Raw genomic sequence first — 72,089 nt, 5'->3', positions numbered from 1 at the left:
ATGACTTCTTTTAATTAGAAATGGATCCGGATATATTAGAGCTGACATTTAAGTAAGGGTTAGTACTTTGCATAAGACAGAAACATGTGGCGTTCATCCTTCAAGAGGTCACTTCCTGCACTGGATCCACTGTCACTGCACCATTAGTTATCGCCCTAATGTACAAAGAGCAGAAAGAATCTTGGGGTCAAGAAGCTGACTTTTAACTGAGGCAAAATAATTGAAAAAAAAAACATGACCATTTTCACTAATACTGTTGAAATGCACAAATTCATATGGAAGTGTGATGGAGACACATGGAATTATACAGAAACCTCTATAGTGCAAAAACTAATAGATTCAGTGTGTGTATATATATATATATATCTTGAAAAATAATAAAATAAAGAAATAGCAGATTTACTGAGATTTGTTGAAAAATGTTTACAAATTTTTTTGTAATTAACCTTTCTCCTGTTTGAAGTGTTGTTGTCCCACTGATGGCAGAACACTTGCTTTTTATGCTACAGTTGGTTTCAAAGGAAACATTCTTTGTGAGGGCATATTCCCCATTGAACATAAATGAGGCTGATTTTTCACTAGTGAATGTGAACTTGTTTTGTTTACTGCTATGATCTGTAACTTGCTATTTTCATTCTGTTGTTCAGCGCCATACGGCATCAGAGTGACAAACGACATTCAGAATCTGTGCCCTGCTTTTACAAATGTAATTCGAATATGCTTGAGAAGGCATTCCTCAAGTCCTCTCAAAATATAATCCCGCAGTTCCAAATAATGGTGAAAAATGAACTGTTTACTATTTAAGTGACTATATTTGGGAAGTCCCACAGTTTTGGATTCTTTCAAAAATGATACTGATGAGTTAAAGATAGTTACAGAGCACAGGAGGAAATAGGTGTGCCAAACATTAAGATAGTTGGATTTCTTGAATTCCTTTGGAAATCTAACATTTGTGAGAATTTTGTCATATGTGACAGTTCTAATATTTAATTGTCTTAATGTATCATAAATGACACCCCGGGCAGAACATGTTACATTAATTATTTAGAATATTTTCCCCTATCATAAAAAAAAAAAAAAATAAGTAATAGATATACTTTGACCATTTGACAGTGTGTAACGCTGACAAGAGGCCAAAAAAACACAGCAGAAAATGACTCGATTTTCAGTACTGCCTGAGCTCCCACAGTGCAGGTACTGTACGCAGTGGCTCGTTTTGATTCCTGGCCCAGCTGGGTGATGCACACATGCTCGTACACACTCACTGTGGTGTTTGTCGTTCCCGACAGAAGCACAAAGTGAGATTGTGGAAAGCCTCTCCCCAGTAAGTCTATAGTCTTTTTCACAATGACTGGCACGTTTAAAATGCATCAGCGTCTCCACCTTGTGGGATCTCCCCACGCATCCCTTTTCTCATTATATCACATGATAGAAAACCTCCACCATCTGCCTGAATCCATCTGTAAGAACGCTCTCATCTCAATCACATTTGGGGGTGATACATCCACGCACAGTCCTTATTATACCAGAGAAATACTTTAATTCACATTTTGAGAAAACAATCCATGGTAACATTGTATTTATGAGGCAGACATTTTTTTAACACTTCCTTTTTGCTTTTGATCACAAAAAAAGCTAATTTTATCGATCAACCTTTATTTGACCTGGCAAGCTGCTTCAGATTAAATTATATATTTTATATTATAAGCAAGGCCTGGTCAAAATGGCAGCAAGAAAACAAAAGATAATACACACACACACACACACACACACACACACACACACACACACACACACACACACACACACACACACACACACACACACACACACACAGAACAAATCATTAACAAACCAATAGAGAGTGAAAGTCCAATCAGAGTCATGTAGATGGGTGGTGTGGCAGAGTCTGGGGAGGGATGGGGGATTGTAAAGGGAGGGAGAGGGCTGGTTGGAGCAAAGTAACCGAGGATCCTGAGGAGGGAAAGAAAGACCACAACACACAATAAAAGACTTCAAAGATAAAAATGATGACGGTATTATACAATAAAACACCAACACATTGCACAATTGGTCATCAGGAAGTCTATGACATGTGTTTTAAATCATTAATGGTGATAAAATCCTGTAATTTTAGTGTCTTTTTGGGGTTTTTTTTAGACGGAGTAGAGTCCATGAATGCCCTCTTCCCAAACTCTGTCTATGTTCTGGTTATAGAGACCGATAAGAAGTCCAAGAAGTGCAAATTGTATGTTAGTGAGGTATATGCAGAGGTACGATGGGAGCAACCAAATAGTTGCTTTGTAGATGAAGGTGGACCAGTGGAGAAGCGTACGAATCGACAAGGTCAACCATCCTACCTGAGTGTGAGTAACTTATGAACCTGAAGGCACAATGATAAGTGGCAACCAGCATATGCAACGAGGTGGAACAGATAATCATACACAGTACATCAACACAGTCTAATAATGGAATAAAAGGAGCAGCAACACGCCTCTTCTTTGAAACAAAACAAAAACAAGATTTATCGTGGCAATAAAAGCTCATGATCCCATGGTATTTGAAGGTAGAAACAATCTCAAAAAAAGTTCCTTGAGAAGTACATACACTTGAGCAAAAATTTGCTTTGTCTCTAGATGTAGTATATTTTAATAATTACAATTAGTAACAGCGATAAATACAACATTTCAAATATTTGTGATGAACATAATGCTTTAAGTGATGTATTTTCTCCATATGTTCTTTCTCTGTGGACGCCCCTAATTGCAAGCATTCGAGGCAGATGGGCTCCCACTGCTGAGTCGGATTCTATTCTAGAGGTTTTTCTCCTGCCAAGAGGGAGTTTGTCCCCTTTACAGCTGCTCATGTGAAAATATTGTGAGTTTTTAACTATTGCACATTGTTAGGCCTTGACCTGACTATGTTAAGATGGAGATGACTGTGTCAAAAATTGAGCTCTATAAATGAAATCAAAATTGACTCCAGCAGAATAACTTCGTACATGCTTTCAATAAAACCTGTGCGATATTTTGAAAAGCGAGGATACACAGTGGTGTGCATTGGCTGAAAGTTAATTTCACCATGTATTACCATCTGCCGGGTGATGACTGTATCGTGCAGATGGAATTACCATTCTTCACTAAAAGACAGGCCAAGAGTAAATTTACTGTCCCACAGCAGAAAAGCCTTCGCACCTGCTTACAGCCTGAAGAAGAAACTCTGGAATCATCAGCGTCTTTTTTATTATTTGATGTTACCTCAAGTAGAAAGTTTCGGATGGGCGATTGTTGTGGTGGAGGAAGAACTGGGTGCACAGGCGGACTTTAGGAATCTGGACTCCTTTCCCAGAAAGACAGACTTGTCCATATACGTAATGTTTAACATTTGAATAGGTGTTAGCATCAAAGTAAGCTACTGCAATGATATACATAAAATTGCATTTAAAAAGTAAAACAAAAACCTATATGGGCTTGTCTACTGTACTGTCTACTGCAGTCTTTATATTAATTATTAAATACTAATACTTGATGAAATGTGGGTTTTAACCATTTACAATGCGCTCATAGAAATGCACGGGCACGGAAAATTGCAATCAATGGTGTGGTTAGAGGATAGAATCTAGATTTAAATTCTGTTTATGACGTGAAATTGTTAAAAAGTGAGAAAGTAAAGTAACAAAACAAAATATAGTAAACATATTTTCATGATTCATAACTTAAAATATCCTCTTAGTGGGATAAATTTAATGTGTAATTTTCTTAATTTTTTTATTTTCCATGTGAAATGTATCAATCAGGTTCACAGACTAGAGCGAAGAAGCACTGATTTAGATGAAGAGTGCAAATCTTCAACAATGCATTGTGTGATTGTCCTCAATTTATTATTTGGGCCTGCAGTTGAGAAGCGACACGTTACCAAATATGATCACTTGCTTGATAAAGGATTGAACAACCAGTGCACCACTTGAGTCAGTTATTTATTTATTTGCTAAATGACATCTGCTGTTGTTGCAACACTTGATCTTGTAACATATGGAGGGGAGCTCATCCATCCCATTACTGTAGAATTTATCAATCTCACATGCAACCCGCAGATCCACGTTTCTCAACCTCTGGGATCAAAATCCTGCGCAGTTTCTATTTAAAACTACAACTGACGAAGAGCACTGATCACATGATTCTAGACTGCCAGGTTTGAAATGCTTTTTCTTCATCCTCGGTCAGTGGAGATATTACTTTGAATTTACATGACAGCTTGTAAACATTCTAATATTAGGAGATGAAAAAAACTGGGGGACAGAAATCTAGGTTAGGAGCTGCAGGAGATTGGGAAACGAACCAAATGGTAATTTTGAGTCTTGAGGCCAGCGCTTGTGTGTATGTGACACTTTCACAGAGTCCGCAACAACTTGTGGGTGGGGAAGTACATTGTGAAAAAGCACTGTTGTCTTTGCACCCTTAATAAGATGTCATGTTCTCTGTAACCCCACCTGTGTTTTAACATCCCTAATATTTATTTTTACCACGCGCCACATCTGCAAGTTTCAAAGCGTACTTGTGCTGCCTTTAAAAGCCGAGCTAAACCACGGCTTCCATTGGCTCTCTCAGAAGTCGTAATCCTCACCATGAATCCACCCAACACTGTGAGTAAACTGCTGGTGCGTGAGGCTACAAATCCATGGCAACCAGCTTCCACGAGCAGCAGAGCCCCAACTTGCTCATTCCAGCATCTCCATATGTCAGCGCCCACATCCTCCTGTGGTGCAGTCAGATAGAAATAGTAATCAGTTCATCAACTGTTGGATCAAAGCATCTCATCAGGTCACGCCATTTGTGATGCTGCATCCTCTTTCTATGGCTGTAAAAGATGGCGCTCCATTTGTATTTATAGAGCCCACTACAGCTCCTCCAATGTGAGGAAATGTAATAAGGGCTTTTCACAGGGGAACGTAATCATATTCCAGTTGTTACACCATCAATCATACAACAAGGACTCTTGGTAAAAAGAAGACTGCCACACGTGAGCTGTAAGTTGTAAATTCCTTTCAACTTTTTCAGAGCAGTTCAGAGATTTTGTATTTAACAAAGCAACATTCAGAGGTTGATTTCATTCAAGGGCTGCTGTTATAATTAGAAACACACATGTAGATACACCGCTGTCACCAGGTGAAGACAATCACACGCTCAGGCACAGGTGAAACACACCAGGGCAGCAATCAGACACAATAAGTCACAGAGCCTGAAACAAGAGACAGAGTCAGAATGTCAGGATAACACAGGAACGCTAAACATGAACCATGACATCATTGGTGCGCAAATCACCTAAACATTTCTGGAATTAAATAATGACAGCAAATCAACGTGATAGCTCTCTTTTAGTTTGACCAGACAATGAAATAATTACTGTAAAAAAAAAATAAAAATAATGGCAACACAATTGTGGTCATTTTAAACCTGTTTAATGTTTACTTTTTTCCCTCATATATGTTTAAAATGTAAGGATTGTAATGTTGGTTAACTGACACTGAAAGATGTATAGTGACCTCTTAACCTGATGTTAGAAGTGACAGCTTGACTCAAGTCAATTCAACAATAAGGGATCAGTACTTCATAAAAACCTGGTGAGTTTCCCCTTTGACTATGACTTGGTCTGGTGAAAGCTGCTCCACCTAAAAGATTACAGTTTGTGATTTCTTTTTTTTCTCAAAACCTACAAATCCACAGAGTGCACTCGGGGTTTTCCAGCAGGAGCATGCTGCGGGCAATTGCGATGCCGTGTCTGTCTGAATCTGTTCAACAAAGTCAAGCACAAAATCAAGCTTAATAAATTCTGCAACAAAACCTGTCAGAAGTGTGCATTTTGGTATTTCTACGTGATAAGACCAGAACATCTTTTTAGTATATTTTTGTTTATCACTGGAGGCATTTCACAGCAACAGAGCGTAAAGAAAACTGTTGATTCATCCTGATTGCTGTCAGTCCACCCCCGCTCATCCTCATTTTACCTCAGTGTAACTGAAAACCTCAGAAGCTACAACTGTTATCATCTGCAGGAATGCTCAGCATGCTACAGAGTGGCTTTTGGTAAGTTATTGGGGTCCAGTGTACACAAAGTTATGCTTCCTAACAAGTCCAACTTAGCAGCTGTAATTATGGGACTTTGGCCTGGTTTAAACATCTACAAGGGAAGGCAATAATGTCTGTGCAAAGCAGTAAAAAAAAAAAAGAATTATCAATTGGTTTTGTGAACACTGAAGATATGCATTTGAACACTCCACCAAAGTTAAATCGTTTCAATTTTATGCAATCATTCCTTAAAATTATGACATCCAGGAGAACTCTGCGCTAAAACAGTTATGCTGTGTCCACTAGGGCATCCTGTCATTGTAAAGAACATTCTCTGAAATGTCAAACACTTTCAGGGGAAACATTGATTGGCAAGCTGACTTAATAACAAAAGTGTCAACAAACATAAACACTCAGTAAGGACAAAGCCAGGGGAAAGAGACACTGTTGGTTGAGAATTGACAACAGCATGCATCTTCACAACATCCCATCAGATTATACAATGCTTAATCCGTACTCCCATTCAACTCTGGTAGTTCACCATGACTGTGGATCAATGTCTTGTAATGCCTGGTAGATCTTGGACACCATCTTTTTCTTGTTAAAACCAAGCTGCAGAAGGATATTCAGTACAGTATTAGGTGCTGAAATGTGCCAATTGGTGTGTTTTGGCTGAACACCTCGAGATACCTGAAAAAAAAATACTCCTTAGGATGAAATCATGTATCAACACTAAGTCAAATGAGGCAAATAGGCCATCTCCATGGAGGTCATTAATGAACACCAAGCCATTTCTGTGCCATGTTATGAAATCAACTTGAGACATTGCCTGGGTAATGCAGAAATGTTTTCAAAATTACAGCCATATTTTGAGGGAATTCTTACAAACCGCTCCCAGGTTTTGGAGACTTACAGTAATAGGCAGAGCGCTAGCTAGGATGGAGATTGGAGAAATTGGTTGGTCCTCTTCCATTTTCATGCATCGATATCCAGTAATTCAGTTTGGAAATTTTGGCTGCCAAGTAATAAAATAGGAAATTAGGCAGGCCCAGTCCCTCCAAACTCTTCGGGAATGACGAAAGAAGTTCAATTAATTTGTTGCAGGAGGTGCCCCTAATAATCAGAACCAACAATTCTTTATTAACCCCTGGTGGAATTAATAAAGCTAGTGATGTGACTGTTGAATTGTTTAAACCATGTCAAATATGCATAAAAACCATGGCAATATTAAGAATTCCAATGTATTCAGATGTCTGACCCACAATTGCCACAGTTTACTTTGGCCACGGTTTTATTGTTGAGGTGGGAGCAGCCAGTATAAAAAGAGACTGAAGGTGGAAATGCAGCAGGATTTCATAACTTCAGATATGTTTGTCAGGAGTTTGGAAAATCATCAGAGACTGAGCCACAAGTAAAGCAAAACGTTGAGGGTTAAAGTAAGAGAAAATGAATCTATACAGTGGTAGGCATTCAGTCCCTGCCACAGATTTAACTCAATTTGACCTCGACTCATAATAGAGACTCACCAGTGTGCAGCCTGACAGAGAGAGAGAGAGAGAGAGAGAGAGAGAGAGAGAGAGAGAGAGAGAGAGAGAGAGAGAGAGAGAGCAAGAGCGAGAGCGAGAACGAGAGAGACAGAAGAACTTGATAGGCGATGTTGACTACTGCTTCAGATGTTTATCTGTTTATAAATGGACCAGGAAACAGCAGAATGAAGAGAGCTTTGTAGCTGCCATTGTAATAAAGCCATGTGAGAGTGTTGGTGATGGAAGTTGCACAATCACAGAGACCTTCATGCAATCTTGTACTTGCTCTTGTACTACCATCTTTTCCCTTTTGTAAACAAGTAAACTAGTGGGTTTTTTTTTCTTTTGCGGTAATGCATTGATGTAATGCACTGTGTGGGGAAAAAGAACACAAACGGTTACTGAGCACGCACTGCAGCAATGCATATTAGTATACAATAAATCCATTGTCAACGAATTACATAGAGGAGATAAAGCTAATTTGCTTATACGATTTTATAATGAATTATTTTCCACTTACAACCTACATGAAGAGTGTACACAAACACCATTAACATTTCTGTTAGATTAGATAGGGAAAATGTACATTGTTTTAAAGTCTAATTTACCATTCTTTTATTCAGCAGCCAATTCCTACATTTGTTTCCCCATGTAATGGCCACTCTGTGTGAGCCCCAATTGTTACAGCTTTCAAGTACTCCTGAGCAAAAATTTAAGTTTTTAATTGTGGATACTTTTCTTCCAATAATTGTCATTGATCACATTGTTGTGCACAACTTCCAATAATGAATAACAAAGCAGTGCACTGTGCCTTTTCATTTCAAAAGTACTGCAATATAAACAAAGGTGCAATGCCATTTGGTTTACCAACAATCAAAACAAATTATGTGCTTTTTAATAGCATGATTCATTTTGCACGGCAGCAGTCAGAGTATTTCCCAAAAGTTTCAACTTAAAATTTAAATCTGTTCACAGTTGTTTGGCTATTCACTTTCCTATCACATTTCAGAGTTTGTTGTGCTTCTCTTTGCACTTTGTGTGGGTGGATTTGTTGGCATCAACCAGGACCCCTGGCCAATTGAAGCCCCAAGCAAAAGGAAATTATGAGACTCCTTGGATAACAACACCCTGGTACTACTTTGTATACACATAGAGGAACCATTTAATTGGTTAAATAACTCATGTTCTTTTCACCATGATCCCTCAGTGTATCCCGTTTTTTAAATGCACACATATCTAACAGCACTGTGTCAGTTGGTTGTCAAACAATTGTGCTTGAATTAATCTTACATTTAGAAAATCAGTCATTTCCAAATGCGCGCACTCCTGCAAAAGCAGAGTCATATTCCGCGCTCATGGGCTTAGAAGGACAATGGATTGAGGGGCTTCATTCTATTAACAAATGTGATGGAGTTGTACACTGTTACATGGCATCTTGCCCGTCACCTGGCCCCAAAGATTAACAGCAAAACATGCACACGTGAGCAAGGGAGGGAGGAAAGGACGCCATCTACAACCTATCCTGCTACTATAATGTTTATCAGCCATCATCCTACCAATGCACAACAGACACCAGTGTAGGTGATGACATATATATTGTTTTTTGTGGTATTTATTTGTAACACTTTAAAACTGCTTACTGCAGTCACTTTAGGCCCCTTTATAATTGTAATTTCCCTCCATACGCCCAATGTGTTGGAATGAACATGTGACAATCGACCACCAGAGGGCATGGCTTTAAATCAGCATACTACAGAATGAGGAAGTCAATAGTAAGCTAACATGGCGGTGGTGGCGTGAGGATCACACTAATGTTACTGAGAAAGAGACGCAGTCCGAAGCAGCGTTGCAGACGAATGTGGTCTTTGAGGTGGTTAAACATCTGAGAATCAAAATGTCTTCCTGTTGCAAGAGTAAAAACTGTTCTCACGCTGAAAGGCACTCAATCATTGAACATTTAAATGCCTCAGCTGCCAAACAGGACTTAGGAACAGTGACATGAACTGTAAGAAACACAACCAAAATACTGGACAAACTGGTATTTCAAATCGTGTTCGATTGTCTTTCGAAATGCTCTACCTGCCCTCTATGCTCTGAACCAATAGGCCAGTGAGAATCGGGAGGCGGAGCCAAGAGGCTATAGGAAGGAACAGGAAGTGATGTGGGGAGGAGAAGATGGCTGGCGGTAAAGATTCTTTTGGATGTGTTTTTCACTTTATGTGGTTTTCCTTGGTTGTGGAAGGATTTTTTCCCCATTGTGTGTGTGTGTGTGTGTGTATGTTGTAGTTCTTTTGACAGACTATTTCAATAAAAGTAGACTTTAACGTCGCAGTTCTCTTCCGCCAGTGAATTTTGTCCTCCTGAGCTTCTGCAGTGTTGCGTCACCTCTCACCTCACGACAGACAAAAACATGTCACACAATAAAAACATTTGCTGGGAAGTTGTCGCTAAGTTAGCAGAGCAGGTCGTTATTCCAAGGTTGGTGATTCAATTCTTCACCTCACATCTCTGAAGGACACTAAACCCTGAGAGTTTGAGTTAGTATGCGAATGTGACAAACCTTGTAAAGCTGGAATGAGACCTCTCAAGCAATAGAATATGCTATATAGATATATTTTCCAGTGTTTTTCAAAACAGAAAATAAAGACCTCAAATATACAAAGATTCTGTCAATTGAAAGCTTCAGTGGCAGTATTAATTTTTAACACTGTTAGGCAACTCTCCAGTTTAACTATTAGTAACAGTGTAACAGTGTTGTGCAGACCCCGTAATTATCTCGTTAATCCATTCGAGTGAAACAACGAGAGTGTGAGTGTTCTCCTGCTGAATATGTGTTGTCCAGGTTCCTCGGGTCCCTCAGCCAAGATTTGGATCATTGTGTTTCACAGTTTCCATTTTTATTTGTTACTATAGGGCCAGAAAACAAAACAGTTGGAAGTCTGTAAAGACTTGAGGTGAGAAAGCATCCCATCCCAATTATATCTAAATATACTCCACGCTTACAAAAATTTTATCATCATTAAAATCAAAAAGTACATCCCGCTCAAGTGTAGGAATATACATGCTTATGGAATTATCTTCAATTGTCTACCAGTGTGACTGTTTTCCAATGAATATGTTCCTTACAGTGAATACTTAAAAGGAAGACGACTTCACCATTTATTTGTCATTCTGGGTTTTAGTGAACTCGTCAGTAGAAATCTTTCACTGGCATGGAAATGAAGTGATATATTAGACACTTTCTCTTTTGTCCAAAATACATCAGCATAAATTGCAGTGTCCCTGTGACATTCCTTCTTCCACTTTCATCAGTTCATTGTTCTCATTATCCGCTCTGCAATTCGTTTGCTGGCTCACTTCCTTGCAACATTACATCAGTGTCACCTCTTCAGTCTTTTTTTCTTCTCCAGATTTGCACGACTGAAAAAGATCTCTTCTCTTCCCTCTCCAGTCCTCGCTCACTCTTCCCAGTCTTCCACACTCTGAACTATGGGCTTATTCTCACTTTGTAAATCAAGTGCCCTCAAGTCTCCTTGCCCTTTGTCAGTCTCTAATATGCTTCTATTGACAGCAGTCTCATTTACTGGGACAAAATAGTGTCAAGACTTTCAAAGTATACACTATTACGTCTGTAATCTCAATGTAAACTAAATCCAAAGATATGACCGCAACAGTGGTGGTTATGATGTTTTATCAAAAGCAAGCAGGTGCCGAGTTTTAGTAAAACCACAATACACTGAACATCAAAATTATTTTAATGAGAACACCACCACAGCTTCCCTCCTTGTCTGCTTCTCGTCAGATACTGAGCTTAATTCATGATGCTTTTTTTACTAGCTGCAGTTCCTTAGATAAGTAGTGTTTGAGATTTCTTTCCTCTTAATTAAAGCGTCTTCTCCACTACAGTCATTTTTTTAATGCACCTGTTTTTGCACATTTGTTTCCAAAGCAGGCTGTTTACTTTCTTTTTTTCCCCCCTTTTCTTTTTAACGAGACACATCACGCAAACCTTATTAAATCCTGTGGTATCCTCAGTCCCATGCCTTCAGGGTGATGCACCACTCAGCCTCACCATGAAGATACCAAATCAATTTTAAAGATTTTATTCACATCATAAACAAGTCAGAAATTCGAATCCAAGCGTTACTTAAAATCATCTCAAATGTCTTTTCTTATTTCTGCCACGAAGCATACCCTTTAAGTCTTTTCTTTGGAATCTGGCCGCACGGATGATTCACCAAGTGATGTTCACACCTTTAGCATATTTCACAGCCACTGATCATCGGCTCAGTTATTCTAACATGCATGTGCGTGTACAAGCTGTGGAAAGATGAAGGAGCAGCTGGAGAAAACTCCTACAGGAAGAACAAGCCAACATGGCACAGAAGTAGAAGTGCTGGATGGCGCCGTCACTTCACAACCTCCTGCCTGTGAGCTGACACTATCCACTGTACCAACGGTCAATTCAAGCATATTCTCACTCATGCAAATTTTATTGGCAGGCATGTGGTGAAATATTGGAGCACAGTGAAAAGTGGTCTAGCCTTGTGCAACTCGCCATTCATGCCCTGAATGTTTCCGACAATTCTCACGAGCCTCGTGTTGTATTCAACATGAAAAACACCTGGCCCATCAGTGCTTTCTGGGCAGAACGAAGCATTGTTTTAAATAATGTAGTACAAGTTTGTAAAGCAGGTTCAATAATTTTGTTCAAGTCTGGTTGTTACTTGCAGGGATGAAAATAACCACAGTGGAATCTTCTCGGAGAGATAATGGGTTCCTTACATCTTTGGTTGCATGGTCATGTTTGGTATACATGCAGCCAAGGAGGTATAGCTCCCCAGGTTGCATTGACATTTGGAGCAGCTGTTGTTTTCACTGAGGACCAGCTCTCATACTCGTTCATTAAAGTTCCCATTTACCAGAGGACAACCTTTCTAATTAAGTTTGTAAATGGCGTACTCTTCCTCGGTCGTCCAGTGATCATTATCATAGATTGTTTAGGGTTTGGGAACACACTGTCTCCCCTCCGGTAGAATGTGTTTTTATCAAGTAAAAGGTTTCTCACTGGCTAGAATTTTCCATTTCAGCTAGAACAGTGAGGTCAGGTGGCGAAAGCTAAAAAAAACAAAAGGCTTAGGTCATTCCCCATCTGTAGCTTGATTAAAAGCAGAATTGCTTCGCATGCCCTATTGCCATTGTTTTGTGATAGAAATCATTGTATCTAATTGTTTATATGTCCTTTTCAAATGATAGTTTAGAGAAGGATCAGTTAAATGGCAAGTAGCTTATTTTGAGATACAGTAAATGGCAGCATCCATTAGCTATGGTAAATGCTGTAATATCATATTACCACACTCCAAACAGCCATAACTACCTCATGAACATGGAGCCTTTAGTGTGTCTGTGTTTAACCAGTGCTGGACCAGTGATTTGTCCTGGGAGTACCCTGTCTTTGTCCGTGGTTACTTATGAGTGACTTCAGCCCACTACAACCCCAAGTTAGATAAAGTGGTATAGAAGATGGGTGGAAGGAAAACTCACGTGGGCTTTACATTAGTAATCACTAGTTAGTTTACTCGCCAGTTAGATCACTAGGGCTCGCTCTTGCCTCACAAAAAGAAGACACCGGTTATATCCCAGGCTTGGGGCCTTTTGGAGTTTGCATTTTCAAATCTTTCTTTCTAGGTGCTCCAAGACCAAAGATATGCTTGTTGGATGAATCGATGATTCTATATGACTCTGACTGACTGCCGACGTATCCAGCATGTGCCCTGCCTCTGCCCAGAGTCGGCCAATCTATAAGCGCCAAGTCCAGGCGACCTGGACAAAAGAAATAGAAGATATGGCTCTAAGAGCTTAGGATAATGTATTCACTTTTCCTGTGTATTTGTGTAGAAGTTTCTGCTTGTTAGCTGAATAATAATCATGATAATAAATACAGACTGGCCTAACCTTGTGGGCTGAGTTCTTCCCCTGAAGCTAGCAGAGAGTGCAGCTCAGGTTATTCAGTCCCTTACAGGTCACGTCTTCACTATATTTGTAATATAATAAAAACCAATGATGAAGTTGGTTTTTATTGCAATTATTGAGCAACTGTAAATTAAACTGTACTAAGGCAAGTATATTTATGCATGTTTGATTCTATAAGTAAATAATTGCAGGGTGTTTTTTTTTTTTTTTGCTTTTATATCAGTCAGTCTTTTTATTCTTGTTTTTTGGACATAGATGCTCCAACAGCTTTCCCTGAGATCCACGAGCCTCTCTCGCCTTGAGATGATTTGATTGACAAGTAATCTGCCTCACTGCTGTCTGTTGTTACCATGGTGACTCGGTAACATAGGCTTGGTCTATTAATTCAGTGTTTTTGTTTGTTTGCCTTTTTTTTTTTTTCCCCGCAAAGCAAGCAAGTCTTATTTCACCCCAGTGAAGCATTTTATTAGTAAATGTAGCAAATGCTATGAGACATCAGGGAAGCACTTACACAGAGGTGTGAAAGCACACAAGGAGCTGTGGATCAAAACCAGCCAGCTATTAGGTATGCATGTTGTACCTACAGACATCCCCGGTGACTGCTACGAAGAGTCGAAGCCAAATCGCTAGACTGCTTGGAAAATCCGCAACACATGTTCTGCGCTCAAAGGCTAAATACCTTAAATCTATGTTTTCCTGACAAGTGACCTTTTACAGTTAGCATTTTGAGAAGGAGGTCAAGATAAATGGCTGTTCGGGAGGACGTGTGACCATGGCACGTGATGCTGGGGCTTGCCTTCTGTTTCACATTTCATCTTTGATTTCCAGTGATATAAGTTGGCAAAAAGTGGAACTCACCAGTGCGCAGCCTGTGAGAGAGCGATAGAGAGAGAGAGAGATACATGCTGCAGAGTCAGGACAAAAAGATATAAACACAGCAGTAGTGTAGGAGGCATAGCACAGTTCAAACATTGCCAGTTCAGTTCAATATATGATTTGAATTGGTCGCTTAGGTTGTATTGGAACCTGCCATATTTAGGTTGACTTTTCAGACCAAGTGTAGGTGTGACACTCACACTCCGGCGCATGCCAAAGACAAACACACCAAACCAGATTTTTTTTCGTGAGGCTCCGGTCACATTCAAATGTAGTGTGGTGTGGTGTGAAAGCAACCGCACCAGGGGGCACAATACATGCCAGGCATACTAAACAATTTGCACAGTCCCGTGAGCCATGCAAGACCGTGGGCTTATTCTTCCTATTCCTGTTCATTTGTTCGATATTCTCCATCTGATGAAGACTTTGCGGCTGTGAAGGTTTAATCGGCGCCGCCTCCTAAATTGTGCAGAAACGGCTATCTGTGCTTAATTGGGAAATTCACTCTCTAGCATGTAAAGCATTTCATCATGCTTAGAAGTCGAGGATATGAATGGATTTTACTGTATTGATCCCAGGAGGAAAATTTAAATGTCACAGCAGCCTTGAAAGTCCTCCTGTTAGACCAGAGGAAGGGTTAAACCAGGACAAGTCACCAGTTCACAGTGATTCATTAGTTAAGAAAAAGTACAAAAAAACAAGAACAAAAAAATACTCGATGCTACAAAAACGAGTGCCAGTTCTCGTCAGGTTCACCACTACAACCATCTGTTAAGATGATTCAGTTCTTACATCTTTCAGTAATTGTTTGGTGGGGTTGGCTGAAATGTTGCCAAACATTTTGGAAGAAATTAAAATGATGAGAATGCAAATACTTATTCACAGATAACATGTTTTGAATGTGACAAGAACTTTGTTCATGGTTTATTTAGTTTCTGCCAAAAAAAAAAAAAAAAGTGTTTTTTGCAGTGTTTGCTGGCATACAGAGTACAAATGTACGTAGGAGGGGTTGTGTTTGCTGTTAGTTGTTGTTAGCAGAGGCTTAACGTTAATCATTTACATTGCTTATCTCAAAAGAATATTAATAAATCAAACAAAACAACAGATGGGGACAGTCTATACAGAACATCCACATTCCTTAGTCCATATTCCTTCAAAGTTTGAAATGCACCTTTGGTTTAATGTATATGTTCCCAAACTTACAGACCCAACTGTATACAACATCTGTACAGCTCATACGTTTTACCAGATCTTCTAAATCGTGAGGCTTTAATGTTTCGTTGCTGCGGACATCAACAACTCTAATTTGCACATGTACATTTTCCGTATTAATTTCTTTCCCGCACTTTGAGGTTTTGAAATTCTTTCATAAATGTAGGGTTATCTGGATGTAAGAGGTGGCATGAAGGTAATTATGTAATGCCAAATACATTAACTCTGACGTTATTCATTAACTTTACATGTCCTATTTTGACAAAGCACTGATCATATCTTATTACATTAGTCACGTTGCCTTGTACATAGCGATCCATCCGATCAGCACTTGCCACTTTCAAGCACAGTTTCGTAGAGGTTGCCTTCAAGGTGACAATAGCAATAGAAGGTGAGTGAACTGGAGTATATAAGACCCCGACCAAAAAGTGAAATGTCTCGAAAGCCAAGCTGATTACAAGCGAGATTAATTTCTTTTTCTGTACGGTCCAATCTGTGGTAAACTGAAATGACCCTCGAACAATCAAACAATCTGATCCATTATCTTAAGTTCATGTTGCCACTCTTTGAAGCTTTTTACTTACAATCTGCATTATCAGGGCAAATTAGCCTCCATTTGTTCCTTCTCTCTGATCTCCATTTCCAGTCCATTGCTCTCCATCAGCCCCAGAGGCCTGCGCTTTTCATCACCACAACCGTTTGATCTGAGCCTCTGAGCTCTGGTCTCTATGATGCAGACACACACTGGAAAAAGCGAGGGGAAGAAAATAATGTATTGTTCTCAATTTTCACTATGCCGCCCAGTTTTTATATTGATATTTGTGTTATTACCCTGACTAATTGTCACCATATCGAATTTACTTACTCCTCCACATTTATCACACTCGCTATTTGAATTGCAGCAAAAAGAGCTACAGGTCCTGAGATGTTCTGTTTTCTTCTTTTCATGTCTTCCTCTGTCACTACGGACGAGACCTGGCCTGCATAATAAACCCAAATGTGTCCTACAACGCTGGGTTGTCTGGTGCTTATAAATGTACCAGTGCCAGATCCTGTGCCTGCCAGTGTCATCCTTTCATTTTTAATTTGCCCCAATGGCATCATCAAAGAAAGCCAGGGATTTAAGAGGCCCAAAGGCCCATTGCCTCAATTATTGTCTATTTCCTTTCGATCCTTTGCTGGTTTTTATATTGATGCAGTCAGTTACATGTTTTTTTTTTAACTGAGGAGGGTCAGCTTTTCCAGATCTAAGAAGTTTTCTTGGTATATTGGTGAGGATTAACTTTAACAGATTCTGCAGGCATTTAGGACAATTTTAAGACAATTTCAGCTATTATTACAACTTGTGTCCTATTGTTGTAATAATAGCTGAAATACCTGATGCAAAGACAAAAAAGATCAACTAGAGGAGCAACTTTCATCTTTTAGGTATTTTAAGGAAAGTTATTATATTATATTATCAATCACTGTTTCTGTCTGTCTCATGCCCAATTTACCCCCATCTCTTCCTTCCTCTCTTAAAGTCAAGTTATTGATTTACAATTGTTATTTAATTGAATTTGATAGTCACAAATAAAAGCCTGGGATTGATTTAAAGTACAGACACATTGACATACACACAAGGGTCAAGAAAAACTAATAACCCAGAAACAAATGAATTAATTGTACAACTGCTGTATTACAACTACTGCAATAGTACATGTAAGAATACATGTAAAAAATAAGTTCATTTAGAGACCATGAGATGGTTGTTCCATAAGAGCAAACAGCCCCTGCTGTCGAATAATTTTCTGAATTCTTCACCTTTGTACAATCAGAACTATGAGATGGAACCATTTTTTTTTTCTTCCCAATTTTGGTGCATTCTGAACCAATAAAATATGAAGCACCTGTGATATATATGTTCCCTGTTGCTTTGCTCTCCATCTATCATGCAGAAAATGTCAAGGGGCTATAATACTCCGTCTAATCTTCTGTCTGTAATTCCCCATTAGAACGCAACAAAGAAAATGATTTGAGTGATTCCTGTAGAGATATGAAAAGTGCGTTATGAGAGGAGTCCAGCTTCTATAGAAAATACATGTCTGTATGACGGAACCCATCAGAATAGCCACTCGTTTAATAAAGAACTCTAAAGTAAGAGTCCATTTACAGTTTCAGCTGTAGATTCAGAGAAGGAATTCTGTGGTGTTGAATCACAAACCGAACCTCGTACTTAGTTTCAACGACTGATTAACAATGGGAGTTAATCCCTGAAGAAGAAGATAAAATCTTCATTTAAAAGGTCAAATGTATCAGGAGAGTGTTGAGGACACTGGTGGGACTTCAGAGGTTATATTCAACTACAAGCACTCTCCGACTTGTTACTATTCATCAGTCCATCAACTACCTGTCAGGTTCAATGTGTGTTTTGTAGTGGAATGCCAAATGCAATCTTTTTCCTCTGTTAAACAAATCTACCCATGGGTATTAATAAAGTAACCTTAACCTCTTGGTCATGGTCAAGAAGCAGAGGGACGAGAAGACAACTTGCTGAGGCCAGCTTTATGCCAAACTCCTTTCTGCTTACTTGGCAGCTGGGAAACAAAACACAAGATGTGCCTTATGGCTAAGCAGCTGTAGCATTTGTTAACCAGTAAATGCACCGTTACCGCCACTTTATGTCTTCACTTTTGCATTTGCAGCGCTCATTGGAACACTGATGCAATGACAGGCTGGCTGCTTCATCCAGACGTTTAACAGTCACATAGAAGTCTCTGACCTTGATTTCCTTATGGTTTTGTTTTTTTGTCTTCCTCGTTCCTGCATCACTTATGGGGCTCATTGCCTGCTAAACATTAAAAAGAAGTGATCAGCTTTGGATAGAGAATCAAAAGGACGGTAAATTCAATGAGGCTTTGCACTCTGTATAGAAGGTAATACAATACCAATTCTCTGTGAGTCACCGCATGCATTACTGACTTATCGAGGATGGAAATAATAATGTAGACATTAATGTAACTAAAAAAAAAAAAACAATTGTCAGAAAATAAACTTCATGCTATTTTGAAGACAGTGATAAAGGAAAACAAGTGAAATGAAAAGACATCATGGCTCAGTGGATTTCAGGATGTTGCCTCTATTTTGTGTCTGCCTTAAAATTCCTTTGAAAGGCTAATTTGTTCACAGCGATCAATAAAAGTGAACATCTTACTTTTATTTCTACATTGAGAACCTATTACCATACTTGACATCTTGTAGCTCGGCTGAATGACAAACGCTGAGACAGGTAATGGGTTTTTTTGCAGCAGATTTAGACACTATTGTATGAACTGTCTGTCAAGGTTGAATAAGCACGCTAAGGGTGATTGTGAAGCCTCACTCCTACACTTAAACTTAAATGCTAGTGCCTCCATGTGTCACATCATCCTTTATTGCATGCGATCAGCCGTCAGTAAATATCAAGCCTGAGGTTCCAGATCAATAAATAACCGCAAATTACATTAACTAACTTATCTCTTAGACTGTTGGGAGAATGTCATCATATTAACCACATCAAACACCCTGGTCCTGTCTAATGCCCCCCCCCCCCCTTAAATATCAGCTTTAATTGCTGCGTGTAATAAACTGCATGCAGATGAGACCAACAGATGCGGTGTGGTATTTCTGCTGTATTTGCATCAGTAAAAAGACTTGAGGTGAAGCTTGAAATAAAAGGCTCAGGGGTTAGATGAGGGTTTGAGCAGTTGGTGTGCCGCTCTCCACGTTGTAGCCTCCTGGTGGTCAGGTGCAGCAAAACCTCAGTGAAGCAGACGGTGATTTTAAAAGGTAAAATTAAAGGTCTCTGCTAACTTGTCTCGACATGATAGTGTTTCAGCGAATATGTCAAAAATCAGTTCGAACAGCTGCTCAGGCAAATTCTGCTGACAATTGTTGAATGAAGTAGAACTTTATTGTTCTATTAAAGAGTTTACAGTCGGTTAAACCAGATTATAATTTACCTGATTTGAATAAATCTCTGAAGGAACACAATAATGAAAATGATCTGTAATGTATGAAACGTGTAGGGCTCCAAACCAAGTTTGATTCACCATGCATCACATCTACTCAATTTAAGTATTTTCACAAATTTACTGTCAAGTGCTAACACCCATGACAGCAGGCACATTTACTCCACCTCTTCGGTTGACAAAAAAAAAAAAAAAAAGTAGTACCTGGACATGCAGATGAAAATGTGTTACCACCCTACCAGCATTCATTTGTGAAGACCCAGGGCACAGCCTTTTTCTTCAAATAAAGGGATAAATGGAAACTCATAAAGCTTGTAGACTTACGGGGCACATGAGTAAACTGCCCTGCTTTGGCGCCTGTTGCCTAGCTACCACCTATCCATTCTGTGTGAATTTTATTCTTTCCTTTCTTTTCCTCTTTCTCGTTGCCAGTACAGAAACATGACGTGCGTGACGCTGATTGGACTGCATGCAAATATGCAGCATGTGCACATCGTGTCCTTATGTCTTTACTATTCATCTGTTCTGCAGCCCCCGCAGGCAATATAGCCTTACCCTTCTCCTCATTGCAAATTCCTCCTTGTCGTGTGTTTGTATAAATGTACATTACAAGTTTTAGGACAGTCTCCCCAAGAAGGTTTTTCGTGGAAAGTAACTGCCTTGCACATGTTGAATCCAGCTTCAAAACACCTGATTAATCACAGCCACTTCATCTGAAGAACACCATTGCAGGACAAGAGGCAACGCACATCAGAAACAGGTGAACTTTGAAAGGACATGACGCTAATGAAGTTGAACTTTATACGCCGAGACAGTTTCCTCTCTTGTATCACCCTTCAGTGTGCTTATTTTTCACAAAGATTTCATAGAAATTTAATTCCAACTTCTCCACTGGCAGGCCGATCCTTACAAATATTTCTCCAAAACAAAAGCAGTGACAGCCGCACACAGCTGTCACTATTGTTTTTATTTATCATTGCTCTGTCATCTGGTCCATCATAGGTGTCACTGTGTCATGGCTCTGATTTCTTCATTCCTGTCAGAGCTTTTCAACAAAGTCATCTATCTTGTAGATGTACTTATCCCCCGGCAGCTTTTCCGTTATTCAGTTGATTTGTCCTTCAAACTGTGAAGCGCTGCAAAGTGCAAGGGAAGGGAATGACAGGAACAGACTCACAAAGAGCAGCGAGTAGCAGCAGAAGCCTTGTTGATTATGTCAAAAATGAGGGAGAAACTTGTCCAGTGCCACAATTGTACATGGATTGTGAAATGAAATAAAGATCTCTTCAAACATTCGGCATGCTGTGCAATAAATATATTTAGCAAGCTCAATAACGTTTGTCGGAAAGAATACAGAGAGAACGTTCCCAGCTGGATTTTAACAGCAGGTTTTTGTCATCATTTCACTTTCTTATTTTGCCGCACTCTTTTCATTCCTCACTCCTGACATGGAGTTACAGATATGCTATGGATGCATGCATTTAGCCTTGTGCTTGCTGTTTGCGAGGACATCTTAAAACTTTCAATACACTTTCTATACAGGAGCACTTCAGAGATAAGACTTGCTGCACTTAGTTCACGTCAAAGGCTGGCTGTCAATATAGAACATTTCTGCCGTTTGCTGCTTGAAATCAAGCTGAGGGTTAAGTATGTGATGGTTACTCAGAAAGTTGATGGTCCTTCACATTTCTTTTCGTAGTGCAATAAAAACGTGTTAAGCTGAGTCGGAGGAGGCTTAATGCAATTCCCAGTCATTTATTTTTTTTGATTTATCATTTCAATACACGTACTTTTACAAGAAATACATATACTTTTTCATGTAACACTGAAAATGACCTTAAGATATGTGCAAAAAGGCATGAATTTATAAGATTACAGAAAAAATTATGGCGAACTAAACTGTCCATTATTATATATATATATATATATATATATATATATATATATATATATATATATATATATATATATATATAAACTAAAAAAAAGACATTTGTATAAAAGTGGGCAAACTGTAATTTAACTGGCAAATATTTGACGCTGACATTTGCTTAATGAAGAGAGAGATAGTAATCTGCCGGAGACGAGGAGGGCAGATTCAGCACCCGCTCTTGTTTCGTCCTGAGAACAGTTAACCTTTGCCGTCCGAATAGGGTTTGTTGAATATGTTGATGAAATTAGCCCTCTCGGATGCGTGCGGCCGGTGTTTTTCTGCTGGTTTCGTGAGTCAGGTATAGCTCGGGGCAGATGGTGGTCGGAGTGGGGCCCGAGTTCTGCTTGATATTCATCATGAGAGCTGACCCCTGTCATGATGTATTCAACCATCCGACATACCTCACTCAGCGTACACCCTGTGCATAATGAATGGTTACAGCAACTCAAAAACAAGTCATTTTCAACCCATGTCACCTCTTGTCATGGTCTGGCTGGGTTAAAACAGGGTGTTTTAAACAAATGCTTTAATGTTTATGTTGTTTTGAAGAATTGGCACCCCGGTGTTCATGGTAATTTGAAAAATGTGATGCAAGGTCAGTCAACAACGTTTGCCATGTATTATTAAAAGAAAAGGCACACACCCACACTCAGCCATCCGATATTTTCTCTTGTATAAACCTCAGAAAATAAACACAAATCAATCAGTTCTCTTTTGTTGGCTGAGAATAATCTCTGACATCAGAAAGAAAGCATTTTGAGCTTTTCCTGTATCGGATGCCAACTATGAAAGGACGGTCCAGAATTTGTACATTGGTGCATACTCTATGATTTCTGGAAATACTAGGGTGGTGTACAAAATTAAAGTAATCATTTGTTGTTGTTGTTGTTGTTGTAATTATTAAATCATAATGGCTATCATTGATTGAATTAATTGTAGCCTACTCTTAGTTCATGTAAGATTATATCATATTGATGAGGGATGTATCAATACTGAAACCCTCATTCCCCATGCAGTATTGGACCTGATACTGCATGGAGGACTCGTACTCAGAAAAAGATTCACGATACCACCCGACTAACACTACGTGACTTCATGTGTCTGCAACGTCGCCCACAGGTGCGCATGAGCATGAGCGGTGTCCACAGTTTGGAGATTTCTTTTCATATGAATGACAATAGTAATATTAATTGATTAAATGTTTTATAATTATTCAAGTCCACAATTCAAGTCCACCATACTTACTAAACCTGTGAAATATATCATTTTTAAACATTAACCCAAAATATAGCACTTTGCCACTTTCCACACGAAATCTAGATTCATAAACACAAACCGAACAGGAAAATAAACGTACTCGTCCAACGACTCTGCCGTGACAAACTAATGATAAGGACAGTGAAGCGATGAACTTAATCCAGATTATAGACATTAAATTAGATTGGACAGAGAATCCCTACACCTTCCCAAACGTGGGTGTGAATTCCTACCCCCTAACCGAACCAGGGAAGAAATCCTCCCCACAATCTGTTTGTCTGTCCTATCCTTTTCTCTCTTCCATCCCGTGACCCCACCGGAACAGCAGAAATTATCCTCCGCATCTGGTTCCAAAGAAGGTTTCTTCTCATTAAAAGAGAGTTTTTCCTTTCCACCGCTGCCTATGTGTGCTAATGTGGAATTTGCAATAGTGATACTTATGTTTGTGCTCCTCAGCTGGGAACTATAGATAACTTTCCTTCATTAGAGAGAATTCTGAGCTCAGATTGCTCTCAATATGTTAACAGCTCTGTTTGATCAACAAGTTCCTATCAGAGCTCAGAGGAGATGGGCAAACTACTGCCGACAGCTGAGTGAGTAGAGCCGCTGGACTGAAGGTCAGATCGCAAATGATCAGAATGTTAGACAGATATGAGCATGGAGCAAGTTGGGAGGAATCTGCTGGTTTACATGTCAACCGTGCAAGGAAGGCAACGGGACTACATGCATACTGCCCTGTGTGAAGAAGACGACATGGACACTGCACTCACAAAAATCCAGGAATATACTGTCGATGCTATTCTCGTATTCAGAGAGGACAACATTGTTTCAGCAATCATCCATTCTTATTCATCTCGCCAACATGAACACAATAAACGTGAGCATGTTGGGGTGCAGCAAAAGGCAAGTTTATGAGTCTATTTGGACACATTTCTAGGTGCACTGTGGGCTTAGAAAGTAAATTCAGCATGAAAGCTCGTTCACACATTTTCATAAACTTGACTGGTATGGCATACGCAAACCTTTAGGGTAAATACCACACAAATAAACTGATTTACAAAGAGAAAGCATGAAGCATACACAATTGTATGCACATGCAAATACTGTAGATTACGTTTTTAGTTTGGCTGTGATTTGCCACCAAGAATAACAGTATGAGTGACATTCTGCACAAGCAGGAGCATTCAGATGAGGGCTTTAGACAATGTTTACATGAAAAATTATGTTGTGTTTGGCTCAGGGAGGGGACTCGCTATGCCAGACACATGGTTTAAGTCGGAGGCGCTCACATTTCATCCACACCAAAGACCAAAAATAAAGTCCACAAGAACACAGGGGAAACACAAAGAGACCGTATCCACACTAAAACACAGACGGACCGACAACCAGAACACACAGAAGACACCCAATATATACCAAAGCCACCAGGTGAAGACGATCTCACACTCAGGCACAGGTGAAACAGTCGGAATCTCCCAGGACAAAATGTAAACCATGACCAAGGATCTGCTTGAAAACTATATTATTTGCGTGTATGTCTGTTTATGTTTGTCATAGAATAATTGGAATGAATAAATGAATGAATGAATGAATGAATGAATTATTTATTCATTGATGAGTCTCAACAACTGGATGAAAGGTGATACCATAGCGTTGAACATGTTGGTGGAAGAAGCAAATAAATCTGAATTTGGATTTTTAAAAATAACAACAACAAAAACACTGCTGGCAATGGGCTAAGTAAATAGCCCCTTGGTGACATCATTGTATTATATAATGTGTACATGTAAATTTACACGTTGATGTTTTACCCTTAAAAAAAAAAGTGCATTAAATCCAACACACATTACCACTGTATAGTCTTTAAAATTAGAAGGAAAATAGTTTTCTGTATTTTGTGGAATCATGGAGATTGTCATTATTGACATGACTCAAATCAAGGAGACCATAAACATGAATCAGCGGCAGGACATTAAAGTTCAAAGGCCAATGTATTTGACAAAAGTACAACTGAGGCAAATGTAGGGACATAAAGACATGGCAAGGATGCAAGACACAGACATGAAGCCAACACATGTGACAGCACGTAGAAGTATCAGACCAAACAGCTCGAGGAGCTCAAATTAAAGTGGCATTAGTGGCAACAATCAATGAGAGAAGCTTTAATGAGCACAACAGCAGAACACAGGTCAAGACGTATGAAACAGAGGGAACATGTAAGGATCAAAATGAAACAAATCTGAGTATCATCAGAATTTGTAACAAAAACAGCTTAACTAATAGTAGACTATCTGTATTTCAGCAATGGCAGTAATAATAAAAGTTGAGTTTACATTCCTCCTCCTTTAGGTGTCCTGACCAGCTGCCCTCATGTGTTGATTGCAGTTCTCTCATCCTGATTGTGTCCATCGATGTGTCCTGAACTTTGACTCCTCTGTGTATTTCACTGCCGTATTGATTGGCTACCACTTTGTGTTACACCGCAGCGTACTGGATCTCACATAATCTCAGCTTTTTGGTGTTTTTAGTTCTCTGTTCGACCATATGTTTTCCCGATAGAACTTTACGAGATTTAAAGATATCTCAATTCTGCTTTCTGGTTATTACATTTTTGATTTTTGTCACATTCTCATGAAAATACAATAAAGAAATAAGAGCTACTCCTTAATCAACATTTTATTTTTAAATTTCTGACTTTATTTCACTTATCACTAAAATAATGTCATTTTAGTGCTAAATGACTTAAATAATCAATTATCTGGTTAAAGTTGCACTTTGCACAGTCATTATTCTTTCTGTTTGCTAAACATGAAACACTTTGTAACGCTTCTAATCTTTTTTATTGTCTCTCAATGACTCTGTTTGCTGAGTTCTACTGTAGAGAGATGTTTTCACACGCTAACTGCAATACTGCTGAGGAGGCAATTAAATTAAGAACACGATGCATCATTAAGCTTAGTTCATTGCACTTTCTATTGTTAAGGGTCATGATATTTCCTTTAAACAGACAATAATCATATGCACGCACACACACCCACACATGCATGCACGGCTGGAATTATCGCACAAGATGATTTGCAAATGAAACATGCTGTGTGGTTGGCATGCACACCGAGTATGGCAACCACACCTGGTAAACTGTATGTTTGGATGGATGTGATACCTGTGAGAATGTGTCACCTCGCCCTGTTCCCACTGCATCAAGGGGTGGATCAGTGGTCTTTGGTGTGTGTGTGTGTGTGTGTGTGTGTGTGTGTGTGTGTGTGTGTGTGTGTGTGTGTGTGTGTGTGTGTGTGTGTGTGTGTGTGTGTGTGTGTGTGTGTGTGTGTGTAGCTGAGAAAAGTGGAGGTGGATCTCGGACAGGTGCATTAGGAGAACCCCTTTGACTCATAGTCTCTTCAGTAATTAGATTTAGACTCTGTGTGTGCGTGTGTGTGTGTGTGTGTGTGTGTGTGTGTGTGTGTATAACCATAGGAAAGTTGAGCTTTTTCTGCTTTCCAGATTATTTGTTGCATTTTTTTAAAAAATCATTTAAAAGGAAATTTGGTTTACCCAAGTTAGATCACGGATGTCAAAACCTTCCATTTATTTTTTTGCTAATTATTTGTCATCAGAATCTATCAGCTTTTACCATATTTTCATTGAGTGAGAAGAACCATTTGTTCCTTTCTAATGAGTTTACTTTTGGAAAAACAAAGTAAATAAGCACTAGTCAGATAATATTTCAAAACGTTAAATTTTTGTTTGACACATGTAAATTGTGATTTGAAGTCCATCAAGCACACACGACCAGCATGTATGGCATGAAAACACATATCCCTAAATGGTTGACATTTGTCTATTGAGATCGACTGTTATTATTCAGCAAGCGGGTGAAACCTATTGGCCTGATCATTTTCTGAAAAATCTCAATTGTAGGAGAATGAATATATATGTAGCAAACAGACAGCAATGAAACGGGGAGTTATGTCTCCGTGAGCAAGAATAGCCTGCATTAGCCAGCTGGGAAGATGGTCTTCAGCCTGAGTGGGAGTCGCGTATAAAAGAAGAGAGAAGAGTATTTAAGTAGGATACAGACCGCTTTCTTTTTTTTTGTCTTTCAATTTGTCACACAAAATTACATTTTGATTGTCTTTGTAATTTGTGAATTTGGGTTCTGTTTATTTCAGACCTGAACCGATGAAATGCCATTTAAATTTTTTCCTGGCGATTTCTCACAAACACTTTCATTATGAAGACTCAGTCTTGTTTTTCATTCAGATGTTGAATACATGCCTCAGTGGCTTTATTCCATAAGCGATTTGATTAAATTTTGAATTGTACTGAGTAATCAAATAGGCATTTCAAAATTCTCTCTATTGTGAAATACGTAATAGACTAAACTGCAATCAGTACAAGGCAAAAAAAAAAAAAAAAACCCAGATAATTTAATGCACTGGTGTTTTTCTTTAACTAATAACTGAAAGTGTGGACTCTGAAAGAATGGTCAAAAAAAAAGAAAAGAAATTGAGCAGTGCATGCAGCCAAATTTACTCCTTGCCTGAGCATGTTGAGTCGTGCCTGCCTCCTACAAGCTATTTTCCACCTGCTGCCCACTTACTTTAACAATAGTCAAGCAGAGCTGAGGATAAACACAAAAACAAGCAGACACAACAAAGTGCACATGGTGAACACACTCTCCAGATTAACCTTCATCCATTCTGATGAGACCTGATGTCTTGACCTGCAGCACTGAGGTAATGCTGCAGGATACATATATATATTTATGTATATACATGTGTACAACAGTAATATATGATCTGAGGAGTCTTCAGGAAATCAGGTGGAAGTGGTGCTAATGATCGCCAGGTCAAAATAGGTCAAGCCCCCCGACAAACATTCAATTTATAGTTGAAAGCTCCAATTAAACAATTGAGCATCTGTAGTAAAACAAAGGGGGGGGGGGGTTGTTTATTTGTTGTTTTGTTTTTTTTAAAGTTGTGTCTTCAAATGATTTGTTTGTGCAAAAGAAGATGAAAATCGGTGAATGGAATTTGCCATTTTAATGACAATTGTAATGCTTTACTTTCCTGTCACCACAACAAAATCCTCTAATCACGGAGAGAGACGGAGAGAGCGAGACGAAGGGATCGGGTTTCTTTGCCGCTCTGTACCCTAATCCAGGATTTGGAAACGGGATGAGAAGAACAAACGTAAGTATAAACAAGCAATTACAGCATTGACATGGAAGTGGTAGGTCGGGTCGGTAAGTAGCTAGATAGAAAATAGGGAATCTCAGGTTCAGAGGGTGGGTGGTTAGTTTTTGGTGGGTGGGATATAAATACCTGCAGTAGACGTGGGCAGAGAAATGCTGAGGGTATGTCAGACGGTGGCTCACCTGCGATAGTGAAAGAGCAAAAAAAAGACAGAGGCTGCAATGTGGAGGCCCAAATGAGAGAAAATGTCTGCATCTGAGAAACACATTTCAGCAACTATACCTGTGATTCTACATCGGAACTGAAGCTCCTCGCGATCCATCTTCAAGAGTTCTGGCTGAGGTGCTGACATCCATTTCTCTCCTTCACAGTTTTCCAACTGCATATTCCCAAGTGACTGAAGGGAGAGGAACGCTTGACTGAACCAGAGAGACCACGGCGAGAGAAAACGAAATCCAGGGTGGGAGACGAGTGTAACGCAGCCGAGCCCGGAAGAAGACAAGATTCAAGATAAAAGGCAAGACCAAGTCAAACACGCTACCTAAACAACATCGGAAAAGAAAATCAAAATGACAATGGCAGACGACCCGAAATAAAAAATAAAAATAAAAAAAAACACAAAAGAAGATCAGGACGAGAAACCCGGAAAAGGACCGCACGTAACTTCAGTGTACCATTGGGACCATTTCAGAAAGTCTGGACAGAAATGGCCTGTCAGACTTTTGGCGCTGACTCTTTCAACCCGCTGGCTGGAGACTCCCCCTTACCGATCCTCATGCACCATGGCGCGACCGGTGACTGCCTGCCAACCACCGCCCATGCTCACAGCATGGTCTCTGCAGGTAAACTACACCCAGAATATTCTTCAGATCTTGAATGTTCAACAGATTTCCTCTCTTATTTTTGCTTTTTGCTTGTGCTGCTTCACATGTAGTGGACGTTCACTACAGTCACTGCCTATACTGCAAAAAGAAGGGTTCTAAGGTTCATTCACCACACTGGTGGCAGAGATCACATAAATTCACTGTTCTTAAAATCAAAAAAGTTAAAGTAGAATTTTCAAACAGCACAAATCATGTCCAAAGCATCAAATAGCTTATTCCCAGGGAACATCCAAAAAGTTTATAAATCAAGGGGAGAACAGAATTTGAAAAATCCATGTGCTCGTACAACTTTATAAACATTCAGCATTTCCATATGTAGAAATGAAACAGTGGAACAGACTGAAGGGGAGCTCAGCCAGGGTCCAAGCATGAAGCAATACAAACAGAAATACAAACAAATGCACGAGGTGGTTTTAGGTTATAATTTACTGACTTGTTTATTGCTGACTTTGCTTTGATTTGTTGTTATTTAATTTTGTGAGAATGTGATTGATTGAAAAAAAACAAAAAACAACAACACGGGATGCAAACAGATTGATTTTAAAAGGGGTAGGATTTAAAAAGCTTATGCTTCTTTCTACTCATTTTCCATTTATTTATTGTTTGTATTTGTTTATATCTATGTAAAAAAATAAAACAAACACACAAACAAACAAACCACTTTGGTCTGCAGAAATATTCTTGAAGAGACACCATCGTAGAGGTTTTGTGAAATGTTATTACAATAGGCCACAATCCAGACAATTACAGCAGCAAGATAACAGACAGTTAACAATCACTTTCATTATTTACTTAAGTTGGCTTGCTTTTAATAATACCAAAATAAACACAACTCCTATTGGCTCCAGTATAACAATAATTCCCCCAGTTGATTCTCTGCGTTGAGATTATGTCTTTCCAGGTACAGTTATGGGTTTATGCAAAGGGAAGGATGACCTGATTTGAAAAACATATCAATTTAAATCCACTCCAAATTTATGTAAAAGTATCTAATCAGCTAGTTTGGGGCAGCGTCTCCACTCGGTGGATAATTGCTTTAAGGGTATGTTATCAGTATGACAGACTCCCCAAGGTCTTTCTTGCCATGGAACATTGTGAAGAAAAACTTCCGAGGGGTTTCAGCGGCTGATTTTGTTGAAGCTTAGAATAGGCAGGATTAGTTCATGCAGACCGGTTCACAGCGGCAGACTAAACTTATATTATTAGGCGACGACACTGTAATTTTGGAGCCTCTTAATGTGCAACTACAACATTTCTATCTGGCTTGTCAAGAGACTTCCTGAATTACACAATATGCAGTAATGTAAAAAGCAAAACCAATCTATAGCGAATTGATATAAAAAACCAAAATGGCTGAATGCGGATGTTGGAAATCGCACTCTGTCATAGCCTTTCACATAAATGTCAGTGGCACTGAACCTCCTCAAGTGGGCAACAATACCAGTAAGTGTTCATTAGCGCTTGGATTGAACAAAAACTGCATAAAAAGATGAATACATGAATAATTATATTAGGACAATATGTTTGAATCATTTAAATACGCTTCACAAAACTGTTTAAAATGGCACGTGGAGAGGTAGTTTCAAAGGAAAGATAGAACGAGGCATGTGTTTTTGGTCTGCAGGGGCATGAGAGCTCCCCGGGGACTGATTTCACAGCAGCATTTAGTTTGTTATGCAAGGTTTGATATTTGTCAATTACAGCTGCTTAAAAGGATTTTCACTAAACATTTCAATTGTGAAGTATATATCAATGTACTCAAATCAACAATTCAACAAAAACTTATCCAGAATTATTAATAATATCAGAGTCCTGATGTATTTTTTTGGGTGTTTGTGGTCATTTAGAGGTCAGTTACCGGACAGTTCATCAAAAGAGCTCGTACATCAAATTCAAAGCTCTTGTATTTTCTTCAACACGCAGCAAATATTTTTTTGAAACTGGAGAGACTGGACTGTATTTGAAGCTGTACGAGAATCAGATTATCACCCAAGCATTTCTCCAGTCTCTCTGTTCACACTCTAACCATCTCTGTCTTCCTCAGTGTCGTCCGGGCTATCCCTGGGTCAGACCGCCAAGCGCTCCCATATGCACCTGTCCACTTCCTCCCTTGGCAACGCTCTTGGCAACAGCCCCCCGAGCTTACACTATCCAGTCACCCCCTGTCACTACAGCAACCAACAGGCCACCTATGGCATGATGGCAGGTGAGTGGGTACAGTGGTGAAAGAATTTGGGAGTGATGGTTTGTCATAAAACTGAAGAAATCAACTTTTCAGTTTAAGCTATCAGAAAAAGATTGCTTAAAAGGAGCTGGAATTAAGATGGGACTTATTTCTGTATTTATCATGCATAATTACATTTATTATAGCACTAAAACACTCAAAATATTGCAAATCTAACTGTCACCGGGCCGCGAATGAAATGCAGACGTTAAATAACAATGATGTTTGATGAGGAAAGTAATAGTTTTGATTTGATAATGGCATACTCTTTAAATTGGACAATGACAATGTCTGAACTCTGTCAGCACTGAGATCCAGCCTCAAAATCCGAGGTGGCAGGAATCGCTGGATGATTCACTTCCAGTCATGTGTGTGCATTAAGTGGCTGCGATCTGCATACCAAACGCAGTTTCAGCCATTCAGCAGGAAGAAATGACGGGTCTGGTTCACTGACGACAGGGGGTCATGTTTGAATACATGAGTAGAGCCGGATTTTTGTTTGGTTATGAGGCAACTAATTAGATATCTCATTGAAGAGTCACACTGAAATGTGTAACTCGTGCTGATAGTAGCAAAGCTCTTATTACAATACCAAGCTAATGCTGATAGCTATCACACAGGCTTTGTCACGGGTTTCTGTGCAGACACTGGCAATTACATTGTGCGGCAGCGACAACGGTGACTTCAATGACAAATGCCTTTCACTCTTATTCTGTCTGCAGCACAAGAGATGCTCTCTGCCAGTATCTCTCAGACTCGCATCCTGCAAACCTGTGGCGTCCCTCACCCTAACATGGTGAGTGGTCCAAACCCATTGCAAGGTAAAGATCAGAACTACACACACACACACACACACACACACACACACACACACACACACACACACACACACACACACACACACACACACACACACACACACACACACACACACACACACACACACACACACACACACACACACACACACACACACTTCCCTGGCCAGCAGTAAATCCATCAAATTAAGCAGAAAATGTGTGAGGTTTCCACTTAATTTCAAATCTTCCACCAGTCCAAATCAATTTTGGCCTTGATTGCCATGGCTGAACTGTTTAAGGCACTCTCTTGAGCTCCTGCTTACTTGCGAAACAAAACTGTCAAAGATGTCTCGCCACTTCCCTGCGCTCCTGTGAAATAGGGAGGTTGTAAACTGTCAGAAGGAATGATGCGGGCACTGTTGCACATGACTGAAGCCTACCTTCCTCTTTCCATTACAAAAACTAAATGTTGATGGTCAAAATTCCAAATAAAGCCAATTCTGATCGATGTTTGCGGTTTGAAAAAGGTTTTCAAACGAGGGATATTGATTATAAAGACTTTTTTTTCATTTTCAGATATTTACACTGAGATTAATGCTCGACCGTCCATTAATCTTCAACACCCTCTTATTTCAAGGAAGGGTCAGGGAAGGCTGGGGCCGATTCTCGCTGACATTGATGGATTGGTTGGACAAATTCAAGACAGGGTGTTAATCCAACAAATGGCTGCCACAGATTAAAATAAAAGGCTGATAAATATTCTCCCCTATGACATATTGAAATCAGCAATCGCACATTAATTTTAACCATGTTTGACAAATGAAGAAACAAGTCAAAATACCTGGGCAGCATGCAGAGTACACGGAAAGGTGGAAGCAGACTTGTCTCCTATCGCTTGAATCAAGCATGCCAACCACACTCAGGCCAGATCTGTAGTGACAGCTGATGGTAATCCTGCAATTCCAATCCGCCATAGGTAGTGTATTGTCTAGGGTGAGAGCACAGATCATAAAAACAAGAGAAAGAGTACTGTTATTTGTAGGTACAGGTGCCAAAAAAACAGAAACATGAAAACCACTGCAATATAGTCTTCTATGTTTAAATAAGTAAGTACATAACGTGTGTGCTGTATGTGTTGAAAATCACACCTACTTGATGAGTGTAATAGCAGCAGGCAGGCAGTGAAGAATATCTAAGGGTAAAGGGCAGAAAAAGAGTCTGTAACACTAAACAAAACACTAATTATGACAGTTCAAGTCAAAGGAGAACAATGACACTCTCCTTTACCAAAGTACCACGAATCAGTTTTTGTGTAAATGATGGATTAAATGTTGAAGTGAAATGTGCAGGATGTCACTTTACAAATACACATTTAAGTAGCAGTTCTACTCACATTTACTGGAAGCGCTGTACTTTCAGTGCAAATTTTTTCAGAGGCAACGTGTGCTGTCACAACCTGCTGTAACACTGCCAGCCTAGTGAAATGTAGCACATTTAAAACTCAAGGGCCTACGGAGTGCATGATGAAATAAAATCTACCTCCTGTCACTTTTATTTTTGTCCTGAATGGCCTTAATACCCGTCTGAATTTATAGAAAATACTAATTCTAATTAAACCAGGAAATATATTGATCCATTCATGGATCAAGCACCTGATGTGAATTTTTCCGCGAAGCTCCTGGTTAGAGAACTGAAACTTGTGTAAAAAGTACTGATATGCTGAGCAGTTGGACACGTGTAAATGTTGAGAGAAGATCACGTTAATTTCACCTCTAAAGAATTTAACAGCAATCCTCTCAGAGGCTCTTGAAACTAATTTTATCGAAGAACAAGCCAAAATAACAGCTAATATACAAGTAACAAGGACAAAATGTGACATGAGTAACTACGCAACATGGACGCGACTTGCAAAAGGTTCCTGTACAAAAGAGAAGAAAGTGTACATTTTAATTTGTTTCAGCACCAGCAAGTATTTCCTTAATGTTATGACGCGCTCTCATCGGCTAGGTGCCCGCATTACGTTTATTTTAACTAATGCCCATACCCTAATGCATTCATATTTTTCACCCATTCCATTATGACGGCTTCACTTTTTCTGACTGATTTCACATCAAAAAAATAAAACTTAATTTATATTCGGACAAATTCAGTATTATAACCAGAACTATTCACCAGTCAGCAAACATGGTTGTGTCAGTCACTCTGGCGCGATTCTGCAGGTAATCTGCGATAAAAAACCCTGCTCTGTGGGACTGAGCACTGTAATCTCTGGAGGATAGAGTTTGGTTCCAGATTGTGACGATATGGGATTGCCACTGATTGCAAAATTTCATCTTGATATCTCTCTTGATAGCCCTCTTGAGAGCTGCTAATCAAACTTGACTGTCAGCACCCGGGGTTCCAGCGGCTCAAAACAAGACTTATTAGCAAAAGCAAAGAAAAGGAAATGTTGTGCACAATCTACATTCTCTGCTGCTCATCCCACTAACGCATGTGACACAATTCAAAAGGGGGAAAAAAAAAAGAAGAAAACCAAAGGTAAAAGATTTATTGCCAACAAGCAATGTTATAATGAAGAAATAGTATACTAACACAGATTTCCTTACTTTTTGTGCCCAGTTTAAATGCCTAAATTTGAATATAAAACGGGAATTCTGTTAAGGTTTTATTTTCGGTTGAAATAATATTCATGCTATTTTTTACTCCAGCATCCAGTCAGTGTGTTTATTGTTTGTCTGCTCGGCATAGAGCTGGTAAACACCTGGATCGTGCACATGTGCAGCAGCCGGAAGGTCCATGTCCGTGTCCACAAAAGCTTGAAAGGTGTTTTCGTAAAGCCAGTAAGCCCACATGTGTTATGAACAGGGCCCGCTGCCCAGTCTGTCTCAACAGTACACAAACAATTGCTCTGTTTACCGCAGCATAGCTCTATGTAGGCCCCTCAAGGGAGCATCAGCACAGACATCAGGTAGAGACAAGGAAAGGTCTCGTCTTTCTCACCAGCAACAGGATGCCTCCAGCTGAATCATCCAAGAGCTTGTTGTTGTTCTCAGGGGTAAAAGGTTTTCCCCCAAATCCCTTCTCATCAATAGGAAACAGCTGCAAGATGCTACTGTGCACAAAGCACTCACACTTTAGTGATGCTGATTTCAAGTGTAAGCACTTTGTTTGCATGGGGAGAAGTAAAAGTAAACATGGTCTTTTCAGGCAGAAAAACAAAAACAACGAAAAGGAAGAAATTATAATTGAATAGTTTGAGAACTTATTTCTCGTAGAGGGAAAAGTTTTAGTAGCTCTCTATCTGCTCTATCATCAGGGTGATCTGGTTGATACTCAGCCATGTCTCTCTTTGCTGTAGTTTGGTTTGACCGTGTCACTATTGTCACTTTGCCTCTATCTAATACACACACAAATGCACAAAGGTATTATCCATAAATAAATGTTCAACTACAAAACTCTGAAGACAGTGATCAAATATTTGTATGTGACTTTCCATGATCCTCCAACAGCAATTTAAGTCACATCGGCAAATGAAAACTAAAGGCTATTCCCCCAAAAAGCAGGCTACACTGTGCATGCAGGCATAAATCAAGAATTTTAGATGAACAATTCACCTAAAAGTCTTTGGAGTATGGGACAAAACCCGATCAGTCACACACGGAAAACATGCAAACTTAAGAGCCCAGACGTCCAGAACTGAGCTGCGGTCTTGTCGCTTTTAAACAGCGAATAACCACACCACCATGGGAACAGATTTCAGACGTACAGAAACATAATCTTCTAAATGCGGAAGGAAAGAAAAAAAAAGGATCACTCATGTCAGATTTTTACTACTACTGCACTTGAAAATCTTTATGAAGAGGAATTTTTTTTTTTAGCAAAGCTGTAACATTCAGTAAACATTTTTACATGTTTATTTAAAAAAATGTTGATAAACGGTTGAAGTCATTCAGTTGCAAATTTCAGAAATATTCAGTTTGCACTGCAACCACCCCAACACAAGAGGGGGGTGTTGCATAGTCCATTATTCAAACCTTTTCAACAACGTTGACTGTGAAATCACAATCCTTTGATTTTTTTCTTTTTTCTTTTTAGAATCACCATCAAATTAAAGCTGCTCTAAAAAATTGGTAGTAGAATAATGAATGTGATATTTTTAGCACAGTTTATTACCTATTTTCACACCAGTTGTGCAGAACGGTGGTGCGAAGGATCGCAGTGCATTCCAAGCTGCAATTAGTCATTCACCCTTACGGCACTCTGGCAGTCATCTATCATTTATGTCATCAGCAGCAAGAGCCAGTAGTTCCGTCTCTCCGTTCAAAATTAACTGCAACCTGTAGAAATAACGACTATTCATCAAGGTCGTAGCTTCTCATATGTTACGAAACTAACGCGACCCTGTTTTTCCAAATTCTTGTGCATTCTTTATTTCAGCTGAAAAGGGCCTTTTCAGCTGAAATAAAGAATAAGAAGTGTACTCAGATTTGTGCACACGCACTAAAGCCAAGGATGAGCACGGCCTGCAAAAAGAGCTTGTTGAATTCTGGTAAACTGGAATATATTAAGTTCGACATGGAAAAGAATACCATTTTACCAAGCCACTGCAAGCGCAATGTAATCATTTAAGTTTCCAAACTCATCTTAGTTTTTAAAAATAATGTAAAGGCCTCAGGCCATGACATCGTCCATGGAAATCGTCCAAAAATGACTTAAAAAAAGCAGAATGTATGGTAAATGCAAATATGTACAAATCCAGCGACTAAGGTCATGAGAAACATTCATTTTTTTGTTTTGATTTGGAAAACTATAACATGTTGTGTATTAAACTATTGAGAAAACTCATCGGCGATCCTCATCCACAATAGTTTAGTGTGTCTCTCAGGAGCAGGTGGAAAAAGTTTCTGTGTCAAAATGAAGGCTTAAATATACATGTGGGAATAGTAGCCACATGGCTTTTAAAACCTATTCAATGGTCCGAGGGCCTTCCTGGTGTGTTCTCCACCACCAATTTTCCCTCTTTCTCTGCTCCCCCTTGCTTTCTCTCCCCAGGGTCTCTTACACCTTGCTTGTACAAGTTTCCAGATCACAGTCTAAGTAGCGGTTCTTGTGCATTAAGCCATGGATTCTCCTCACTGCCCTCGGCCCTCCTCTCAACTGACGAGGCCCCCGGGGGCCCCAGTGGAGAGATGAAGTCTGACATCCAAAGAAAGAGCATGCGAGACCCTGAAGACGCCCCTGCTATGGATTCCCCACAAATACGGGAGCTCGAAATGTTTGCCAATGACTTCAAAATACGAAGGATCAAACTGGGTGAATATTTTTAAACCTATTTGAAGTTGTCTTGCGGTTTCACTACGCCGATGAGATACGTTACCATCCATGGTGATGGTTCCACGCACTGTGGTATTTCTCTGTTTGCCCGTGTTTTGTTAAGCATTTCTGTTTCTGTTCTGACCCTCAGGCTACACTCAGACTAATGTAGGAGAGGCTCTCGCTGCTGTGCACGGCTCAGAGTTCAGCCAGACCACCATCTGCCGCTTTGAAAATCTGCAGCTGAGCTTCAAGAACGCCTGCAAACTCAAGGCCATCCTGGCTAAATGGCTTGATGAAGCTGAGCTGGCTGGTGGTGAGTCACACGACTCAGCTTCACTCCAGCAACCCCCAATCACAGGGTTTATTCAAATGTCATCGTTATCTATTTTCAATAGGGTGATGCCAGTGCTTTTAATATGACAAAGAGAGTTCCTTGAAGAAAAGTGCTGATCTATCTCAGAGCGAGGTTCTCTGCTAAGAATGATTCATGTATGCGGTAAAGCTGTACAGGATCAAACAAGACAGAAGTTACAGCTTAAAAAAAAAAAAAAGTGTTGCAAAATCTATTTTTTTCTAACAGTTCTGCATGTGTCCAAGAACATGTTGACAGTGGACACATTTATCATTATGTCACAGTTATAATGACAGTATATTGATTGATTTAACGTCTTATTAATTGTTAAAAGTGTCCATGGGTCAAACTGGTTTGCAGTCCATCGGCAAAAAAAGAAAAATTATTTAACCTGATGTTTGTGGTTTTTGTGCATGATCTATGTCTTTCTATGTTCTTATTGAAAAGCAACGGCTCTGCCAAAGTAACTACATTTTGATTCCCTGCAGCATTATATAATGATAAGTTAGGAATGAATGAGCGGAAAAGAAAAAGGAGAACAACAATCAGGTGTGTATTGTCATGAACAAACATTCAAAATGTACCTTTCATTTGGCTTATCTTTACACTGTTCTCTCTCTCTCTCTCTCTCTCTCTCTCTCTCTCTCTCTCTCTCTCTCTCTCTCTCTCTCTCTCTCTCTCTCTCTCTCTCGCTCACACACACACACACACATTGCAGCCTTGGAGCCAAAGAAGCCCTGGAGCGCAGCTTTGTGGAGAAAAGCAAACCATCCTCTCAGGAGATCGCCCGGATAGCCAAAGGTCTTCATCTGGAGAAGGAGGTGGTCAGAGTCTGGTTCTGTAACAGACGTCAAAGGGAGAAACGTGTCAAAACAAGCCTCAACCTCAGCGCCTGTCTGACCAAACTCGGTCCAAACTGCATAGCACAGATGAGTAAATCACAAAGACCAATGACATAGAGTCCACCCCATTACGTCTCTGGCCGTTTTTGGTTGTTGTTGTTGTTGTTGTTTTTGTTGTTGTTGGTTGTCGTTGTTTTTAATAATCATAGCAATAATATTAATGTGCCAATCAATTCAATTTCAAAGTTAGTCCGCTGAAACAATTTCACTACACATTAAGATGATAAGGGCTCCAGCATGTTGTAGTGGTTCAGTTTCAGTGGTTCTAGTGCGGTTAGGGACCTTGACATGTGTCTCTAACCGACTCAAAATCAGTGTCAGAGTGAAGCCAGTCAGTTTTCATAATAGTGTGGAGTTTGCATGTTCTTCATGATGTTCTCTCCTGGTGGTCCTGTACTGTCCCCCCACAGACCAGAAACATGCGTTCAGAATTCATTGGTCACCCTAAATTGCCTGTAGGTGTGTGCGTCCACCAAAGCATAAGATTGATTTGGATAAAGTACAAAATACATATGTAAGGATAAATATGAGAGTTGACTTGAAAAATGCAACTTCTATGATAGGAGGTTTTTATTTGAACTTTAAAGCAACTAGATTATTACACAGGTTAGTGATTCTCTTAATAAAAAATAGTGTTTATAATTCAAAATACAAGGCAGCACAGTTGAGATGTTGAATGTGTTGAAATGTTTAATGCCAAATGTCAATTGAGACTTGAGCAAAAGTATTTTTCCCAATAAACTTGTCTCATTAGTTCATAAAAAGATTTATTTTCAAGTGACTAATATTCACTTCTCATGCTATTATAAAGCACGTTGATTACAGTTAGCTTTCAGCCTGTTCAGCTGCTAATTGCACAAAGCAGAAATAGACCATTTAAATGGTAATTGTTTAGTTGGCAGAAATGAAAACAAAGATATTACTCTGGGAGTTTGTTTTATCTCCACCAACACGAACACTTACCCCACTGAACCACAGCAAAAGTTGCTTAATAACTTAGAATCAAATTTCTCATAACAGAAAAAGCAGGAACTACACGCCAGTAGTCACGTGAACTACAACCATATGTAAACGCCTCAGGCAGCTGCAATGAGATCACATCAGAGGCTGTGATTTATGTTGAGGAAACCAGATCTCCTATGTGGTGCTTTTTCTCTCCTCTCGAAACAGTAACAACACTAATCATGAAGTATGTGAAAAGCAATTAGGAAAGAATAGTTGGCGTTTTAGAGCCCTTTACTTGGTTGAAATTTGAAACCGGCTGCTGTGTACCTCCTGATGAGACTTTTTGAACAAAGCCTTGGTATCTTGTGACACCAGCTTTGCTTGGACTTGGTATCAGATCAGAGTGTTGATGCACATTGCTATTTGCATGTATGTGTTTTTTCTGTTTTCATTTCTATTTGTCACGTGGTCCATTCCAAGACACTCTTTCACAATGATGCTGGTAATACACTCACCCCTGTCAACAATTCCAGGTTGCTTGCCGTTTCTGTTTTTATCATAAACACTTGAGAAGAAATATTTCTCTTTAGCCCACATGATTTCATTCCCACCGTGTCTCAGAGAAATTGAAAAAAAAAAAAGCACGCCAAAGAGCAACTCGGCTATTGTTTGTTCTTGTTTGAGGTTGAAACTGTGAAGATAAAAGGTTTTCATTACCAGCATATGAACTGCTGACTTGATGCGGCTGACTCTCCTGACATTTAAATGCACTGATTCTCAGATGTGCCCTGTTTGTTGGATGACTGCTGAAAGTATATGAACCACAGCAAACATAAATTGAATCCATCAGCAGAAGAACGGTCATAAAAGTAGCTCTGCACCTTTCTAAAAAAAAAAAAAGAAAAAACCGCAAACACAGACATTAACCATGCTGTCCTTGACTTTGTCCTTTCATTTTATTTCTGTGACAAAGGAGAAACTTTATCGCTGACGAAATGACACGTTTTGCATTAGCATTTAACAGCAGCCTTATTTGTGTAATTCTCGTTGGGTTTGTGTTTCTGTGTTCTGATTAGAGCGGATGCATCCATGTCCTCTTTTTCATCGCCTGACATTGTCCTGTTTAATGTCTTTTATTTATGAGGGTGGAGCTTCTGCCTCGGAAAATTTTCCAAGTTTCACAACAACCTATTTATTTCAGAGTTAATATATTGTGCTGCTCTGTTTTACTGCGAACAGCCTCCATGATTTATGATCTGAAGTCGGGGACATGTGAACGTTTTTGACTGTGCTGTGCGGTTCTCCTGATGTGGTACAGATTTCATTTTTCATATTTGTGGACGGGTTCACTGATAACACTGATGTCTTGACAAAGTGACGTCCTCAGCCATTCAGGACTCTGGCCTGGTTGGGATGACTGATGTGAAATGTCTTAATAAAGTGAAAGGAAAGAGCAAAAAAAAACAACCAGCTGACTTTTACAAATATTGTGCCTTTTTTTTTTTATATACATAACTTGTATCACTTGTTATTGGTGTCTGAAAAAGAAAGAAAAACAAATGACTAATTGATTCTGTATGTTTAGTGCACCAAAGTAAAGTGATTTAAAGTCTTTCTGCTCAATAGAAATGATGAGTATGCTAAACATATACTGGGACAGTACAAACCTTTGGACATGCATGACATTATAGTGTAAAAAGAAAAAGAGGAATCATTTCATATTTAGAATTTGCATAGATTATTTCATCGTATATAAGGAGAATCAACCTGCCTGGACGTCCGGCTCAAACTGTGTGATTCAAGAGTCTATCAATGGACACTCATGAAAGCCACATGACACTTGAATTCAGGAGCTGTGGGGTAATTCTCTGTGACTATTGTACAGTTGTGTAACTGGAGTGCTCTCACGGGAAATGAATACAGCAGAGTCACTCAGTGCTCCCACACATCTCAGGACAAACAAGGGAAAGTTAGACAATAGGGTACTTAATATTTTGCTGCCAAAGAGCTTCTTAAGACCAAACAATGTTCCTCAGTCTTAATGGTGCTGCTTTTACAGCTTTTCCCAAATTAAAAACTCAGACTTTGTATTTTGCTGCACTTTATGTGCTCAGGGAAATGTCATTCATTTAACCAACATGTCACAAATAACCTTATCTGAAAAAGAAAAGCTGAAGGTGAATGCATCTAAAATCACATGCCCAGTGGTGTAATTGAGGTCATTTCCAGAATTTAATGGAGCACCCTTTAATTCTTTATCATATTCACATCATTGGACCCTCAATGCTGCTATTGAAGTTTGAACTCCTTTACTCTGCAGCGATGACACCACTTTTACAGAAATGAATGCAAGCGGGAGGTCTGATCACACAACCTTCTAAACGTTTCACAAGTGGGACTTTTTTTGATAAAAATAATGTACTTTCTGAAATGCAAATAGAAACTTCACATCGACTTTATATTTTCTGCTGACATGCAAGATGTACAGAAAAGTTTTGCAAAAAAAAAAATAATAAAGTCATGACACTGAGTAAAGTGTACCTGAAGAAACTTTATTCCTTATAAAAGCCAGAACCTTGCAGTCACTTCACAATGACCGAGAAGGAAATAAAAATTAGTATACATACAGCTTTTAAAACATGTGGAAAAAGCCTAACTATGAAACTGCACTCGAACAGGTCTGTTAAAAGAAGGATTCTGCTCACAATCACAATAAACTGGATGAGGGAGAAATGGGTGATTTGCAAATAAGATATGAATCGGACATGTTGGACACATGCAAGTATCAAACGTTTCCAGTTTGTTTTGGCAAGAGCAATGGACACAGAAAACCGAAAGCCGGAAAAAGGCGACATAACCGTGAGTAGATGTCACTTTCACGACGCCTGAACCTGGCTGACATTAACAAATCACTGTATAGAAATGTCAGCTTCAGCTCTGGAGGAGAGAACCCTCCTAAATCAGTGTCACTATAGCGAACACTTCCATTGTTTTGTTGCTGTAGTGCGAGAATATATATTTTTTTTTGTGTGAGTGAGGCAGCTTCAAATAACAAATGACAGTAACTGCACAGCAGCTGAAAACGAAGTGTGACTGCAGGACCAGTACTGTCCCGCTATCACTGTGTAAATCACACATCAACCAAGAAGCCATAAAAACTCATTTGATTAGTTAGTAGCGTCAAGACAATCGATTCAAAAACTCTTTGATATGCCAGTCTTTCATTAGTCCTAATTTGTCTTTGATTAAGTTTTGTCACACAGCATAACAGCTTCAGTGGTGCTAATTAAATGCTGGATCAGATCAGATCAATCCGTCTCACCATCTCATGCAAGTAAAGCGAAGGCCTTACTCTCGCCCAAAGGTATCACTGTCAGCTCTACATTTAACATGCATATGTCAGGCCTTGGTATCAGCGGCAGAAAGAAAACCAAAAGATCTTAAACGCATTGATGAACTCGTTCACCAGTTTGTTTCATTTGCATGTCGACAGCAATCGGCCTCACTGGCGTGACATAAAATGAGAGCTGAAACTGTGATAGTCAGGAAGAAAAACCACAGTGAGGCATTTTACTCACAAAATATTGTAAGCATGTCCCAAAGTACCTTAACATGGACAGCCCAACCAAATGATTTTGGATAGGCCTTGAGCTGAGATAAACATGGAAGATAAACAGAATGAGTAAGGTTAAAAAAGAAGAAAAAGAAAAAATACAAGCCCCGCCTGCTTATTGACAAACCCCCCGAGCACTTTTGAATTACCATGTTTTACTCATTAAAACCTGCCAGAGAAAGATCATTCATTTTCAGTTGCATAAACGCTGATAGATTATAAGATTGCATCGAGGTGGACCGAAACATCGGAAAGAGAGAAGCCAGTTCCAAAATTACAGATACACTTGTAGCCCTTGTTATGACAAGACGGGTGGTAAACAGCAGTGTCGGTGGTTCTTTATCTCAAGCATCGGCGCTGGCCCGGTCACTCTCCAATGTGGTAATAAATATCTGTTTCACGTAAATACATGAGATGTTCTGCCCTAATGATCAGTAAGGCAACCTGCCGAAGAATGTGAGAATATCTTTGTGTTAAAATGCACCTGCATGCCTTTTAGTGTGTGTGTGTGTGTGTGTGTGTGTGTGTGTGTGTGTGTGTGTGTTACACCTGTAGCAAATGAACCATGAAAATGACCAGTGTATCTCAAGAGTCCGTATCAATCAGTATTAATGTCGCACGGGTTCATAGTGCGAGCATTAATAGGAGGTAAGAAGGGCAATTAGTCAATTCCCAGAGCCTTGAGCTGTCTCTCGATCTCGTCGTCGGAGATGGTGCCTTTTTTGGAGGAGGCGGCAGCAGCGCCGGGGACACTTTTTCCTGCAGCTGGAGCTCTCACCATCTGGAATCACACATGGGCAGAGGATTCCCATTAGCGGACACACCCACTCAAAGCTCAGCACACAAACGGCAATCTGCTATTCCAGAGTTTCCCCACAGTGTGGATCAAGACCCAAAGAGGGTCACAGACTGGCTTTATGCGAGTAATATTGAGTAAAATTCCTAATAATTTTGATTCCGGGTATAACCTAATTCTTCTGCGCTCGAGGTTCACTTGTTGGTTTTGCGAGCAGAAACTGGAGTGCTCAGTTCATACAGCCTGCAGAATGTCAACTGGACTAAAATACAAGAAAGATCGCAAAATAATGTTTCAACTGAAAATTCGTATTGTAATTTGTCCAAATGCAACCTTGTGAGCCCTTCCAAAACTTGTCTCATAAGTCTGAATATATGCATGAAATAAATCTCAAACGTGTGGTTTGTTGTGGACTTTATCAGTAGCTTATGGATGTAGTAGTGTCATACATGGTTTGCTCACCATCCAAATCTTTGTTTTGGATGGTGAGCACTACATGAGTCAACCTTTGACAAATTACAACGCGTAGATGATGCCGAGTGTGGGTCTAAAGTACCACAGCTTTAATGCAATAAAGTGTCATTTAAACAAGCTTACTATTAGAATCAACAACACTTCCTTCATGGAGTCAATAGGCAGTGAGAGTTGTCAAATCATTTTCAGGTGCTCTCCAATTCTCAATTTGCATTTTAGGCTTTCAGACCTATGAGGTGATTATTACAGAATCCTCGTCTGGTGTGTTAAAAATATTGTGTCATGCTTTTGATTGTCAGCCAAAGGTGTATCTGGGGTTTTTTTTTTGGGGGGGGGGGGACTGACTGACAATTTTAGACATACTCATGACAAAAAGCACTCCAGGATGTAAAACACATGGATACCAATTTGCTCATGCAGGGTGTTTCCAAACAACTATCCTTAATGAGTCCTGTAACTTCCTCTCAGCTCTAGGCTTGATTAAATACCTTTAATTATACTGCTGTTCCAAGAATATTGCATGACAAGAGAGCATTAGGAGGATTATATGTTCATTCTTTCAGTAAGTCTTTGCAGGAAATAATAAAACCCCCATTGGAATCAAAGACAGTTGTGTAGATCTTTATGAAGCCGCCCGTTTGTTCTCTCCAGCTGTGGACGAGTTTATTGAACAATTTGTGGGTTTGTATCGTGTTGTCAAAAGCAATAACTCAAGGAGCCCCCCAGGGGGAGCCAGACACTCAGCAGACGACCGCCTGGCAGTTACGGGGAAAACAGCACAGTGCAGCAAGTGCTGAGGGCGAGCCCCACCATGTGGCAGCTGGAATGCGTTTTAACAGCTGAGTATAAAGCATATGGAGAAAATACTGCTCATCATGCTTGCGGCTGTTGGCTCCATTAAGATTAAGTATGTCTGCAAACTCTGCGATAAAACTACACGTTTGATCCAACTGGGTTTTTTTTTAATACACAAACAAATGAACAAATGCCTGACGTATAGTCTAACAGCAGCAGCGGTTAGATTCAGTGAATAGAAGCAGTTGATACTTGTCTTACCTTTCCTGAGATCTCAATGCCGATCTCATCCAGGACCTGGGAGACAATGTCCTCGCACTCCTCCTCATCCCCAGACTCGTCGAAGATCTCATCCAAAGTGTCGTTGACTGGAAAGATCATGAAAGGACCACAGAAAGTGCAAACAAACTCATTTGTAGTCAGAAGTTTCAACTTTAGAAGTGGAATAAATAATCTGAAAAGCTATTTTTTTTTTCTCCCCGACAACATCGGCGCTGCTTGAACATCTATTACAACTTAACAAGCAAATACATTAGTGTGCATTTGATGTCCTTACTCATTTCCTCAGTCATGCCCATTTTCATGTTCTCCTTCTGGAAGTCCTGCATAGTCTGCAGCGTCTTCTGCGGATCCATCTTTTTGTTCACTGCTTGCATTGTCTGCACAGGTGAAAACAGGAACAGACACTTATTGTTGACTGCTGCTGAAGACTCATAGTGGTAAAATAACGACTACATCATATCTCTATCATTCTTTTCTGAATCACTATCACACTTAAATCTTACTTTGGTTTGAAACAAAGTTCAAAAACCCTTCAGGGTAACAGCGGCCCTAAAAAACCCAAACTTACCAATTATGCATCTCCTTGCTGTGAAAGATCAGCATAAAAGTGACCTAATTCCACAGCCGAGAACAACACAATGGGGGAAAGACACATTTCCTTGTCTTCCTTTCACTAACAAACCCATCTGAATTCAACCAAACCTAAGCTTTCTCTGAGTAAAGTGAAAGAAATCCGCAACTTTGTTGTTTGTAGACAACGTCCAAATGCAGCAAACAAACTGTGTACATTTGGGTTTTAAATATTCACACTTTTCACCTCACATAGACATCCTCACGCGCCATTAATTTGAAGCCTGATTACATTTGACCTGTCAATGTTTGCAAAGTCTGCCCGTACAGCACATTGCTTCTGGCCAATTACCACCTCTCACACTTCATTAACAATGATGCTACCAGGCTCGGTTTTGAAACGGGAACAGATCGTACATTAATACTTCAATTACAACATTAGGCCACTGGTCTGTCGAAACACCCAAACATGTAGGCATGTAAATCCCTCAGCCGGAGTTTTGAAACGAGTGATACGAACAGGCAGACGGCCTGGGCATTCAGTGCATGCTACAAGGGAGTTCAAGTTCTTTTAGTTACTTGGCTCTGTGTCGAACTAATAAAAATACCGTACCCGTTTTCTTTAAAACAACCTCAGAGGTATATATGTGTCAAGACAAGAGGACCTGAGAGACCGGGGCGGAGTTTACCTTGGCTGTGGAAGACATGGCGCCGGCCATCTTCATTTGAGAGTTCATGACCTTTGTTTGCGTGGACATGGAGGTGAGCTTGGAGCTGGCGGCGTATGTGCGGTTCCTCTGCTTCCTCAGCTGAACCAGCTGCTTGGCCAGAATCCTGCATGCCTCCCGGTTGCCACTCTTTGCCATTTTCTTGATCTCCGCCTCCTGGGGAGGGATAGAAGTGGAATGAAGGTCCACTGTTTGACTTTTTTATCAGTCTGAATACTTCTTTGACCACAGCATCAATCTGTGGAAAATATACCTCCTCTGTGCAGTTTGAACAAGTGGGGAAGAATATAATGTAGACAAAGAATGTCATGCACCCGTTTACTAACCGTGTTGACAGTAATGGAATGAGAATGACAGACTATGACTGGAAAAATCTTATTCAGTCACAGTAGAGATCTCTGGAACAAATCCACAGAGTCGACCTGACCGAGAAGCTTTCTGTATTATTTTGTGCACAACAGACCTCAAAAAAGTATATATGCAATACATTTACAGCTAATATCCATGTAAATAAGCATACAAATCAAGAAAATAAAAGTGTTTAGCCTCAACCCATTTCAAAATAACAAGCAATCAACAGGTTAAAGTGTTCAGAAAGGTCAAAAAGAGGCAACATATTTTAAAACTGGCTCCAGCTGTGAAAATCAACATGGATAAGGGACAATACATTTCTGCTCTTTTTTCAGCATATTCTGAGAGCATGTCCTCCTTTTCCTCAAATATTCCTCACGTAGTAATAAACAGTTTTAGCTTAAGCAACAAATATAAAAAGTCTAAATATGATAAAGTATATTTAAAAAGTGAATATATATTGACTGCACTCCGCTGATCCAGTTTTGACCTAATCTCTTTCGGTACATATAGTTTTGTCTTGAAAAACAACATTGCGCCAAAGAAATGCTTTGATTATTTGGTTGGATAAGAGTTAAAAAATCATACTTTAATATTAAATATGCTGGGTATGTTCAGTTTAAATGTTCCAAATTTTGGGAAAAGGCTTTGTATTAAAACTGACTCAAAAAAAGAAATTTAGTAGATGAGAAACTACATTTTCAGCCTTTAACACTACAATAAAGCAGCAACCCCTTTTATCCCCAGTGGTCAACAAAGCAACTCATTGTCACTTATCCAATATATTGGCGAGATTTGACACCAATATCGACCCCGAATTTTGTGCTGAAGTTGCCGTCAAAGGTGTGAGATCACCTGATAGCAGTGGTTACCAGTGGAGTGCGAGTGTGTCCATGATTGTGTGTGAGAATGTGACCGATGGCGTAAAGCATGCCGATACTGCTGAATCAGTACAATGTGCAATATACACAAAAATCAATCTGCCATTTTAATATAGATACAATGCATTGCTAAACAAACATCTCCAATAAGCCCCAGAGAAACAATATTTTTTGTAAATATTGAATCTCAGTGACTGCGTTTACATGGTCTGTGTTATTCACTGGTGAGCAAATACATGCTTTTAGCTTTGGTAAACATCAGAAAACGCGCCGCTGCCTGCAGGGATCCGGAGTGAGGGCAGGAGTCTACGCCAACATCCCGGGAGACGAGAGTGGAGCTCCGGGTTACGGTAAGCGAGCCAGGCCTCGCAGTGCAGCCGCGACAGCACCCACGTGACTTCTTTATTTTTCTCATGTACCGAAAGCGTCCTTTTCAGAAAGTGACAATCAATTATTCATGTTTGACGGTGCAAAGGCAGTAGATCTATCCAACTCAGATTTGTGTCTCTGCCTGTTACACACAGACATTGTGCATTAGGTTCGGTCTGTATTTGCCTGCTTGAAAGTCTAATTACTGTTAAGAAGGAGCTCCCAGGGACAGACGGCACATGGTGACAATAATAACGTCAACTACAGTGTCGTCTGGAAAACTAAAAATGTGTTAGGATGAAACAGACAGATGAGAGCGGAGGGATCGCTGCAGACAGGAAGCTTATGATGTCTTATTTACTGGCCTGTCAGTAAAGGAGGGAGGAGGTGGAGGGCTGTGATGGATCGGGAGGGCCTGTCCTAGACTTGAAGCAATGCAGCAAACAACCGAGAGGCAGCTGGGTATCGTATTCTAGGAAAAAGGAATCTCTATGTATTAGCAAAGGCCACCAAAGTCAATTGTTTGTGTTAAGTGAAACAAAGTAAAATGCATCAAACCCAACTGGAATTAAAAACAGAGATGAAGACAAAGGCCATGTGTGTTTTCCACTTAAAATGCATTCGATTCTGTATTAAAACCGCTTGACTTTAAAAAATCCCCTTTGATCTTTAGGAATAGCCTCCATGCTGAGCTACTTTAATGTACTATCTGCATTTGCAAGTGGATGCAGACTGAAATGGTGCATTGTGGGAGGGGGCAACAGATGGTTCAAATTGTGCTAAACTGCAAATGTAGGTCATTTGCATTTTTTTTTTTTTTTTTTTTTTTTTTAAATACAAAGTATCTTTTATTCAGAATGTACAACAAAGCTTAAAAAAAACAAAACACTGGACTAATTAGCGGAAAGCATTAATGAAGAATAAAATTGCGATTCCCCAGGGAGGTAATTATGTCCTGTATGATATTTACTTAGCAAGACTGAAGGAAGAGGACGCAGTCAGCTTCTTTTATCTTGCAGAGGAGGTGTTAAGTGCGGGCTGCCAGCACAGCCACATCCAGTCTTTAAGTGTGTGCTTGAGAGCAGTCGACTTGCCCCAAGCAAAGCCGCTACTACACCAGATCTTTCATGTCGTTTCATTTAGGCCCATTAGCCAATCGGGCTCCACATCAGATGGAAGGGAGTGGCTGTAAAAGGCATCGGAGCCTGTGACACGCGTGTGCTGGGACAGCTTTGATGCAATATGCAGATATGTAAAGAACATGTCTCGGAGGTGGACACGAGTACAAAACAAGATCATTTCATTCGAGTCTCTCTGAGAAATTAACTACATTCATTTTCGGGTCAAAATCTGGGAGACGTCTCTTATTGTGAAGGCCAGCAGTGATGGGAGAAAACTCAAGACTTTGATAAAATGTAAAGGTTGTTGACGCCTTTTTTATGCTCCTCTCAGACTGAGGTCCTGTTGACATAGAAGGCAACTACAAACTGCATTGTTTTTGCAATCCCCCCCCCCCCCCCCCAAAGAAACAAGCACTTAGAGCATTTTAGAAATCATAGTAGTTGTATGTCAATCCACTTTAAATTCATAAAGATGAGCAACACTAACATTCTGGAATTGTCATTTGTTATTGTTATCTACTCACACATGTATAAAAAAAAAACTACGATCACAACACAGTTGTTCAGTGCACATGTGCAGTACTTTTCACTTAAAAACGTCTCGTAAACAAGCTCTGAAATCCGTCCTGAACAAGCCGACGGCTTAAAATGTTCATTTATGTCAGAGATTTGGTTTGGATAACAGGATAATTAAGCTGAACTCAAGTGTAAACCTCGTCAAATCTAATGCCAGTCTCTTATCGCATGTTAAACCTTTCCTCAAATGGCCAGAGAGAGCAATGTGGATGTGGACATGACATATTTGATTGAGTCTCCATGTCACATCGCTAAGAGAGACAGTGGTGACCCACAGTTTGTGTCTGAGCTCGGGTTAGCTGAAAAAAGTGGCATCGAAGATGTGTGCTTACTTGATCAGTCATGTATCCGTACATACTTCCTTCCTTCAGTGTTATCATGTCATTATTTTCCCAAACATGTTTAAAACTAAAAATCGAGCTTTTGAAGAGGACCGTTTAACCTGCTCCAAGTGAGAGCAAGTGTGTGTACGTACAATTTGTTTCTCTTCCTTCTCCAGCGCTGTCCTGTCTCTGGCGATGCCCCTCTGAGTGACACGCAGCTGCTTCGTCTGTTCCTTGATCTTGTCTTTGGAGAGAGTGACATGACAGGGAAGAGAGATTAGTTAATAAACGGAACAGATATCTGTACATGTTCCCGCCTCCCGACGCCTCGCAATGTTCATGAAACACCAAAAATTGCCCAAATGGATATAAAGACCCCCCAAAGAGATGATGATCGACTTTAAGTATGCGCACTTTGTCACACACAGGAAGATCTTGGCGTGATCTTCTGTCTGTAACTCTGAGTGTGGAGCTATAAGCGCTCACACACACACACACATCAGTTGGATTTGTGAGTAAATTCACACACAATCAAAATGTCTTGCAAAAAGGCTACATAATAATGAAAAGCACGGATGATGCAAGAAGCACACAAAAGAAGAGCAGCATGTAGAAAACCCTCTTTTTGTTCCTTTGTTTGTTTTACTCGCGGAGTACACACCACTATGTTCCCTCCCTTTCTCGTCATCCCAGGCATGCTTGAGGCACAGAGTTAAAAACTGAAGAATGTTTAAAGCTGATTAAGTTATTCCACCGGACTCCGTTGCATTTCTGGTCTAATTAAAAAGTGCACAGTCTGTGTCAGCTGTATGGCTCTGGGAGGAATCCGAACGATGGAGCCCGTTCCCCCAGCAGAGAGCACGTGCAAGTGTGTGCCCACAAGCGCACGAAATACCACGGCGCGGTCAGCAGCGCACCGAGTGTAATATTGAGACCGTCCAATGTGGAATTACTTCAACGGCTCACATCGAGAGTGACTCAGCTCTGAATCACAAAAGCACCAAAAGTGGCATCATGTGAGAGAGTGTATGACCCCGAAGTCACATTTTCATCCGCGGCTTCTCAATGAGAGACGAGCGAAGAATCAGCGGAATTCAAACGCCTTCCGGACCTTAGCACAACCGGCAGATTTCTCTTAATCTTAACTTTTCAATTAAAATACAATAAATCTGCAAAGTTAAATGCATAGAAACGTAATATATAATTTTATAAAAACGGATTAAAATACTGAAAAAAAGCGCAGAAATAACCTATAATTACTAATGTTTCTGAAAATGCTTCACAGTGTGACTCGCATCCAATAGACATCCTCCTTAAACTCTCAAAAGCCCTTTTAACATTGCATAAAAAAAAAGAAAACAAAAACTGCTGAAAGAATGGGCAGGGAGGATCATCATTAAATAAATCCATGTTTTTTGGGATATAAGAATAAGTAGAGCACATAGATATTAGATGACGATACATACAACTAAAAATATCTAAGATTAGATAGTGTATAAGTCACTTTTGACAGAAAGTGACTTTTTGTGGAAAAAGAAAGTGAGCCAATTCCAGAAGAAAGCCTATTCTTTTTGAAAAGTTCAGCATCTTTGAACTTGGTGAAGACACCTAGGTGCACTGCGCCACTTGTGGGAACGACGCGACGTGTGCGTATGAGGTGACGTGACGCCAACGTCTCAAAGTGGGTGGGTTATCGTCCTACAAATACGCAGCAACGAAGCACCCCCAACCGCCATAACTCGCCAAATAACCAGAATCCACCTCAACTGCCCCGACCCAGGGCATCAAGGAAGATACTGCGTCCACACAGCATGAGAGGTGAGAGACGTCCAGGCTGTGAGACGGGGACGGTGGCGGCTGAGGACTCCTGACCATGGTTTGGAGAGGAGTGGAAGAAGCCACGCAGCACAGTAAGTACAGTACGACGGCTGTGGGTGAAACTGAGATGCCAATGATGGGAGGAGTAAGCAGGCAGTGCCGTGAAAGCTTTTCAAACACGCACAGTGTTTTAAAACGTACAGAGCGTGAAGAAATATTTTTTTGTACGTCCTTTCAGATCAAGAAGCGGTAGAGTTCAGCCAGAAAAACCAGCCTCGGGATTTAAAATCATCCTTATTATTAACAAAGTAATTGATTCATTAATTCTGATCAAGTAAGGGCTGGCTTTCCATCTTGACCTTGTGAGACTGATTACCTTTTAGCCTGAAGATAAACACTGAACCAGGCAGGCTGAAGGGCTCTTTTTGAATTTCAAAGTCTGCACATTAGTTAAGCAGACACATCTGACTACAAGGACAGCGTGACAGTGAGATCATATTTAACAACCTTCTCTCAGGTTGCACAATTTTATGACAGTGTGGAGAAAATAAAGAATTGCGAACTGGCAATCATGTAAACAAACTAGAAATGGGATTTATAACTCTTGAACGTTATCTGAATGATACTTTGTGACGTGATCAATAACAGTGGACATTACATTTCCAACACTTAAAGTGGGGCATGTCTTGGGACTTTCTGTCAAGTCATAGTGGGGAAAAAAAACAAAACAGTAAATGAGATATCAGGTTTAGGACGTTAAAAAAAACAAAAAAAAACAAAGCTACATGGTAACATTTTTGTTTTGTTGCCACTGGTTACATTGTAATCCAGCAACATACATAAATAGCATGTTGGTGTGTAATCTGCCACGGCCACTGCTGTTAATCGCTGTCCTCTTGTCAGAAACCGTGACTGGTGACTTCATCTGAGTGCGAACAGGTAAAACTAGTTCTGTGGGGAGAGCTAATTTCAGCCGGTAACAACACAGCCGTCTGTTCGATCCGAATAAAACACACACACACAGAAGCCCACACAAACAAGCCGCTTTTCACACTCAGCAAACTTACCATCGACAGTCTTCTTCTTGAAAATGGACATGACGGTGTTTTTTGGTGCGGGTTTAGGCAGCAGATAGGAGTCCTGAGCTGCGGGAGTGCTTGGTTTCCTGACGTTCGGAGGGACGTCGGCTGACTTTAGTGTTTCCTGGTTCACTTTCTGAAGCCACAGTTCCTCCCTCAGCCGCCGCGTGACGTCACGTCGGGACACGGTGCTGCTTTCAAAACACCCCGTAAAAAACACCATTATGTCGGAAAACGTTTAAAATAGTTGACAAAAAAAATCGAACATTATATATGTGAGACCAAGCTTTTTCTGTCATCTAGCCTTTATTTCTGTAAAGAACACCATTAAAAAGGTTAAAAAAAGACCTTGATGTTGGTAAATAAGGCGAATATAAACAGTTGCAGCGTTTGACTGTTGAAAATTCCATTTTATTGATTTGCACAGAAACGCATCATTAAATTGCATTTTCTTTTTCTTCATGATTTGTTGCTGTTGTTCCAGTTTGGTAATTATATTCAAAATCCCCAAAAGGTTGGAGCTTGGCACAGTCTCCATATACCTAAATCACACGACGTTAACAAAAGGATCCATTATAATTCATATAATTTGTCATGATAAGCGAACGCATTAAAACGATCTCTCCTCTGTATGAAAAAAGTGTTTATAAAACAAGATAATATATCTGTTTAATTAAAGACGCAAAGGTTTCTCAGAGGTTGCTTAACATGTTTTGTGATACCTAAAGTAATCTTCTCTTCCACAATCATTACAAAAAAAACAAAAAAAACTCTCTGGAATGTAATGCAGATAGAAATAATTCCTCTCCTGTAAAGAACTTTGAAATACAACTCTAGAATAATACCTGGTTAAACAAAATAAATCTTCATGTCTTATCAATGTGATAACCAATAAACAGTCACTTGAAATATATACTAGTCCAAAAAACATTTTTGGAGGAGATTAGAGGAACGTGCCAGGTTTTTATTGAATAAGTAGATAAAGAAATTTAATTGAAATTGAAAAGAATATATAATGGATCAAATGGTTAGGTTCATGTTTAGCTGGGAAATGGGAAAGTCACAATTTCCTGTTGGTAAGATACATCTAATTGCTGTCCAGTTGGTATCTCCCCACATCGCTCAATGTGTCATAACTTGAGCATTATGGCAAATAACATTTCGTAGTGGTAATCTGTAATAAAGAGGCTATATTGCAGGTGAAAACAGCCAGACTTTATTTCGACTAGAAGATGTAGTTTGTTTGCTTTGTTTACCAGTGGGGCCTATTATATAATAATATTGCCTTTACGAGCATATTGTAATCTGTAGGCATGCATATGCAGCATTGATATACTTCTGAGGGTTTTAGAAGTCAATCTTTTGTCCTTAAATTTGAGATCAAGGATAAATCAGGATAGCCAGACAGTCATTGCTATACTGTCTATTTGTATTATCTAAATGAATAAAAAAATAAGGTTTAAAGCTAAAGGTCGCTACAGCAGCAGTGACAAACACGGTTATGACCATAAAATAAAAATAAATCACTCCAGGATGAAAGTGAAACAACATGTTAACGTAAACGCTTGGAGGAACTTTTTCTATCTGCATGGTGTGTCCATACACGCTAATTGAAGTAGTTAAAGTATTTGGACTTAACTAATCCATGGATAGTCATGTTTGTTGTTTTAAGTTCAAGCTATCTATGTACTATTGCACCTGCCCCTATGCTTCTGGACATGTTTATATCTTGTTCACTGCTCTTGATACACAAATATGTGATGTGCCATAAGGAAACACTCCACAGAGTGTCTATGAAATTACCCCACAGCTTTTCATAGCATCATAAATCCCCTTCTCAATTTTCTTCCTTGTCTCCATATCCCCAGAAGAGAGGAATCCCGTACCCTCTAGTTTGTATTCATATATTCCTATTGTCTTTTCTCATATTGAGGCTGAGAGCAACTTTATGTGCAGCAGTGGGACTCCTGAACCATAACCAACTCAATTTAGAGGGAATGGCTGCAGCAGGGAGGCGGTGGTAGGAGGTGAAAGAGAAGATGTGATGTTGGTAGAGGAGGGGTCTCATCCCAGAATTGGTACAAGGTGCCAAGTTGAGGCTGGAGTGGAGGAGAGAGGGGTGACTTTGAGGAAACGGAAAGGAGGATGGGTTGCTCTTAGCACTTTTCCTTACATCTCCAAGGAGTCCGTGTGTGTGTGTGTGTGTGTGTGTGTGTGTGTGTGTGTGTGTGTGTGTGTGTGTGTGTGTGTGTGTGTGTGTGTGTGTGTGTGTGCCCAGTGGCCTGTGTGCATCGGCATGTCGTCCTGAGGCGTTGTTCTTGTTAAGGTTATTAGGGAAGATGTTTGGCACTAATCAACAGAGGACTACAGGGACCCCCTCTAAACGGCCTCATCATCAGAGAGCCCCACTGGTGATAAATCTAGCCCCAAGCACCCAGAGGGCCTGTTGGTACCAAGGCACTCTCTATCTCTGATCTTATCACAGCAGCTGCATGTAAATCAATTCGTGGTCCTATTTGGATTTTTTTTTCTTCTTTTGTTTGTTGACAATCTGACATATTTATTGGGCTTTGATTAAACAATAATGTAGAACTATCCTCAATACTCAGTATGGAAGGTTTGTTTAGTTTTTGATTACGCAACTTAATTTTGGAGCCCAAACAAGCAGAAATGCATTATGTGGTTGTGCGTGTATAGTTTATATAATTTTTTTTCCATATAGTATTGTTGTAGTTTTTTTACAAGCACAGTGGCACAGTGGTTTGCGCTCTCGCCTTTCTGTTTGCATGTTCTCCCATTTTGTCTCGTGAATAACTACAAAGCATGGCTACTTTTTCAAAATTGTCATTTCAAAAGGAAAATGAAAGGAAATATAAACTTTTACACATTTTCTTTAAAGCCAGATAAAGGGGTTAAATGCTTCATTTCCTTATAGTTTTTACTTTGTCTCTTTTCCCCCTTTTCCCATGACTTTCTCATCACAAGTCGTCTATCTGGTCATCCTATTCTTTTCCTCCGCTCTGTGAACTGGCCCCGGGGCAAGCAGACGTGTGATGTTAAAGCACTGACTACACACACACACACACACACACACACACACACACACACACACACACACACACACACACACACACACACACACACACACACACACACACACACACACACACACAGATCCAGCAGAGAAAGACGTTCATGTGTGAAATTAGATCTCTGCACAATCAGTGGGAGTCGCAGCCATAAAGCACATCAAGCCTTTCAGCTTTAAGGTATCATCACACGAATCGCACAAATCCCTTCGCTTGATGACTGTGTAGTTGTTGCACTCCAGTAACGACTATGTTTTCTTTCTTTTTTTCTCTTCTCTTCACAGATAAAGCAATCCATGGATACCTGAACATGAAGCTGAGGGTGTCCGATTGACGACTTATAGGCTGGATATTTCCACCTCTCCCTTCATTCCTGTAATCTGTCTGTTGGACTCATGATTGAATAAACATGATTGCAAATCAGTTTTACTGTTGTTTAACTCAGGAAAAAAAATGGCAGAATGACTCATTACAAATCAACTGTAACAACCCAATACTTGTTGAGACAGACAATCCTGCCACAGTAATATCTCATTTTTACAGTGGAGGACTATTATACCTCATATATCAGCAGAGCCACGGATTCCATGATTTTTTTATGCTTTATCATTTGCAGTTGAATTTTCACAAATCTCCCTGAGGCCTCTCCAATGTCTGCATCCTGTTCACATATTTTGGTAGCATAAATCAGAAATAATAATAATAATAGGATAGACAATGCGAATACATGCCGTATATATTTTTTTCACTGCCGGCATCTAACTACAGGCTGAAATATGTTTGTATGCAAACACAGGGACAAGGGGCTGTGATGGGAGGTGTGGGATTTCAGCAGATTTCCTTCGCTCTGATTGATGTACACCTTCCTGGTGCCCAGATGGAGGGAGGGAGAGACGAATAGACTGAGAGAGACAGGACACACGGCGTGCCAGGAGGATACAAGGCAAAAGACAGAGGGATTAATCAATTTACCAAACAAAGGAGACGGATCACGGGGACAGCTGCATGTTGTAAGATGTCAATACCACTGCTGTCATTTAGGAAACTTTTCACACTGGACATTCCGAAGTTCCCAAACTTGTTTTTAGAAGAACACATATATATAGAATACCTTGGGGAAAAGAAAAAAAAAACTCTGGTAAGTATCAGAAAAATGTTGATGCAATTACAGCTGTATTCGATATATCTGTATTTGAACATAAATACATAAATGCAGAATATGTAACCCTGCAGTAGATCAAGATTGTATTTCAACTTGAATTTTTTGGTCTTAATATCATTGCCTTTTCAGTAGGAAATCCAAAAAGTAAAGGCGAAAGGACCCGGTGCCGATATCCAATGAGATTAACCAAAGGGCTGTTGGAGCGATTTTAGTTTTAGAGAAGGATCTGACTCTCAACAATACGCAAATAGACAAAGAAGTCAAGCGTACGTCGACTGTCTTCAGGCACTCTCAAAACATTTGTCTGTTCCCCACAGGCTAAATCAGGAATGGTGGAGTGGGAGATTGCAGATTAAGTTAGGAGAAATTAACAAACAAAAAAAAAGCTAAACAATTATTTTTGTCAACTTTATTTTCAAACAAAGTTACAACTCAAACAAAGGAACACTAATAACGTTTGTATCACTCATTTGAGGACGCAGGTTTCTGACCTGCAGATATCCTATGCCAGTGTGAGGGATAGGATTGTCTTTCTAAACGACAAGGTGGAATTAGTGTCTGGTAGTTCCATTTCAAACTTCAATCAAACTTTATAGAATTTAAATGTTGTTCTAATGCAATTTAGGTGAAGTGTTACGAGTGCAGTGAGTTATAGCCTATCTGCAATTGTCAAGATGTAGACGTGTATGACACAGTTCTGGTCGACCATGTCTTAAAAAGAAAATGTGTCCAATATTATTTTCACTCAAGTTTGCTTGAAACCTTACAGCCAGTGAGCTGGTGAATCATACCGCTTGCTTTAGGCCAAAGTGATATCCTTCATCCTGAAAAGGGGCATTCAACATATTATATAGCATGTCTTCCGTAAAATAAACAAATCAATATCCACGTTTAAAATAAGATACCAGCGAATCAGCACTATCTGCTTCTATATTCAGACTCCACTTAAAGAAAACTTTTAGCATTAAATATTAAATGAGATATTTAGAATAGTGTTGGCATAGTGATGAGGACTGAGGACATCTGGAAGACAGCAGGTGGGACGAGACGGCGGGATGCTGGGAAGAGGCAGAACAGGGTGGGAGCAGCGGGGGAGGAAGAGGGCAGGGGAGCTTGGTGTGGTCTAATAAATCGAGTGAGTGACTCCACTCATTCTTTGCCCGTGGGACAAATCTAGTAGCGCTCACCGGCGCAGTGCTGCATCAGGGAATTATGGGTAATGAGAGATTATTTTCCCCTGTAGTGTTTGCTCATCATCATTTTCACCTCCAGCATCTCACGCCGATCTATCTCTCTCTCTCTCTCTCTCTCTCTCTCTCTCTCTCTCACACACACACACACATAGATGATCCAGAAGAGCTGTGCTGCTGAGATGCAGGTGCGGAGTTACAGACACACATGCACAGATCTATTGGGTTTTTCAGTAAGATCAAACAGCGAGATGTTATTGTTTAAATCCGCTGCTGGCACCAATTGAGGAAGTCACACACACACACACACACACACACACACACACACACACACACACACACACACACACACACACACACACACACACACACACACACACACACACACACACACACACACACACACACACACACACACACAAGGACATTCCTTATCCACAGGTCTTTCTTGCCTGGGGATGTCAATCTGTCTCAGGGTGTCCTGCCTGCATTAAACCAGAACCCTCTAGTGCCCTTTCTCCCATTTGCTTTAACTCTTCCCTGTCTCGCTAGTCTACAGGCTGTCTTGCCACGGGGCAAGTGTGACCACTTGAAGTAGGCTGGTGGTCCCAGCAGGGGGTGAGGCTCAAACACACCATTAGCATGAGGGAATTAGAGTCATTACAGCTGGAAGGGCATTGGAGGACGAGTAGACGGAGGACAATTGAGAAGTTGTGAGAAGGAGGTCAAAGAGAAGATTTGAATATCTAACAATGAAATTATGAACAAAGTTGTATACAGCACAAGTTATGCACAGCTTATGGATGGTCCTGTTTCTTCTCGTCATGCCTTGGAAAGTCAGTGTAACATGTTTAAAAATTATATTTCTTCATCAAGCTGTGATGAAGAAACGGTTTAGTCAGAAAAAAATTATCTTGATCGACTCCAAAAAGCCACTTTTTTTTAAGTTTTTAGGCTGATACAAATATATTTTCCCTTTCTTACAGTTTTTTGTTTAATATGTGTTGCACATAGTCTCTAGTGGACAGTAATCTACACTGTCACGGCTTAAAATAATCGATTTGACATTCCTTGAAATAAGACATCAAAATTTAGAAACAAACAGTAACAGTGCAAAATGTTATTGAAATGAGCCTTTGAGCTAAATTTCACACACATTCAGTGTATAAACCCAAGCGCCCTTGCATAAACTATGTTTTATTACTTTTTCCAATTTATTGTGGATTTTCCTATTTGACTCTTAAATCCATGTCCATTTTACATGAAAGCCCCCCCCCCCCCCGGATTGACCTTCTAAAGTGGAGCCACATCTGTCAAGTGGAGTCCCCCTCCATCAACATGACCCTGCCTTTGAGTCTCCATCATCTCATTAACTTCTTGCAGGCGAGCCCGGGCAGTTCCCATTATCTTTATACATGCAGGATCGGAGTTAAAAATGGAGAATGGACTGAGTAATTATCTGCTTTTTAAGCAAGGTCAACATACTGACTCTGAACCCAACATGCACCGGTCACTTCAGCTGTGTGGGTGAACAAAAGAGCACACACACTGGGAAGGGAGTACTGTTCTTTTTTTCTTCTTTGCAATTAAAATGTATATTTACATGAAGAGAAAGATGGGGAAAAAACAGTGAAAACCACAATGAAAAAAATCAAGGAGGTAATAATGAGGGAAACATGTGATACTAAAACCCATTGTACGTTTTGGGGGGAATTTTCATTTGGCTTCTCATGTAAATTCACTTCCATTAACTTACAAATGACTATATTTTACTCATTAGTGGAGTGCTCCAGTGCAACTGATTTCACTTTGGTGCTTTGTGTCTCACTTCAGTCTGCATAATACGTCAAGAATCAAGTTCTGGCTTATCAGAGACAGATTTAATACAGTGGGAAACATATCAAACGTTCTATTATGTGAATATGAATGATAGAAAATAAAAATCCGCTCTACATTGCATCACTCTGTGCCTCGAGATGCATTAATGCTTCTTTAATTAGACTCAGCATCCACTCCTCCCCCACCTCTAACACACACCGGATACAAAGTTCTCTCTCGAGTGGAGTCAAAATATTATAGAAGGGGTTAATTTATTAAAATCTCAGAATTTATTCATTTCCATTTTATTTCATGTTATTTTAGTGTTTTATCTGTTTTCATTTACAGTGGCTTTACCTCTCATTTCTGATATGAATATTTAATATTGATATTTTATGCAGTCCACCATTAGTTTTTCTTTTTTTATGCATCTATTTATATATCTAGTTTTATTACACTCTGTTGTACTTCTTTTCAAGCTTTTCATATACCTTTTGTAAAATCCTTTTATTTTACACAATTTCACTATAGTTGACCTGCATAAAGGATGATTAATTGAGGCATATAATCTTGGATAAACTGTTGAAAGCAGCTTATTGACATAGAGTTATTACAAGATAGCATATCCACCTCCGACACTATGACACCAAAAAGCTCCATAGAATGCAGCAAAATAGCTGATAGACTATTCAAGCTGCACGCAAAGCGGCCCAGAAAGTGATCAACATGACAATGTGTTGACATAATTGAGTGGACACTTCAAATGTATGTTTATATATTGTTTAAGAAGTCGGTTTTATTGTCTTTATGAGCCTCCTGGATTGAGACGAAGTTATATGTACTCAGAAGGTGTAGACAATAAAGAATTGACTTCATCAATGCTCTTCATCTTCATCAGTTGTAGGCTGAAACAGCTGATAGAACAATTTGCCCCCCTGAATCTCTGAAATGTCGATGGTGGAGGTCCTTTATACCACAATAGGTTATTGCAGCTTCCGTGGTGGAATTGGATATTTTTGCCATTCCTGCTGCAAATAGTATTTGAACACTCGAGGTCCAGACTTAACCTGATGTAAGACCGGAGGGGGGGCGATTGAAAATATTGCGCCTTTAATTTAAACTATCCATCACAGTGGTTGATTTGACCGCTTCTGTTACTGTGTCACAGGTAATTCAATCAAATGAGATGTTGGTTTTCAAGGTTTCTCTATGTACCGCTGTGGAATCATCATTTGAATTACACCAGTTGGAGAAATTGTTTTTCAGACAGAACAGAACACATGCTCAATAATCCATCTACCACTTGAAGCCAGCATATTGTCCACAATGAGCGACTCTGAGTTCTTCACCTGAAGCTGAGGCTTCAAATGTCCATTCAACGCTACCTTAACACTCCCGTTCTGTAAGTCATATCTATATACGAGCTTCGGAGTCCTCGCCTCATCATCATCAGGTCAGGCAGAGGCAGGTGTACATTTATGTAGTCTCTCTCCAGGGCAAGAGAACACTGGATCCCACAGCACAAAACTCATGATGCTGCAGTCTGCCTAATGTGAGATATCATCATCAACAGCACTCAGCATTATCTCACACCTGCCTCATCAGGAGTGCAGTATGCTGAAAAAGACTGAGATTTAATTAGAGAGGAATCATTTGGTGAGATGCAGCACTTTTTTATTGAGAAAGGGTTTGACAGAATGCACGTGGGTTTAGTGGTTGTTTTTTTTATTTCTTTTACAGTTGGATTTAGATCACAACACTGATGACCTCTTTTCCATTTCAGTTCCCTGGGATGTTTTCCACCAAACTCATCTCTCATTCCCCAAGATGTATCTGTGATCTTAGACAGTAGAAGTTTATTAAGAGTGTGAAATGTCTTTAGATCTTAAGCACCGGAGGTGCTTTGAGGGAAAAGCAAACAATTCCCCAATACCACTTGAGTTTCTGTCCCTTCTCTTCTCCCCTTTCCACTCTCCCCCCCCTTTAAAACATTCACTAATAATCATCGCTGTGCCTCATTAAAGAGCGGGGGAGCGGGACAGGGGCTGCTCCAGATGTTTGGTGGAAAGCCCCTCAGGTCCAGCGTCTGTGTCAGAGAACGCGCGTGTAGCAGTCTGCTGTGATGTGCTCTATGATCTGTGCACACGTGTGGGCGTGCATGCGTTCGTGAAACCGAGCCTGATGCTTCCTGTGCTGTCTCGAGGCATCTCTCTCTCTGAGTGCTCCACTGCCCCACTTCTGCAACAAGAAGCCACAGCCAGGGATGAAATGAGAACACTAGATGGAGTTGCAGACAAACTTGCCATCTCTGCACAGATTCACCATCAATCCCTTAGTTGTGGCTTTCAATGACGTGTCATGTCAGGAAGCTCAGCTGGAAAAAAAAAAGCTGTTTATTTTTAACCGTCACCGTTATATTTATTTATCTTTGTCATGCCGGCAAAATATCTATGGTGAGGGATTATTTGTAAAAACACGTCACATAAATCAAATCAAAGGTTTGCATGCAAGCTCACACGCACACACAGGGTGGATTTAATAAAGTGAGGAATAAGTTCACTCTTTGCACACCTCTTTACATGATATCCTCACAAAAATGAAAAAAACAAAACATACCTTGACTAGTACTTACGCCGACAAATAATAATACTAGAAATGACATAACTAAGATTTCAAAGCAAAATAATTATGAAATGTATAAATACCGGCGTAAGAAAATGTTAAAGAAATAGAAACAACTGATAAATACAAAGAATTGATTGAGAAGGACTGCAAGAAAAATGCTGTGGTATGATGAAGGCAATTATACATACAGTAGCTAACTAGTAACTTTTAATTGTCATTGTTTTTTAAGGATTCAATCAATTGAAACACGTACAGAAGTACTCTTGGCTAATTTAGCTCTGAAGGCGACTTTAGCCAGCAAACATTTTCTTGTCATCAAAATAGAAAACTTTTCTCTCATATCCTGTATGAGTCCGTTTCTTCAACAGCACTGTCCCGGTTTGGCTTCCTCGGCTTGAATAATTCACGTTTCCCTTTGTGGCATCAAAGTGAATCAAACATGAGTGAAAATGATGAGATAGTTACTCACATGCCACAGTCCCCGAAGTGTCATCAGGTCCGTTAACTCAAGTATTCAATGTGGCAACAACGACAGCAAGCAGGGGGAAATTAATAATGAATCTTCCTGTTGTGTTTCATAAACATTTATCTTTCACTAGAGTGCACGGTGGGGAAATACACACTGATGAAAGGCAAACATGATGAGACCATGAAGTGTAAAGGGTGTTTCAGATGTGAAGAAACCGCTTAAATTCTCAGTGATTTTTCTTGGATTTTTCTATTATCAGCTACTTTGTATAAAATGTATATACTTATGTTCCATTGCGATGTTTTGTTTGTACATTTAAAAGGCGACATTTGGAGTAAATGGTTCAGGTATATGTGGCCATAGGACTCATGGAAACTTCACGGTTGAAGTTGATATAATTTACAATGAATGGTTCAGTGAAGTCATTTTGTTTGACCGTCCTCCACAGAAAAATAAAGTGAGATAGAAATGTAATACAAAACAGAAGTTTAATATGTAGTTTGAGATATGAGTTGCATTTTTAGGGGCGTATGCATGTGCATGTGCACAACATTTGTGTATGCATGTATAAACCTATACATTGTGTAAAATTGTTTCTGAATTGCATGTTATGATGTACAGGTCTGCAATAAATCAAATGAATGAATCAAATTAGAAGAAAAAGTTCGACCCTGCTGGCTGTGATTTCTTCAGCTTCCTAACACAGTCCAGGTTAATTGGAGATTCAAATTGGTTGTGGGTGTGATGGCTATTATGACTGATTGTCTGTTTCTCTGTAAGAGCCATGTGATAGATTCCAGTCCATGGTGACTATAGTTTGGATAAAGAGCATATAAAAGTTGGACATAATATGCAACCTGCCCATCACAGGGATGGCTTGTTACACTGTGTGAAGAACTGAAACATAACATGTGTTATAAGTATTGTAATGAATGATTCATGATCAGGCTGTCTGTAGTACCGGTTGATAACAGTCTCATTATATTCACGTTTTGATGCACGGAAGGTTATTTTTCAAGGCCAGTAATCAACAGCACTGGTTTATGTCCGATATATTTAAAGTAGTGGTGGGTCTGTCCTGGAGGGTCAGTGTCCTGCATGTAATCAATGTGCTCCTACTTGTGCACCACGAAAATGAAAGAATCTGTCATTATATACCAAAAAGTCTGGTGCTGAACCTAATTACAACTCATGTTGGAGCAGGGACACTATGAACTATGAATAGGGAAATATAAATGAATGAAGGCCTCCATGACAAAGTGCCCATCTTTACCTTGAATGTAGATTAATAGTTAAAAAAAAAATTGCTGATGTATAAATACAGAACTGAGAATGTTTATATTGTTACACTTCTTGAAGTTAATGTTTCAAAATACACATTTTAAATGAGGTACACTTTATTTATTACATAACTGAAGAAACTATAGGCCACTGAATAATTATTTGAGTTGTTGTATGTGAAACAAATAATATTGAATTCAAGTAGAAGACCCTAAATGACCTTCATGCATTATGGTGGGTCTTGGTCCCTTTTTTAGATTTCTGATGTGGCGAGTCTGCATTATGAGGAAAAACTTCATGTATTGTCCGTAGCCTTGTCAACAGGTGGCAGCAAACAACTCAATTCATTCAAATCAGTCAGCGTTTCTCATGGAGGGAAGAACTGAAATGATCTGTCACAAATTAAGTCTTTTGTAATAAACAACCTGACTAAACAAAGAGAGAGTGTTAAATGACAGGTCCTCTTCGTTTATGGAGCCATTGTAATTTATTTAGAGCTTTTAATGTCATCATGTCCAGGTTAAAAACATAATGAAATCACAAAATTAGGATTTTGACTCATCATGATGCACCTCTCTATAACCTCACCGGTTGTTCAGATATGTTTCACAGAGGACAGCACAGAGATTTACACATTAACTTACACATTAAAAGTGAATTCACATTTGAAAGTAACATAATGGTTTGAGGAGTTACCAAAACTATAATATAATTTAGGAATCATGTGGGCTTTCTTTAAAAAATACATCCACATTGTATTGGGATTCAGTATTTTTTGTCTATTTATCTTAACAAAGGGATGCGTTCAATTGCTGTTAAGATGTAATTAATGGGTTTAAGGATTTGGTGGACCAGCAAGAGTTACCCGTAATTACAGAAATACAGTAAAAAGTAGAGAAAAAACAGTGCATATTGTTTTTTATAATACTTGTTTGTCTCCTGCCGCTGGGAACACATATCCCTTTAAAATACCACTACCCCAATTTGGCTCTTTGGCACTCCAGAGGTCAGGCTCTATTTTCCAGTCGTACTATATGTGGAATACAATGAGTGCACTAAAGTTCAGTGTGCAGCCTCTAATAAACTTTTCAGAATAATCTCCCACTATAGGAATAGAGCCTTCAGACTCTTGGCAGTGATAGTGCCTTGCTAAACTCCACTGCGCCATAGAGGCCCTTCCCCGGTGGGCGTGCGTAACGGCCCCAGCCTTCTCTAAATATAACTCCCCTCCAAAACAGAAAGGGAGAAAAGGGAGAAAGGAATTCTTACCCAATCAAAAGCAGTCTGAAAACTTGTTAGGGGAGAGTTGTCATTCCGGATACAGTTTGTGTCTTATACCGTTCTGAATCATTTTGTGGCCCCGGGTGGTGCCGGCGGAGCGCGCAGCGGGAGGCGCATTGTCTGTATGCAAACTGGACGGCATGACTATTGTACGCGCTTGAGCATATATGGAGCCAATGATGGCTCGGAGGACACAGGCCGTGTGAAGTCTGGAGAAGAGTCGCTCTCGGCTGAGTTCCGCCCGTTTTCCTCCTCGGACTTTCTCTCCCTCCTCAGCCGCTGTGCTCCGTCGCTATGAGTTGCCTGGATGTGATGTACCATCAAGGCTATGGAGCGCACTACCTCCCCGCAGCGGCGTACAAAGCCACCTATTACAACCACCATCACCAGCAACAACAGGTGAGACGGACTCTGCGGGGAAAACTTTTTGCAGCTGCTGCGACACACTGATAGATTCCAGCCCGGGGATTTGTTTTTCCTCTTGTGAAGAAGGGATTACTTTTATATGGACTTGTGCAACATTGGGTGACGTGTGAGTTGTATATTTATACTGCAAAACAGATTCCAATAACTTGTTTGTTTTTTTGTTGTTGTTTTTGTACGACCATAAGTTTTACATATTTAAAAGTATAAAGTCGTGTAGCACAAACACGATAAAGACAATGTCTCTTGCAATATTGTGATATCATCCTTTTGTAATGGTATTGATTTGTTATTTAATTTATTTATTATAAGACAAGTTTGTCAGTGATTGGCAGATTTAAGAAAGAAAAGAAAAAAAAAATCTCCACCCCAAAACACTATTCTTATCTTACCTTAAATTTCCCTTTTGTATAATGAAATTCCAGTCTGAGGCTCCTCATTTGCCTCAGGTCAGGCGTAATGACACGGAACTATTAATCCTGTGGTCAAACGGTGATGTAATGACAGCCGGTCACTCACTCAGGAATGTGCACTACTTCAGCTTCACAAAGTTACACAGCAGCATGGGAAAATAGAAACACCTTTTCTCACGACTTTCAAATAAGACGGTGCAAGAAGAAAGTGCATTACAAGGAACAAGTGCATTTAAAATGATTATTTTCTGTATTGTTGTGACAAAATAAAACTTTTTTTTTAGAGTTTAGCCTAGTTTTGTGAAGTTTTGATGATTCCTGCTTAGATGTGTTCAATAAAAATAATTCTATGTATTGTCCCACAGAGGAAGCTGAGTGTTTACAGCAAGATGCAGGAGTGTATGGAGCAGCAGCAGCAGCCAGGAGCAGGAAGAGGGATGCTGCCCCGGGATCAGGGCCTCCGCCAGGGTCCTGCTGTACCAGGCGCCCAATCCGGCCGCGGAGCCTCATCTGATTCAGAGCTCAAGGACAGTACTCAACCGGCAGAGGCAGAATACTTGAGTTCCCGATGTGTACTGTTCACCTACTTCCAAGGCGAGATTGGCGACGTGGTAGATGAGCACTTCTCCCGGGCTCTCAGTCAGTCCAGCACCTTCAGCAGTGAGACCAAGCCCATCAGAGTGACTCAGCCATCAACTTCTGCCACGGCTTCCCTGTGGAAAGGTGAGTGTAGCAGCTATTCGGAAGCCATTCCCCGACCTGGATTTTAATGTCGGTGATTTTGATGAAAAATACTGGATGTTTAAGACTTTGTGATATCTTTGTTTCAGATGGTGGTTCTCTCTCAGAGGGTCAGAGCAGCCCAGTTTGGAACAGCACATATCCACCCCAGGGCACTTCCTGCCTCCCTTCAGTCTCAGTCTCTGTCCACCCAGACTTTTCTCCCAGTCCTGTGTCCTTCAACCACACAGATGGAGCCCTGTGGGCTGGTCACGTGCTCACCCAAACCAGCCTCCCCCCTACTGCCGCCCTCTCAGACAGCTGGACCTACACCCAGAGCACAAGTGGCTACCCCAACGTTCATGATGTCTACCACCCTCACACCCACTCCCACCCCCACATCCATACCCGGCACCATCACCCCATGCTTCATACGTACCCAGCACACAGTCCAGCACTGGATCCCAGATTCAACCCGCTGCTGCTTCCTGGCGTTAGGAACCAGAGCCAGCCAGCCACCAGCACGGGGAGCTCCCCACTCAGTGAGGTAGTGAAGACAGAGATGGATGCCAGTAGCAACAGCCCCGTACCAGCTACGTCTGTCACCTGGGCCCCCTCCACAATTCATGGATCTTTGGAGGCATATGATTCAGGTAGCTATGACAGAAGAGCAACCTTGAAAAGCATTTGGTAAAACTTCACATGTGCAATAAGTGGCAACTGTTCCCATTATCATTTTTACTTTGTTTCTGTCTCTGCAGCTCTTGATCAGACCAAAGAAAAGACATCAGCTTGGTTTTAACTGATGCTCGGGCAAAAAGATAAAATAATCAATTTATACCAAAAAATACCTTTTTTTTTTGTTGCTTTATCAATGTATGGCTGAAATACCAGCACAATAATATAAAATGTAGACATAAAATGCTACTTGTAGCATTATTCTATCAGTCTGAGAGTCCTGCACTGTCCACACAAATATCACAGCGATTAAAGGCTTGGACATGAGGGACAGTGATCGCTTTGGCTCTCAAAACCCTTGAAGAACAATAGAAATGGACTACTGGCTTCAAGAATGGAAGGCAAAATGTGAGACCAGGTGGTTCTGTTTCAAGAGCTGATTTTGATCCACATTTTGTTTTGTACAGTAAATGTTTGTTGATGCATATGAATTGTCTTTGCGTAGAGTGTTGCCGTGCTAAGGTGTTGTTTGCTGGATGCCTTTTTGCTAAATCTTGCTTAAATTACCGTTTTTGTCTTTGAGAGAACATGTTGTGTAAATATTGTTACTGTATGTAAGTAATAAATTACATTTGCAAATTATGTCATTTCTCAGGGGTAATTGTCATTAACTCTCTTCCTGAATGGAAATTTGCTTTGAGTGCATAGCGGTTCAGCAGGATTGTTCTCCACCAAAACCTACAAAACACACTTCACACATTCACAGGGAAGTAACTACAATACTTAAAGGATATTGCAAGGGTATTTTCTTAAAGTGAGACTTTTTCAAGTTACAAAGAATAGTTATTCGACATTTATAATTGACATTTAAAATAATCAGAACTGTACCTATTTCATAATGTATAGATTAAAATGTATCTAAATGGGATGTATTTGTTAATGGACTTCTATAAGTGATTCTAAAATCCCGTTGAACTATTTCAGGCACCATTCAGCACCACTGTCCCACAGTGAATGTTGTTTACAACAAAGACTTATAGTTAGTGAGACTGAATGGGACGTTCCAATGTTTCAAAGATATTTCATTTTGTATAAATGGGAATATGAGCTGATTTTTGAAGGCAAAAAAACTAAACTCATCATGATAGTATATGGTAAGGTTGAAGCATAAATGTCAAGCATTAGTTGTTATTGACACCAATTCTAAAATGCAGACACAGGTAGCAACTATTTAAAGATTCTGTACAGTAAATTTGGACTGTTATGAATTCATAATTATTTGGCAGAAAAAAAGATCAGTTACCTGACAAAGGATTTAAATCTAGAGTAGTGTATTCATTGATATAAATCCCTGCTCCCAACAGGTCCTATTTTGTTGAATATCTCAATAAGCATTGAAATAAACGGTAGCTGATTCACTTAAAATTTGAAAGAAATATTTTCCCTCAAATGAGAAATAATGCAAAATGATACGATTTTATATTTTTTTTCTTGGTTTTACAATGAGTGACAGCGACTGAAACTTTGCCATAAATTTACTTAACATAAAATTGTGATTAACCTCCTGTTTTGTCTTCTCAGCTTTCTATTTTTGATTGTCAGAGAAAGTAAATTACTTGGTGGGAAGTTTGCCTGAATGCATATTCAATTTAAGTAGATGAATATAAAATAACAGCAACAAAGCAGCAGGTTGTCGGGGTTAACGTAGAAGCTGTTCTTATTAGAAGGGCAAATCAGTTTTCTTATGAAATCATTAAATTCTAATTTAAGTGTTAATTTCATAAAAACTGACCTTTGTATTTAAAAGACAAACACAAAACCCTTAACATCTAGGTGGTCTCACTGATCGATACAATCCAGAGCCGAATAGCAACAATACCTTGAGAGCTTGAAGGTGTAAACATGTTTTTATGTGATGGAGTTACAAGAAGCTGAGAACTGAGGGAAGTAGATTGTCTGTTGTCCATTTCCAGGCAAACACACACACACACACACGCACAGACTTACAAAGACACCCTAAGGAAGGCATTTCCTGTCTGGACGGGAAGTTAGTCTGACGGAGGGAGACTACTCACACACACATACACTCACACACACATACGCAAACAAGCACACAAGAAGACAGCTTACACGTAAAGCTGTTTAGTACACTGAACTTTTGTTTTTTTTAGATAAAATAAAATCAGTCAGGCATTTGAATGAAAGTTTGGACTGATCTCCACCTTGAGCAATTCACTCGTGGGATTAGTACCGAGGCAAACAAAATCTGTCTCTGAATATTTCAGAGCAAGTCAAGTTCCAGGATCCGTATTATGGATGAAATTCTTCCTCTTCTATGTATAACTGTATGAATTCCTAATGGTGTACATGTATTTAGACAATTGCAACGCAGGAACAAAAAATAAGCACACATAATGCAATCAGAAGATTTATAGGGCGACGACACGGTTCAAGGGTGGGTTAAGGTTGTGTCTCTCTGCAAAATGTATGTAAGCCTTTGTGATGACCTCTGAAGTGGCACAAACATGATTGTGTGGTGAGTGGTCTGACCAGGTGGTATGATCAGCTGTACCAGCCCACTGACATTCCAGCCTGCGCTCCCACGTATCTCATTCTCCATCTCCACTAAACAGCAGGACTTTAAATCTGGAACGCAGCAGCTGCGTTTCCATCCAAAGTATCAACAAATCATGACACACCGAGGGAAAGAAAAGCCCAAATGAAGAACGTCATTCTCAGAGATGACAATATTTTGTTTTCTCAATAGCTATCTGAGTCCTTTCCTTTGAACAGCCTCAGTATTTTCTGATGAGTGCAATAACAAAACATGGAATAACATCACGAGTATTTGGCAGGTTTGAAGAAGGTGCGGACTCACCTCTGGCAGATATTCAACGTCAATATTGTCGAGGCACAGCTAACAAAATCTATTATCCTCTAACTCTCTCATGGAGAATATTTATGTCCATGTTTTGAAGCCACAGAAACAACCAACCTGTTCTGCCATTATTCCATCGCATTGTGCCAGTCAGCTCTGGAAAAGTTTCTTCTAAATGTTAGTTTAAATGTACTAGTTACTAACAATCCGTATTAATTCACCCTTGCTTGTTTCTCCTTTTTGAAGTAGTGTAGTTACTTCACGAGTTACTGCAAGTGGAAGGAAACTATGCACTTGTGAAAGTAACTGATAAAATATTTTGTTCAATTTCCCCAATAATTCACACATCACTGTATTAGTTTTGCGTTGCTGGGACCGAACAGTTAAGCTGCCAACAGTGTATCGACAACTTGAATTAATAAGTCACGGTTGTATGAGTGGTTGAGTCTAAAGTCTAATTTCTCAGCATCAGAAGGCAAATCTAACACAGCAGACCTTTATTCTCTAATTGCCTCCCTTGGGAAAACGGTGGATTTTGGACCTTAGATTATGCATAGATCCTTTTGAAGAAAACCGTTTTCATGGAAACAATCGTAGCTTTGTGGCTTTTCCTGGCAATATTCTGTTGTGTGTGAGACAAGTTTAAATGTGCCACTTTCTAGTACCATAATGTCACTTGTACTGTGTACAGTATTACAGACTGGAGCAGCGGTGTCTCGAACTTAGTGAAGGGTGCTTGTATTTTGGGGGTTTAGAGGTTCAATCCCACCACTGACAAGTTACCATTGGGGGTCCGTCAGTAAGACGCATGACCAGCTGGCTGCTCTCCACATATGT

General features: G+C 39.8%; 3 protein-coding genes across 3 annotated transcripts; 2 read left to right on the top strand and 1 right to left on the bottom strand.

Moving 5' to 3' along the window:
• Positions 1 to 28,732: 28,732 nt before the first annotated feature.
• Positions 28,733 to 38,561, top strand: pou1f1 (POU class 1 homeobox 1; the record flags this gene model as incomplete). Its single annotated transcript, XM_080477961.1, has 7 exons — positions 28,733 to 28,868; positions 30,955 to 31,116; positions 31,857 to 31,955; positions 36,987 to 37,247; positions 37,399 to 37,563; positions 38,091 to 38,151; positions 38,321 to 38,561. 7 exons carry the CDS (start codon positions 28,733 to 28,735, stop codon positions 38,559 to 38,561), a joined length of 1,125 nt encoding a protein of 374 aa, XP_080334087.1.
• A 3,113-nt stretch (positions 38,562 to 41,674) lies between these two features.
• On the bottom strand, positions 41,675 to 53,356 carry chmp2ba (charged multivesicular body protein 2Ba). Its single transcript, XM_080478658.1, has 6 exons — positions 53,214 to 53,356; positions 50,481 to 50,572; positions 46,669 to 46,863; positions 45,684 to 45,786; positions 45,389 to 45,495; positions 41,675 to 43,843 (listed from the first exon to the last, which is right to left on the bottom strand). The coding sequence occupies exons 1-6, from the start codon at positions 53,242 to 53,244 to the stop codon at positions 43,724 to 43,726; spliced, it is 648 nt and encodes a 215-aa protein (XP_080334784.1). The 5' UTR covers positions 53,245 to 53,356; the 3' UTR covers positions 41,675 to 43,723.
• Positions 53,357 to 66,194: 12,838 nt separating this feature from the next.
• Positions 66,195 to 69,015, top strand: vgll3 (vestigial-like family member 3). The gene is given in 5 exon segments (XM_080479127.1): positions 66,195 to 66,409; positions 66,412 to 66,539; positions 67,342 to 67,699; positions 67,807 to 68,349; positions 68,458 to 69,015. Coding segments are annotated over 5 exon segments (1,215 nt in total). The 5' UTR covers positions 66,195 to 66,264; the 3' UTR covers positions 68,499 to 69,015.
• The last annotated feature ends 3,074 nt before the right edge of the window (positions 69,016 to 72,089 follow it).

Source organism: Lipophrys pholis (genome assembly GCF_963383615.2).
Source record: "Lipophrys pholis genome assembly, chromosome: 13".
Taxonomy (NCBI): Eukaryota; Metazoa; Chordata; class Actinopteri; order Blenniiformes; family Blenniidae; genus Lipophrys; species Lipophrys pholis.
This window is presented reverse-complemented; position numbering and strand designations above follow the sequence as displayed.

What these genes read in the sequence shown, in the direction of transcription:
- chmp2ba (XM_080478658.1), bottom strand. Translation starts at nt 53,244, where the DNA reads ATGTCCATTTTCAAGAAGAAGACTGTCGATG. An exon ending in AGAAGGAAGAGAAACAAATT is followed by an intron (nt 46,864 to 50,480) that starts GTACGTACACAC and finishes ATCCCTCCCCAG; the next exon opens with GAGGCGGAGATCAAGAAAAT. An exon ending in GCATTGAGATCTCAGGAAAG is followed by an intron (nt 43,844 to 45,388) that starts GTAAGACAAGTA and finishes GTGTGATTCCAG; the next exon opens with ATGGTGAGAGCTCCAGCTGC.